This window comes from Pinus tabuliformis, chromosome 6 (assembly GCF_031772625.1).
Source record: "Pinus tabuliformis cultivar Carrire ecotype Pingquan chromosome 6, CPIR1, whole genome shotgun sequence".
NCBI classification, from domain to species: domain Eukaryota; kingdom Viridiplantae; phylum Streptophyta; class Pinopsida; order Pinales; family Pinaceae; genus Pinus; species Pinus tabuliformis.
This window is the reverse complement of record NC_142292.1, coordinates 152,833,236-152,905,324: the sequence shown is the minus strand read 5'-3', so window position 1 is coordinate 152,905,324 and position 72,089 is coordinate 152,833,236. Positions and strand designations below refer to the sequence as shown.

The 72,089-nt window shown below is 39.1% G+C and overlaps 1 protein-coding gene across 1 annotated transcript; it reads left to right on the top strand.

The window, feature by feature from the left end:
• Positions 1-17,479: 17,479 nt before the first annotated feature.
• Positions 17,480-56,740, top strand: LOC149257851 (clathrin interactor EPSIN 1-like). The gene is made up of 13 exons (XM_089388915.1): positions 17,480-17,755; positions 17,883-17,943; positions 18,179-18,230; positions 19,230-19,309; positions 19,424-19,502; positions 19,749-19,832; positions 20,005-20,146; positions 20,222-20,552; positions 21,381-21,464; positions 21,558-21,709; positions 54,697-55,040; positions 55,189-55,648; positions 55,824-56,740. The coding sequence occupies exons 2-13, from the start codon at positions 17,903-17,905 to the stop codon at positions 56,300-56,302; spliced, it is 2,328 nt and encodes a 775-aa protein (XP_089245041.1). The 5' UTR covers positions 17,480-17,755; positions 17,883-17,902; the 3' UTR covers positions 56,303-56,740.
• The last annotated feature ends 15,349 nt before the right edge of the window (positions 56,741-72,089 follow it).

Sequence of the window (72,089 nt, the reverse complement as noted above, 5' to 3'; positions counted from 1 at the left end):
AGTGATTTTTAACAGACATACTCATATATGTCCCAAAGATATTGGAATTTCATCTGACTCCTCAGAGCTTCAAAAGAGGGTAGATGGAAGCACTGCCAAAAATCCATAAGTGATTCACGTGGGGCCTTTTGTTGTTTTAAAATTTTCTTATCTAGCGCTTCAGGATAAAAATGATGAAAAACATATTCTATTAGATCACTGAACTGCTTGAATGAGTGCACGCAATTAGGAGGCAGATCACGGCACCATAGCAATGGGTATTAGCGAAGTGTGTGTGCAAGCAACATACTGACCTCTGTTGGCATTATGACACAGGTTTGGCACTATGACACAGGTGTTGTCCTTGATGGCAACTCACTCAGACGGCAGATCACTGTTCAGGCTCTCAAAATGAAAGAAAAAGAGGTATACGCAGGTTCCCTTTAACGAAGTCGCGTATACACGCAAGATTGCCGACAAAAAGTCTCGTATGCATATGCACGCACTTTCATGGACGAAAAAGCGCGTGCGTGTGGGAAAACTTATTTTGGTCCATGGTATTTAGTCCTTGGTATTTGGACCTATGGTTTTGAACCATGGTATCTCGTCTGAAGTGTTGACCCTGGTATTTGGTCCAAGGTATTGATTCTTTATGGTTTTGGACCATGGTATTGTGTAAGGCCTAAGACTATAAAAGGGGAAGGAGATCATTGGGCAAAGGCATTGACTTAAGCATTGAATATCTTATGAAGAGCTAGATCTGGAAAACTGGTCATTGGGTTATGGTGCATAGCTGGATCTGAATCAAGGAGGAACCTGAGCGTAAGAAGAAGGATAAGTACTATTGATGGGTCAAGATCTTAAGGCTTGAATAGTAGTATCTTTGTGTGATTTTGATCTGTTACTTTTGGCGCATGACTTGATCTATAAATCTGATAATCTGGGTATAACTGATGTCTGAATAAGAGGAAAGGATAAATTATCTTTTATAGATCTGTACGCAGGTTCAGTGAAGCACAGGTGCATATACACGCTGGTTCTGTAATTCAAGATCGCGTATACACAGGTTGGACTTAATTCAGCAGTGTATGCACGCAGGTTGTACACATTGAAGTAGCGTACGTCTCTTGAAATATGTTTTAGCTACTTCGGTTTATTGCTGAAGTGTTCTGGGTTTAGAATTGGTATCTGGTTACTGTTATTGTTTTCTAGGTACAACATTCAGAGAAGTGACTATTTGATTCAATTTTGTTGGGTGCAAAGGAGATTGGTTGATGCAGATATATTTGATGTTTGATTGATGTTATTCATGGATCCAGTTTGAAAATTTATGAAACGTGGTCCCTGAAAGAAAAAGAGAAGGTTGTAGCCTTCTGTAGGTCGGCACCTACGTACTAGTACCTCAGCTAGTACAAGAGCTAAGGGGGTTGTAGCTCCCTTCCAGGAGAAGCTGGAGAACGAGAGAAGGTTGTAGCCTTTTGCAGGTAGTAGCATGCGTACTAGTATAAGACTGCACTAGTACAAAATCATTGTAAAAATAAGTTTCTAATTAAAAGAAGATAGAGACGAATTGCAGCAGGTGGTTTTCACCCACATTGGGTTTCCACCTTATATCTTGTGTTCTTATGTGTGACTGCCTGTTCTGTTTTACTGTTCCTGGTTACTGTTTATATGGTTTGATGCACAGATTAATGATCAACATCTGAAGAATAATTTAAATTACAAGTCTGCTGGTTATACGCTGGTTTCCTTAACTATAGTTGCGTACATACGCGGTTTTCACTAACTGAAGTAGCGTATACAAATCTGATTGTGAAATGAAAAATAATTGACCTGATAATACTGATTCACCCCCCCGCCCCCTCTCAGTATTATTTCCAACAACCTCTACTTCATTAAAACCTTCCACATTCTCCATGAATGCATGGAAGTCATCTAAGTGCTCAGGCTAGGCAACTTAGCCTTCACCATCATACACGAGTTCAGACAAGTCATCAAAGAACTCCCTCTCGATTTCAAAGGGATGTCCATTGAACAGACATTGCGGAGGGTTAACCATAACAATATCCATGATAGATGTGTGAAGATTCAAAACAGGATGTGAGGACTCAACTTGACATCTGGCCCTCCTTTTAGCACCAATAATGTTGACGGTGCTGGAGCCGCCACATGTCAGGGGATCTCCCCGGTAAGAAGTCCCAACTAGACCTTAGACAGTTTGGAGTAGGAGTCCCAAGAGTGGGTAGTATGGTATCACCTTGACTGCGGTTGCGTGTAGAGGTAATTAAGATGTCCTTGTTGGAAGTAAAGGTGTTACCTTGCAACAAGTTAAGGAAGGTACATGAAAGGCCTTAACACACGGAAGGGGAGAAGAGTGCGCCCCTTAGAAGCCTGTGATAGCACGCAACTTGAAAGGGAACACGCGAGATGAATGACATCACGAGACGGAAATCAGGACAACTGACGATCCAAAGTGATGGGTTATACCAATAACACGCTTCAATAAGATTCATACAAACACATACGGAGTAGTCCATACATACATGCGTAAATTACAACTACATACATCATTAGAGTAACCAGGATAACACAACTACAATAAAAATATATGCATGAAACGTGATGGCTTTATTATATTAAAAGAGTGAAAGATCTAATCATACATACAACCATGACAACAACTACCACCGACAACGGAACGTTACAGTCACTGTCACCTGCTCCTCCAAAGAGATGTACTAGCTTTGCACTGTGCAGAAGCTAAGGCTCATTACAATACACTCCAAGCTTTCTCTAAGTTATACCTATCAAAAGCTTGGCTCCCAAAAGCCAGTACAACGAGTTATGAGGTTCTATATATAGCAAAGGATGGGGTGACCCTTAACATTCCCCTTTGTGACTCTTCAACTACCCTCGCGACTCTTCAACTTACACGTGATTGTTTACATTCTACTATTGACACTTGGTCTTTCACTTCACAACATGTTTACAATACAATCTGCACATGTACCCATGTGAGACAAAATTGGGCTTGAGTAAGCCATACACGACATCATTGAGACTCAGACAATTATGGGAAGACTAACTTGTCGACATCCTCTTAGTGATCGATGGTTGTGAACTGATGCCAAGCTTGGTAGTCTGTTATGGTGTTTGTGTACTCTGTGGTGACATCCTGCTGAAAGCGAACTCTTGCCTCTGTTGCATCTAGGTACAATGATTTGGAACCTTTGTCCAACTCATCAGATAGCATGCACATCATGGCCTTGAGTGCAACCGGACCAATGACATACTGGTGCATAGTGTCTATGCTCATCTGCAAGTCTATGCTGGTGGTTATGCACATCAACTGATCAAAGTACATGTCCATCTCCAGTCGGACTTGGTTCTTTTCTTTCGCCTCGATGAGTGTGCCAATGGGTGGTATCGCATTCGTGTGCACAATGACATCCATGCTCTTGAACACTCGTGCATGTGAAACCTGTAAGCTGGTGATGAGTTGTGGGAGTTACTCATAGATCTAAATCTAACTCTGGATGCATGCCTTCAACTCAACTGCCTTTGGCATCATCATCTTTGCCAAGTACAACGGGGCTCCCTTGTACCTCATTTTCCATATCTGCATGTGGTCGGTGTTATGAAACCAGCTCAAGAAAAGATAGAAAAGATATATCAACGCCTTAGAATTCAGCCTCTTCGAGGGGTCAACCTCCTTTACATTACATAAATGAACAATTCTTGGATGATACAAATGACAAAACCTCCTTTCTATATATAGGAGTCTAAGGAGTCACAATATAATCCAGCCGACCTAACAATAATAATATAAAGCCACAAAAATAACAATAGAGGGATTCTATGGGGCACAGAAATAACAATATGGGGGTAATAGGGGCACAACAATATAAATAAGGGGTATAACTACAATAGTAATGGGGTAATCACTCAACGCTTGAGTAGTTCTGGATACTTCTGCATAAAATTCTCATCCTCCCATGTGGAATCTTCAGCGGATAAGTTCTTCCACTTGATAAGATACTCTGAAATTGATCGATTTCGTAGCTGTCGAGTTCTTGTTTCTGTGACTGCTTCCGGTTCCAATATAATTTTTCCTTCCTCGTCAAGTTCTGGCAATATTGTTTGAATTGGGAGCTTGTCACCTATAACCTTCTTTAAACATGAAACATGGAAAACTGGGTGCAATCGAGAAGCTGCAGGAAGCTCCAATTTGTATGCCATAGTACCAATCTTTTGCAACACCTTGTACGGACCATAATACTTTGGTGATAATTTATTATCCTTCTTAGCTTGCTTTAGGGACATTTGCTTATATGGTTGTAGCCGTAGGAATACCCAATCACCTACATCAAAACTTCTTTCACTGCGATGTTGATCTGCCTGTTGTTTCATTCTATTTTGTGCCAACACGAGGTTATCCTTTAAGAGTTGGAGGACTTGTTGTTGATGTTCGATGTGATGTTCCACTGCCTGAACCTTAGAATTTTCTCTTAAATATGATGTGATGGATGGTGGTTGATACCCATAAAGTGCCATAAATGGGGTCATTTTTGTTGCTGTATGGAAGGAAGTGTTATACCACCATTCAGCCAGAGGCAACCATTTGACCCATTGTGTCTGTTTATCAGATACAAAGCAACGAAGATATCCTTCCAAACATTTGTTTACTATCTCAGTTTGCCCATCAGATTGAGGATGATAAGATGAGCTATGAGCTAACTGAGTACCAAGACAAGAAAATAATTCTGTCCAAAATTTCCAGTGAAAATGGGATCTCTGTCACTTACAATAATCTTTGGGTTTCCATGTAGCTTTTGAATTGTTTCCATAAATGCAGTAGAAACTGTACTGGCTTTAAATGGATGTGATAATGCACAAAAGTGTGCATACTTGGTAAGTCTGTCAACTACCACCATGATGACACTCTTTCCCTCAGACTTGGGTAAACCTGTGATAAAATCCATTGAAACCTCCTCCCAACGTTGGCTTGGAATGGATAAAGGTTGTAATAGACCCGGTGTCTTAATTGTTTCAACTTTATTTTGCTGGCAAACCAAACATTCCGCCACAAACTTTTGAATATCTGATTTAAGGCCATCCCAAAAAAATTCCTTCTTAACCCTGTGGTAAGTTTTTAAAAATCCTGAGTGCCCTCCTAAGGGAGAAGTGTGCAATTCCATAAGAATCTTTTGTTTTAGCTGGGAATTCTTACAGAGGTATAAGCGATCTTTGTACCATAACGAATCATTTTTCCAGCTAAATGTATCAGAAGTACTGGAATCTTGTTGTAGCTTTCGAATAAGTGCCCACACTTCTTCGTCATTCTTCCATTCCTCCCTTGCTTCGTTTATCCAATCTGGTTGGATAATAGAAATGGCACACAACAATGCTTCCACATCCTCATCCTTTCTTGAGAGTGCATCTGCCACCACATTTTGCTTCCCTTTTTTGTAGATGATTTCAAAGTCATAACCCAACATCTTTGTGACCCACTTTTGTTGCTCTTCAGAGGATAATCTTTGTTCTAAAAAGTATTTAAGGCTATCATGATCCGTTTTTACCTTGAAGTGTCTTCCCATTAGGTAGGGTCGCCATTTCTTAAGTGCATGGAGTATTGCCAACATTTCCTTCTCATAAATAGCTTTGCTTAAAAACTTTCCCTTGATTGGACGACTTTCAAAAGCAATGGGTCTTTCATCTTGCATTAGAACAGCACCAATTCCATTTCCTGAAGCATCACATTCCACAATAAAGGTTTTTGTGAAGTCCGGTGTAGCTAAGACCGGTGCTTGGCACATTGCCTCTTTAAGATGTTCAAAGGCCTTTGTTGCTTCCGGAGTCCATGAAAATGAATCTTTCTTCAATAATGTTGTTAGAGGTGCTGCTATTCTCCCATAATTCTTAACAAACTTGCGATAATACCCTGTCAACCCAAGAAATCCTCGCAGATGCTTTATGGATGTGGGGATTTTCCATTCCTTAATGGCTTTAATTTTGCTAGGGTCTACCTTAACTCCTTCATGAGATACAATATGACCCAAATATTCCACCTCCTGGACTCCAAAGAAACATTTGGATCTTTTTGCATATAATTGTTTCTCCTCCAATAGTTGTAGCACCCTGTCAACATGTTCAACATGATCCTTCCAAGACTTGTTGTAGATTAGTATATCATCAAAAAATACTAACACAAATTTTCTAAGGAATGGTTTGAAAATTGAATTCATCAAACCTTGAAATGTTGAAGGTGCATTGGTAAGGCCAAAAGGCATGACCAAAAATTCATAATGACCCTCATGAGTTCTAAATGCCATTTTCGGAATGTCTTCAATCTTCATTCTGATTTGATGATATCCCGAACGAAGATCCAACTTGGTGAAGTAAATTGATCCATGCAATTCATCAATAACAGGAATGGGGAACTTATCTTTAATAGTGAGCTTGTTGAGCTCCCTATAATCCGGACACATGCGCCATGATCCATCCTTCTTGTGCACCAATACTACTGGAGCTGAGAAAGAACTTTGACTTGGTTGAATTATACCAGCCTCTAGCATTTCTGCAACCATACGTTCAATTTCACTTTTTTGGACATAGGGATATCTGTACGGCCTGATGTTTGGAGGAACACTTCCTGGAATCAGATGAATAGCATGATCATGATCACGCATAGGTGGGAGACCTTTGGGAGTCTCAAATACCTTGGAATGATTGTCCAGGACTTTTTGGAGATCTGGAGAAATAGATGATTCCAATGTGGAAACATCTAGCGAACATAATTGTGCAATTACACCTCTTTGCTCCTTTTTTAGAAGCTTTGTCATGCCATTAGAGCTGATTATCTTTCCTGGTTTCCCTGCAATACCCCTTAATTCAACTTCCTTTCCTTCCGTAGAAAATTTGATGAAAAGTTCTTGAAAATTAAAAGCTATTGTACCCAAGGATTGTAGCCATTGGACTCCTAGTACAACATCAGCACCTCCCATTGGAATGGAAAGCATTGGGCTAGTCAATACATATTCTCCCATGGATAGCTTGATATTATGGCACTTTCCAGAGCAATTTATTGTTCCTCCATTTGCAATCATCACTTGACACTCTGGTGCTGGATATAGGAAGCAATTCAATTCTTTTGCTACCTTACAATGAATAAAATTGTGGGTGCTTCCTGAATCAATCAACACTATTACCTTTTTCTTCTTGATTTGTCCTTCTATCTTGATGGTTTGAGGAGTGGTAATTCCCGCCAATGCATTACAAGATATGGTCGGATTTATTTGTTCTTCATCTAGGCTTTGTTCCTGGAGTATATCTTCTTCTTTTGACCTTTCTTGCTCCTTTTCTTCTTCCTCTTCACAATCTATGTAGAATAATTTCTTCTCAGCACACTTATGACCTTTAGTGTATTTGCTATCACAACTGTAACAAAGCCCTTTTGCTCTTTTTTCTTCCAATTGTTGTGGTGTCAACCTTATAGGTTGTGGAAGACTAGGGGCAACAACACTTCCGTCTTTATAGTTGTGAGTGGTATGCTTCCTGGTTGCCATAATTTTGCTTTCCATTTTTCTTGCTAACCTGAATGCCTTCTCTAATGAATCAGGTTCCCAAAGGCGAACATCATGTTGGATATTATCCTTTAAAGACCCTATGAACACATCAATCCTATGCTCCTCTGGAATATCTTTTACCCTTATGTTCAATTTTTGGAACTCCTCAATGTGCTCCATTACTGAACCCTTTTGTTTGAGACTTATCAATTGGCTAAAAAAAGTGTTGCTTTTTGTATCTTCATAATGTGCTATCAATTCTTCCGTAAAAATTGCCCAAGTGATAAATTGTTTACGAGAGCAAAGCCATTGATACCATACAAACTGATTTGGTTCCAAATATACAGTTGCCATACGTACCTTTTGTGCGTTTTGCACATTATTGAGATCGAAGAATTGCTCCATCTGTAATATCCATGTGGCGGGATCCTTGCCATCAAACTTCCTCATATCGATTTTTGGAATATGGTGATTCTTCGATCCAACATTAGCGTCTATGGAATCATGATTAACATTTCTTTTGTTCTCATCATGAGTTTCCTTTACTACCTTTTCACCATTAGTGACCTTTTCTTGTAGCAACTTCTTCAATTCTTCCATGTCTGTCTTCAAATCTATCTTCAAATCTGCCATCGAATCCTCCATCTTAGCTTCCATGCCCTTTATCTTAGATTCCACGCCATTTATCTTAGATTCCACGCCACTTATCTTAGCTTCTGTTAGCTTTTGTGAGCGTGACATTTGTTGCACTTGTTCTTGTAATTTTGATATATCATGTAGCATTTCTTCCTCTTCTTCATGAGTCATGCTAGAGCTTTCAGGTTCCTTACTAGGTGTTTGCATTTTCTTTCCTTGGGGCATCAGTTACCGATAATAATGCTTTACTATGCCCTTTGAATTTCGTTAAACCAAGCTTACAAAAAAATTTAAAAAAAAACTACACACCTTTTTTCACTTTATAGAAGCCTGATATTGAATCTGATGTATCTCTGTAATTTCGGATCATCCAATTCTGAAATTGCTACCTGTAGTAGCCTTCTGCGTCCTCTTTCCAATGCCACAAGTCTGAGCCAAATTGGATTCTCCAAGGAAGAGTTATGTGAAATCTCCCAAGTGACTTGCTTTTAGACTGGTTCAGTAGAGCGAACTTGTACGACGTGCCACGAGTCACTGTTTCAACCTTTGAATCTGAAACACACATACAAGAAACTACAGTCCGTCCTCTTTCCGTACCTTCTTACGAAATTTCAATCCGATCCCCAGAGAGAAAGTTATGACGATTTTCCCCAGGTCACCTGTTTTGAATGTAATTCAGGAGTCTGCAAAAAGACCAACTTCCTCAGATCATATCTCCACAAATATTGCGCGAAAAGCTCTGAAATTTGGATCCAAGGTTCAGTGCGATTTCTTCTCAAATGGGTTTTTTTTGCGACTTCTGAAACGTCGCAGAAAAAAAGTTATAGCGAAAATGCCACGATGACCTGTTTGGAGCAGCGAAACCCTAGAAACCTGGCTCTGATACCAAATGTTATGAAACCAGCTCAAGAAAAGATAGAAAAGATAGATCAACGCCTTAGAATTCAGCCTCTTCGAGGGGGCAACCTCCTTTACATTACATAAATGAACAATTCTTGGATGATACAAATGACAAAACCTCCTTTCTATATATAGGAGTCTAAGGAGTCACAGTATAATCCAGCCGACCTAACAATAATAATATAAAGCCACAAAAATAACAATAGAGGGATTCTATGGGGCACAGAAATAACAATATGGGGGTAATAGGGGCACAACAATATAAATAATGGGTATAACTACAATAGTAATGGGGTAATCACTAGTATTATAGCGACCCAACCGTTGGCAACAGTGTGTATGTCTGACCAGATGTGTGCTCTCCTAGCACAGCGTTGCTGTCAATCGTTAAGATGGAAAAGACTTATGCACGATGATGAGCCTGAAGTACAACTTCCGCATGATTGCCTCGAGAGACGATACTTCATCAAGTATCGCTTTCTTCAACTCTTCTCTGGCGGATGTTGTAGCTTGCTCTTCTCCATGCTTGGTCGCTTGCAACTCCTTAGCCATGCACTCGTTCTCAGCTATCAATAATCTAACACTTGAGCTGGTGGCTTTGGCACATGCCTTTGTAGCATCCTCCAATGTAGCTGGATGTTTGCGCACATCGGATACGATCACTCATTCTTCAAACTATGTAGGAGATACGTGAACATCCAGAGTGGGCACTCTGCGTGACTGCAGAAATCTGTGTTGTGACTTGTCAAAGGATATGTTGTGCACATCTGCTTCTGGATTGTCCTCAAGGATTTCAATGTCTCCTTGATCACTTGGGACTTGCTCTACTCTCGGATCTGGTGAAGCCGGTGGAGTGACCTCTTAGTATTTAGGAATGAGGTCTATATCCTGATCTTGCTCTGGATGAACCACATTCGTGTCCATATGTTCCAACATCTTTTCAATCTCCTGAGCGAAGTCCTACTCCTGCGACTGCTCACCCTGTTTGCGATCTACCAGTTGTTTGGATGAATCAATAACCTGTATGGGCGCAGTTTCATTAATGTGTGGATGTTGTGCCTCCTGTTGTTCCTATTCCCGCTATGCTTCCTTCTCCCTTCTGCGCAACTCTATGTCTTCCCTTAGTTGTTGCTTCAACTTCTGCAACTCCTTTTCTGCCTCCTCCAACTTCTGCTTCTCTCTTTTCTGGCACAATCCTTTTATCGCGATGTTGCCTCTTTGCCTCAATCTCCAAAGCTACTCTTAATACAAGTGGATCTACTTTGAACTTGCAACTTTGCTCCACCTTTGCGCTGCCCGCAACCTTCCTATTGCCTTTTTCAAGCGCAGGTCTGCTGCCCTCTACTGCTGTTGATGTTGCTCCTCTTTGAGATGCCACTGCCTTTTGTGCTACTAACCACTCTACAACCATTTTGTCTGGTTCATTGAGCCTTGAGAAGTTATAGCAGTATCTCCATGGGTCTTCCTCAGGCCAATGACATGCCTCGTGGATCCAAGGATGATACACTCTCATACAATGGTCTTCCACTAAGTGATGTGGGTCATATGGATTGAAACTTCTGGTGCCGAAGGTGAATCTCTTGAATTCCTCCATCTCGGCCTCAACATGCTTGAGATTCTGGATCTCATACAACCCGATCCACAAAGGAAGAGCGGGCCAAGGTGCCTTCTTCTTCCTGTGCAGTCTTGCTGACAACCCTGTTGAGATGTGGTATGCAACCTCTTGCATGACTAGCTTGTCCATGGTAAACTTCGGTAGCACATGCAGAGCCTTCTCCGTGTGTACATCCAGATGAAGGTGCCAAGGGGTGAGGCATACCAATCTGCTATGTTAACCAATGCCTCCATGCTGCCTATGACATGCAAGGCAGATCTTGCTCAAAGATCATCTTGTACAGCGGGGTGACAAAGTGGTTTGATAGTTGTATAATAACTCCACGGAAGTTACATTCTGAAAACAACCTGCAATAGGTGTGCATAGAGGTTTCTGAAGGTATCCATGCCCAACCAAAGCTAGGGAACTACTGACGGGCACAGATTGCATCAAGAATGTAGGCAGACATGAAAAGCTTTGTTTGTTGACCCTTGGGTAGATTTTGGGCATCTGTTACTTGTCCCTTCAGCTAGAGAGCCAACATGTCAGACCAATTGAAAGGTCTTCCTTCATTCGCTAGCTGATCCAACACAATCACCCAACTCTGCTTGAAGGTTTCTGTACTCTCCTGGCCGTATAAGTGGCATCTGAAGATGACCAAGAGCTGATAAGCCTTCTGCAATATCCTTGTCTTGTAAACTTGGTCGGGTGTTGTCCTGGACTTAGATGGCTCTTTAACCCAACTCTTCAAGATGTCTCTTGAGTTTGCATTGCTGCTGGGCTTGGTGAAGGGTGCATCCATTGTGACCACCGACTAACACAAGTGATACATCTTCAAAAAGTCCTCTGCCTTGAAAGTAGCAAGTTTCGTTCCACTGACACTGCTTAACACCATTGTCTCTGGATCAATATGCGAGACAATCCAGTGGATAATGTCTGCGCATGGAAACACGAGATACCTGCATGCAACCCGGTACAAGCCAAACTTGTTTATGTTGACATAGACTCTGTGGTCCTCCAGATTCTCCTCAAAGGTTCCTGAAAATATGTCATTGATATCTTGCTATTTGATCTTGATCTCCTTGTCTATGAACAACTTAGTGTCTTCATAGATGGGCAACCTCATAGAGACTTGCTCAACCACATCTCCAGTTACACTCTCAATGGTGTCCTTTGACCCTGTTCTCTTGGAAGTCATTATACCTATACTATTGAGAGACTGATGAACACCTGTGATACCTGGAGACAAAGAAACACTCATGGCAAGCACAATGTCAGTTGAAAACCAAAGACAACTCGAGGACTAACATGCAACACACTTGGGTGACTGACTGGAAGATTTGCGCAATTTTCACTGGGAGGCTGGGAGACTGACTGCCAGAACTGCGCAGAACATAATTTGGAATGCTAGTGAGTTGACTAACCACTGAAACTGCGCAGAGCACAGTCCAACTTGGCTTGCTGAGTATTGGAATTGCGCAATGCGCAGTTTCAGTCAGCATGACTGTAACTCGGGAAAATTTCATTGCGAAATTCCAGGGGCCAACTAAGGCACTGCTTCTCAGAATTGCGTAGAGCACACTCTGGGAGGCCAGTGTGAGGCAAGCTCTGCACAATTTTTAGGAGCAAGGCAAGGACTTCCATCCCATAAATGCGCAGTGCAAGCAGGGTCCGGGCCAAGGCAGCTCAGACCCGCTGATGGGGGACTGAAAACATTAAGGGCTGAATGCCTGTGCGAAACTGGGTGCAGACATGAGTGAATGAACATGCATGTAACCAGTAAGTGCAGGATTCAGTAAAACAGAAAAACAATGAAGTGTGTGAAGTGAGTCGACGCAACACAGTGTCATGCATGCGACAATAAGGAGATGCAACATAAAACTTGAAACAATACTTCTATAAGCTAACATGCATTTAAACGACATCAAGCGTTCAATAAAATCAAGGAAACAACACTCACACAAATCGAAATACAAAAGCGACATAAAAGCAGCAAAAGACATGAAAAGCGGACTTCCCTGGAAAAAGTTGAGCTGAGTGTGCCGAAGGTTCCTAGATGCGATGGGGAATTCCAAAGCTCCAATATCGAAGTGAAGAATGAGCTCTGAAGCGTCGAATAAATAGTTTTGACAAGATCGAGGCTTATGACGCGCATGCCACAATTCTAGGAAAAAGTGACACTTGGCAGGAGGTTTCTAAAATGACTTTTGCATGTAAACCCCAGCTGCTAAAAATAGATCCCTAAAATTTAGGGATGATTTTTTCTTTTCTTTTTTTCTTTTCTGTGGAAAAGTTGCCCATGCATGCAAGGCAAGATTGCACAGTCTTGGAGGGAACCGGTCAACTTGTGAGCACATGCAACAAACAACAAGCCTCAAGATGACTTCTGCGTAGTTTTTGGGTTGAGTGGCTCTGGCTGCCCCTCAAGCTTTGTGTAATTTCTGCACTGAAGCCAAGGCTGCTAGCTAGAACTACACAAATTCTAAGAGCAAGCCTAGTGATGGGCTGCTCTGCGCAATTTTCAAGGGGAAGGCAGCCTGCATGCTCTGCACAATTCTGGAGAGCAGCTGGCTGCCTGGATACTCTGTGCAATTCTGGAGAGCAAGGTTGGTTGCCCTCCAGTTCTGTGCAATTATCCAAGTGAGCACAAGAGCCAGTTGAAGACCAAGTCATGGATACCAGCTTGCCGGTGAAAGGCAAACAAGCTAGCAAACACACGCTGATAAGCCGAAGAAACTCAACTGAAAGCATATGTACCTGGGCAATGCAAGACATGCTGCTAATGATGGTTAGTAGGGAGCCTCCAAAACGAAGCTAAGTTAAAATTTTGGAGGATGGTTGTAGCCGCTACAACATGGCCCTAAAAGGTTTTAGACCCAAATTCTTCAAATTGGGTCTCATAAATAAAACAAATCCTGCAAGTTTATTCCTTTAATTTTTCCATTTTAAAAGCATCGAGATAGATGGAAAACTATATAATGATCTAATCCATATCAAATTATCACAACCAACGTTGGGAGGATGCAAAAACAATCACACAAGATTATTATTTACCTCCACTTAGAGTCAATAATACATTCTTACCTCAAGTTGAAGTGATGGGGCATTATGGGAAGGGAAAATCCAGGAAAGGATTATCATAGATATATTCCCAAAATCATCAAGACAAGGATCGAGGAATATATTGCAACTCCACATAAGGAAATAAGCATAATGAACACCTTCCTTTCTAAGTCGGAGAAAAACTTCAATAAAGTAGATCATAACTTTTTCTCTATTAGGTATCAATTCAACAAAAACGTTTTCCCTACTCTCATGAAATTAGCAAAGCAAAGGGAACCTGCTTTAATAGAGTCTATATTACATTACTTAAACCGGAGACCGACTATCTGAGAATAAGTAATTTCCAAAAACATCGAGAACATGGGAGGAGCTCGACGAGAAATAATTATTGCTTATGAAACCTACTATAAACTCACATCTAGTAGGCTTCGAATGACTCTTAATTGGCTTTGCTCGCCCTTACAATAATAGAACCAATCAATTTAGACTTTGTTCCATCACCCTTTTGTCCAGAATCCATTCTGGTTCGATAGCTTGTTCCGCTGCTAGTGTTCCAATAAGATATGTTCTGACATTCCTCCCCCTTTGGTCGAGCGATTTCATTCCTTGCAAAGTCGTAATAAGTATTAAAGCTCTCAATTGGGGATCCCTCCCACAATTTGAAGCATCTGATAGGCAGGCAAAGGTATAACAAGTTGTTGGTATGTTACCTTCCCGCTGGGAAACCATCCCTGCTAGGGCACAAATTGAATCAAGCTATCTATCTGTTTATTGACATCTATCTATTTTTGTTTGTGTGATGGCATCCCTAAATATGGATTAATTCGGGTAGCATTTAGAAAGACAACACCGTGATAACTAGGATTGGAATGTGAAGAGTTGGGGCATTGAAAATTCAAGGTTCCCAAACCCTTATTTTGTTTATAAATAGGATGGATGTAAAGAAAGCTATAGTTTTTTCCATGACATTATAGGTTAACTTTCAAATTTAATGGAAAAGACATTATTTGCCAAGATATTAAGAGGTGTTATTACGATGAGTATAAACTCTTCTTATTGTTCATGGTGCTCTTTGAATTTGTAAGAGTGGATTATTTTGTCGTAGACTATTCTCGTGCATTTAATATATGATTTTGCTTTATCTTTGATTTGTGATAATAATTGGATGTCAAGTTGTACTTTACAATATTTTTCTAGCAATTAACTATTTCTTTTTTCTTTCTTGTTATATTTTTCTTTATTATTTCATATCTTTAAATGCTTTTATTCTTTTGGCTAGGAAACTTTGATTAGTTTAGGTTGCATTTCATTTTCATTTTCATTTTGTGTTTACAGTTGAATTTAATTATTTCCTTAAAAAAAAAAAAACTTTAGTCATTCCATAAGCCAAAGGTTTTGCCACTTGCAACAATGAAAGGTCTTACTGGGGCCTTCATCTTGATCAAAGACACATTGACACAAACTTAGCAAATATAGAGATTTGAGTTATACCATTTGGAATGAAGACCATTAACATCAAAGATAGTAGGAGATAGAAACCAAGATATTGGGCATGACTTCAAGTGGTTGAAGAACAAAGTGGAAGACTAAAGACACTTTACTAAACTTGCTAGAAATGATATCAATTACTTTGTGAATGAATTGAAAGTAAGCTAATGGGTTTTTGAGTTTAAATGAGTTATCACACCTAAAATATAAAGGTTTCAACCCATTTTAGGGTTGAATATGGAAGATATATGAGATGTATAGAGGATATTATCTCTTGTGTCATGCTTTAAGTATAAGTCTATTTTTCTATTGTGGTTAGGTGAATGAAGGATTCTTATGTAATAATGTATTGGATTGTGGTGAAAATGAATGGAATGAGGCAACCATATATGTTTTTGGTTTGTAGTAGTAGGGGTGGGCCAAATAGGAAGGTTAGATACCACATCCCATAGATTTGAGGTTAAGAGTAAAAATTCTTACATAGAATCTATAAATCATGTTGCAAATTTCCTATGGTTAATACAAATAATTTTATTTTCCATTTTTTTTCCAAGGTGATAATTATCCCAAAGTGCGTAAATAGGGTTCCCATGTCCCTAAAAAAGAGTCAACCGTTGAAACTTGTTGTCCTGAAACTCTCTAAGCCCATTGTTTTATATGGCAATCCACTTAATCGATCATTGTTTAAAAAGAATTTGGTGCTTACCGTGCCTTCGATTGCTCCAATAGCCACCTAACCTTAAAATGACCATGCATAACTCTTGCTTTAAAGCATCATCAATGCCCCCACCCTTTCCAAACAAAGAAATTTATTTCTCTCACACTTCCTTGCTTCCTTCTTGTTGCCATTGTCTTATTTGGATTCTTGATTTCAAGCATCGAAGGTTTGGAGTGACTTATTCTTGTCATTCTAACTCTTGTTGATGAAATGATGGAATTGTTTTAGTTTAGAATCTTGTGCTTCCTATGCATTTGAGATTAGGGTTTTGGCTGGCTTAGATGGGTGCAATCTATTTGCATCCCATATGCCTCAAATGTATACTTAAACCCCCCTTTAAAATCTCTTAGATATAGCTCATCAACATCTTGCAACATAGAAATCATGAGTGGTAATAGAGAATGGCATGACAAAGGCTTTGAAGCTCCTCTTTCAACAACTTTTGAAGGATTTGTCCATGCATGTGTCCTTGCTTGCTAAAGTCGAGCACCTAGATAAGGATACAATAATGCGCGAATCGCATTTACATAGCAAATTAGAAGAGTCTTAAATTTATCTAAGTTTTAAAGTAATTTTTACTAACATTTTTTTTTGAATCACTAAAATTTTTATTGACAATTTATGGTTACTTAAACAATATTCTTGCAAAATCATTATTAAAATCTCGATATGATTTGAGTTTAAAACTTACAATCATTGTAGACACAATTTCTGTTACAATTTTCCTTATAATTTGAAAATAAACTTATACTTCAAGTACAATTCTATAATACTCTTTATAATGCTAATAAATCATAAGTTTTATCTTATTTTGTCTTATGTATCCATCCCTACTAATTTAGTTAGACATACCCATTCCTTTATCCTAACATGCCTCTTACTCATGGTGTAAGTCATCTCTCACTTAATATTTACCTCTATCTAAGTAGACCAATTACATTTAATAAACATTAATAAGATATTTTATTTAACTTATCAACATCATGACAATCCTTAGCATACACACAACAGTGTAAGTCATCTCTCTCATTGAAATATTGACCTCTATCTGAGTAGACAAATTACAATTAATCAAACATTAATAAAATATTTTATTTAACTTATCAACATCATGAAAATCAGCAGCATGCACACTTTAATTAGTAATGATGATTTTAGGCAAATAATCTGGACAATAATTTTGCCTCACTATCATGCTGTGTGCATATCTATGGCACAATTACTTTAATACATAATATATTTCGTTAGACATTGATAAAGTACCCCACTCTACATGTCGATGCCGAGGCACTCGGAAAGTAACCGGTCGACAACACAACAACAATAATTTCTTGGGAACGCATTTTGCTTTCCACTCAGAGATTTAGTTGATGTCTCGCTCTAAGACACATGCCAGGGAGATTTATGCGCCACGTCATCATCTACACGGAAAACCAGGTCGCAAAATTATCATTATTTTTACTAATTCATGCTCATTTATCATAAGCCCCGCACAATGGATCAATAAATAAAAATAATGTTTTTTTTTTTTTTTTTTTTTTTCCAACTGAGCATCAATAATGCAAGATCGGAGGCATTTTAACCAGAGTTAATTTCAAATATAGCTCGAGTGGCTGCGACCGTATTTGTTTTGGAACTAGTATATCATGCAAGAGTGAGCGACCATATCCGTTTTCATTACGCTGCCCTGTTTAATTCAGATCTCCAATTGTGTCCAGGCCCCTGGACAAATTCCCCATCTGTGAACGACCTGAAGGATTATGTCAGGGTTGTTCACTGGATCGGCCCTCGATAAACTCTCAACTTGATAAGGTAAGTAGTCGGGATTTCATGCGAGATCTTTTCTTGATGTTTCCGTTAATTTGTATGGATTCATTTATCATAGAGACAATGCTTTGAATTTCATGCTTCTAAAGGTATTTTAATGGTGTCCACGTAGGGTTTTGGCCGATCCACAGAATGGATTTCATGAAGGTTTTCGATCAAACCGTCAGAGATATGTACGGCATTTCCCTATCCCTTACTATCCATTTTTCTTCTGTAAATTTAAGCGCTGCCGTTTCCCATTGGTATTAGGGTGAATAGTCCAAGCAATGCCGGGCCAATGGCTGCATCGGATGAGCTTTAGGGAGATTTTTTGATACAATGCTTGTGGATTTCTTTATTATTATCGGATGCTTTGATTGCGGATTTATCAATTTAATTGGGTCGGATTTATTTTGGATTCTCTTGCAGAAAGAGAGAGGTGAACAAGAAGGTTCTCAAGGTTCCTGAAATTGAACAGAAGGTTAGAATCCCGATCGTCATGTCCCTGATATTAAATTTTACAGTCAATGGTTACCGTTTCTATTTGTCTTTTCGAATGTGTTTCCTTTAAACTCCAGAACCATCATAATTGGCCTGAGTACACCAGGCATCTGGAGCAGCTGGCGTTTATTGGCATGGTCCACGAAGGACAAACCATTACTATCAAGCACTTTCCTTAGGATAAGCTGCGACGACAGCGACAGGGTTACTCTTCTGTAAAAATCAACCCAGACCTGCCCCTTCTCCCAATCGCTGATTTGTGCCTCCAGTGGAATTGAAACTTGGTGGGTGGCTTGGCATACCACCATTCTTCGCCACTGAACTACAACCCCATTGGCAATGTTTTTATGTTTGAAACAGTGCATCAGTGGTTTTATTTTCGAAATACTACGTGCTGCAGATGTCTAGGTTATCACATAGTTATGTTGAATCAATTTTCAGCAATTGTGCGGAAGATCCTGCTCTGTGACCTACTACTATAATTTACTTATATTGGAAGCAGTGAGCAGGATAGTTAAGAATCTGCTCATAGTTTATTCGAATTTTGAAGAAAATACCGCTGAATTGCCCATGTAGGCAGACTTGCATCTTATTCTTTGGAATGTTTAATGTTTCTAGACTCTAGTACTTGAAAAAGCATTCGGAGGAGGAATTTAAGTAGTGTACCATTAAGTATTTTGCAAAAAGGATAACAGGCGTTTGAAAGCCCCAGAAAAATCTCAAAATCAGTCATGGATTGATCTTTGAATGTGGCTAGAATGCTGAAGTCTGAAATGCAGATCTTCAATGATCTGACATTGCAATATAGCGCTCAGGAAAGGTCTGATTAATTATATGTGTTCTGGATTTGAGAAGGCATATTTCAGTGTCCGAAGGAAACACATGCATTTCTTTTCCACTCCATTTCTGATAATTTAATAAATGGAATCTTGAAAATAACGCACTGTCATTTCATTATTTTCTTGCTTCTCTCTTATAGGTTCTCGATGCAACAAGCAATGAACCTTGGGGTCCACATGGGTCGCTTATGGCGGAAATTGCTCAGGCTACAAGAAAATTGTAAGATAGTTACTTGATTCTTTCATTTATATTCTGACGACTGATACATAAATAGATAATTTTTTTTAGTAATCATTGGAGAAGAAGCGATGAGAATGTTTTCTATGCCTACAGTAACGAATCCCCATTGGTTATGGGTGTTCTTTGGACGAGGATAACTGATACTGGCAGGAACTGGCGTCATGTTTACAAGGTAGATAGATTTCTCCTTCCTTTCATATTCTAGTTATTAGTCATCAGTATTGGTGGCTATGAGTCAGTTTGATCAATATTTTAATTGTCTGGAATCTCTGGATGCCATTTTTCATTCTTGTACTTTGCTAAAATGCCACTGCGTTTTTATGGTCATGTCTTGTGTAAGATGACTTAATAGTTTTCGGGGTTGTTTCTGAGCGGTGTGTGGTTTACATGAGTAAGAACGGTCCTTTGTGTTTTGAAGGCACTTACTGTATTGGAGTATTTGGTGGCTCATGGATCAGAGCGTATTATCGATGAGATTCGGGAGCATAACTACCAAATCTCGGTATAGTTCCCTTTGACACACTAGTGTAATATTGCCTAGAATTTTCACATTTGACTCTTTGAGCATGTTGCAAGGAACGTGCGGGTAGATTTTGTTATTTTAGATGTTGATGCACATTTTTTAGGAAGTCATTTCACTAATGAGATTGGTGGTGTGTTCTTCTTTGGTAAAGACACTTTCAGATTTCCAATATGTTGAGCCAAACGGAAAGGACCAGGGAATCAACGTGAGAAAGAAGGCTCAGACTATTGTATCTCTCATCAATGACAAAGAGAAAATACAAGAAGTGAGAGAAAAAGCAGCAGCCTGGTTATGCAGCTACTAGCAAGTACAGATGGAAAACGTTACCATTTCGTGGATAGCTCCATGTTTTTTTGTGTATATATAAGATAAATGTGCAAAACATATCAATTATTCCTTTTGGTCTTCTAGATATTGTGGGCTGTCATCAACTGGAGGATTTCACAAGCCTAGTTCATACTCAGGCTTTGGTGGTGGATATGATGATGATCGACGTGATGATGATCGGTATGGAAGTCGAAATACGGGCAGTGACAAAGATTGGAAGAGTTGGGATGGAGATCGTTATGGTAGAGATGGTGGTGATGGTTACAGTAGGAGTGGAGATCGATACAAAGATGATGATTTTGGGAGAATCAGGGATCATGAAGATGTTCGAAATAACTCTAAAAACGAATATGATGATTACATTTCTTCGAGGTTCATTCACTATGCATCACACATTTGTTTTTTCAACTTGTTTTGTGAATTTTTGAAATATTGGAATCAAATGTGTTTCTTTGTTCAGGTTAGTCATTGGCAAAGACATTTTGAATACATTTTCCAAGCATTGTTACATTGAAACTCCGGGCTGGAAAATATTTATGTTTCAACCATGATGTGAACTTCAAGTAATTCTTTGGTCTTTCTGGTTGGCTCTTACTCATCTGATTATTCTGATCAGTATGGTTTCAAAATTAATATCCATTTCAAAGAAACTTGAGTTTTTATCCGTTCCACTTGTTTTATAAATATTTTCTGCAGAAAGAAGGGTGGAAGGTTACCTATCTAATAGGTTATTGCCCATGAGATCAATGTTAACAATAACATTCAAAAACCTCTTAGAATAATCCCCGTATTTTGTATACTATTTAAATTATTGGTTGAGTTAGATTATCACTAAATGAAGTTCTTAATCATTCAGAATCCAGATATATCAAATGTTTCAGAAACATGTTCCAACGTAACTTCTATTGCTGATAGATGCTTTAGAAGGGTTTTGGTTGTCCTTTATGTTTCAGTGACATACATTCCCTTTGAGTGATTGGGGTGGCTCTGGTGGTTAAACACTGGATAAAAAGGTTTAGTCCTGTTAGTTTCAATTTATTGCTTGGATAGAGATAGTTAAGAGTTGCTGCTCTTTTCCTCTTTTTTTGCCGAAGTGGCTAGAGTGGGTGTGTTTATGGACTTGCAATGAAAGCGATTTTATCCCACAACAAAGTTTTGATATGCATTGTATTGGGCTTTGTATGATTTGTCAAATGGAAGGTATTCAAAAAAGCAGTCAGAAAGGAAATTGGAAGCTCCTCCTCGTTATCAAGACTCAATTGATGATCCTGGCTGTGAGGAAATGTATGGTAATAGTACAATTACTGATTAGCATTCTCTCTAGTAAATTTGAATCTTCTTATGATTGTAACTCTCTTTATATATCTGCATGGTTAGGGCTCATGGTAGTGTGGCAGCTACTGCAACAAAATCATCAAGTTTAGGTCAAAGCCAGGTTGCTACAAGAAGTGAAAAGAATGTTGTAACAGCTTCAATTAATAACGATGATGATTTTGATGACTTCAATCCTCGTGCCTCTTCTACATCAGGTGAGAAACATCTTTCACAATATTGGTGCTATTTATGTCAGTGTTTAATGCTCATATGATTTTTATACCAACAAAAGGATTCCATATGTGCAATTTTTTGTTCCAAACAGGGTTATTTATCTGGTTCCTTTGTTTCTTCAAAAATGTTCATTATGTATGTAAGACCAAAAAACTATTGCTTTGCTCTATGAAGTAAAAATGTACTCAAGCTTGGTAAATTCCAAGCTAGAGACAATTCTACTGCTATATAACAGAAACTTCTTCCCTATTACTACCACTACTACCAATATGGGCCAATAGCTAGTTAACAAAAATAAAATGAGCTTGAGACAAGTTTATTTGAAAATAGAAAGAGGTTAACTAAATTCAATCCTTCAATGGTCAACAGTCTTTTTGCTTCTCCAAAGAACTCTTCATATTGGCCTTAACTTCCACCAATCCATGGCTAGTGTGCACAGGCAGAGATGCTACTTGTTTTCTGTATGGATTCTAGTCTCCCACCCCCACCTTGACTTCTTTAACTCTAGTCTATAAATCCTTTGTTCGGTCCAGGTTTGAAAAGTTTGTTGTTGGGCGATTTCCTCTTTATCACTGAGATAAAGTTTCAACTCCTAAGATTTTTTATCAATGTTTTGGATGTCATAGTCACATCCTTTATCTCATTGGCCACCTGTAAAGTTTTGTAGATGTTCTATGCTAAGAGCAATTTCACTTTTCTCACAGCAATCATACAAGTAGATAAGCAAAATGCAGATAGAACATATAAGCAGATCTTACAGAAGACAAATCAGAAACAAGAAAAATGTATGTGTTCGTTTCGGCGGTCAACAGGATGCTTCAACTAGCAAAGTCTCTTTTGGTCAGCCAGCCCAGCATGTGTCACAACAACCCTCCAACCAGTAGATGAGTCAACCCAAGTCAGTTCTACAAAAGTCAACGCTGTCCTGAAACTTCTGTGAAACCCTAGCAGCAGAAACCCTCTTCGTCCTTCCCACGTGTGGCTGAAATTCGTCCTCCAGGTAGCTCGTACTTTAGGATGAGAGAGGAAGATGTGAGTTGTGTTGTATTCAAATTCTCTCCAACTTTTCCTGTATATATATCCATCAATGAGGGTGTGTGACACATCTGTTGGGCATGTGAGCCTACATTACAAAACTGGCTGACCTTGCACATATAATATATTAAGAATAATAAATTCAAAATATAAGTTCTGCTCATCAGATTAAGACTATTTTTATATGGATTTTACACCTCTCAGAAAGAGGAATCCAACAAAAATATTAGCCTCTTAATCTGAGCATCAGAACATGGAGTTTGGACCTAGTTGTCCAAATTTAACACTCCCTCTCAACTAGGGAGAACTCCATCTATTCGCGCAATTAACATCGTGAGTCATCCCGCCGAAACTTGCTTTGCTGGCTTCTTTATTTCAGAACAGAAGTGGGTCAGTCACAAAGACATCATTCCCCGACTGACATAATCAGTCCAGAGGTCCCAGACCTCACAAATCTTGATCCCAGATCAAGTGGTTGGACCATGCCATCCTAGATAGAGAGTACGGCAATCTCTGATGCGTCCATCAGTCTTTGCTAATAGTCTCTAGCTTTTCCACACCTCATTGGCCAAATGAGAGGTACTTCCCATGAGCCCTGAACTCAATGGGTAGGATGCATACGGGGCACAGATTAAATGAGTGGCGAACCAGCTCAATAATCACAAGGGTGGGGCAGAAGCATTATGAGTGCTTATAGCTCCGAGAAGCTATCCCCAAAGCCCCCCAGAGCTCCCAGAGCTCATCGTCCAACAGGACCCACATCATAGGGTCTTTCCACGACACCAAGACTCTCACGGAAGGTTAGGAACTTGACCTTCCCCAGGGGCTTAGTGAGAATATCCGCGACCTGCTCATCAGTTCCTATATGATCGAGCCTTACGGCGCCTCGCTGTACCATATCCCGGATAAAGTGGTACCTGATATCAATATGCTTGGATCGGTCGTGGAACACAGGATTCTCAGTCATACGAATCCCACTCTGATTATCACAGAGTATTATAGTGGTATCTAGCACATGTTGGAACAGCTCACTAAAGAGCTTCCTCAACCAAACTGCTTCACAACAGGCCATACTAGCAGCAATGTATTCGGCCTCCGCGGTGCTCAAAGCCACCGACTTCTGCTTCCTGCTCATCCATGAGATCGAAGCAGAACCAAGATTGAAACAGCATCCAGATGTGCTCTTACGATCCACCACACTGCCAGCCCAATCGGCATCAGTATATCCCCGGAGTATCACACTCCCGGCAGTGTATCTCAGCCCATGGTTTATCGTGCCCCGAAGATATCTCAAAAGATTCTTGGCACCAACCCAGTGAAAATGATGAGGCTCAACCATCTGTTGACTCAAAGTATTCACTGCAAAACATATGTCCGGACGGGTGTTCACTAAGAACATCAAAGCTCCTATGAGTTGGCGATACTCAGTAGGATTGGCCAAGATAGGCCCTGCAGCGCTGCCACTCAACTTCTTAAAGTTGAGTTCCATTGGTGTCGACACGGACTTACAGTCCACCATCCCAAATCTTTCCAGAAGTTTCACAATATACTTTCCTTGAGAAAGGAAAATTTCTCCAGGTCTCTGCCAGACCTCCAGGCCTAGGAAATAGTGCATCAGTCCTAGGTCTTTCATCTCGAACTCAGCAGCAAGCTCCCTCTTACATTGATGAATGAGAGGGTCATCACCTGTCAAGAAGAGGTCGTCCACATACAGCACTAGAATGAGAGGCTTTCCTTCCTCAACCTTAAAGTAAAGGTTTGGATCAGCATTGCTTCGAGTGAAGCCCAGCTTCATCAAGTAACTATCCATCCTCTCATACCAAGCTCTGGGTGCTTGCTTTAACCCATAGAGGGCTTTCTTCAACCTGCAGACATAAGTGTCTCGATCTTGAACTTCAAATCCCAGAGGTTGTTCTACATACACCTCTTCCTTTATTGCACCATGCAGAAAAGCGGTCTTTCTACATGGTTTTCTTCAGATCTAGGAAGATCTACTACTTTCTTCAGGGAAGCATCTTCGTCAAAAGTGACATCATGGCTTATCTCTACTACCCTTTGACCAGGTACATAGACTCTATATGCCTTAGAAGTCTCACTGTAGCCCACAAACATTCCTTTCTTCCCAGTAGCATCCAGCTTACTTCTCTTTTCTTTCGGCACATGAAAATAGACAGGACATCCAAAAATTCTAAAATGTGAGACATCAGGTTTCTTACCAGAGAAAACCTCTTCGGGAGTTTTGGAGTCCAAAGCGGAATGAGGGCATCGGTTTTGAATGTACACAGCAGTATTTTATGTTCTCTCCTTCTCCAAAAACCTAGAACATAAAAGAGAGAGAGAGAATACATTTACAATAGAAGTCAACACTTTGACTCTTGATATCTGCAGAGATCAGTTGAAGACATATTACTTCAAATGATTCTCTAAGGTGACTCCTTCACCTATCATAGAGCTACCTCTCAATCATTTGCCGCACTGCTGTGTAGCACCTTGCTGTACCATCATAGTGTGTTGAACTTTGATGACTGAGTTGCTCCTGAACTCATCATCATTCTACCCTGCTAATGTGCTCATCATGCTGCTATTATAACTTCTCGTTGCTTCATCATGCTGCAACACTCTCCTTGATGCTTCATTATACAACTATATGTGTATTAGCCTTAGTTGCTTGCTATGGCTTGCAGCCTAGCAAAGCAGCTAGGCTATAGTGCAATCTCAAACTACACAATATCTAGAGTGAGGATATACATATACCTTGACTGCTGTGAGATAGATCCATCGGAATTGTTCTCACCAGAATTATGACAGTGCTGAGAATGTTGTTATCTGAAGTTTATAATGCTTCATTCATCTGAGATAGGTACATCATTTAAATGTTGAGACTTACTGGTCCTTTTGAGACTTTGAGCTTGCTGTTTCAGACCTCTGAGAAAGACATCAAAGCCTGCACCTATACAAAATACTACGCCACACCTTATCACGGATATCTTGTGTCCATCCGAAACCTGTATACACCTTCTAGCAGTGCGGATCTCTGCCCTCATACTCATCCAAAGTTTCTTCTGCGTTTTCCAGCCAAGATCTAGCTTGACTGTACCATAAACCCATGAGGTGCAGTCAAGATCTTCAACGAAAATGCCTGCGGCTTCCTCATGACTTGACTGTAGTTTCATTACCCTTATTTTGGCTCCATTATCACGACTGTGGCTCTCAGCATTCCTCATAGTGGCTACAACAGCTTTTAAGGTGTTTCCATATCTGCGTATAACGTATTACAGTCTTCATGAATAACATATAAAGGCCTCTTTATTAACTGTGTTTTGCTGCGGCTCATCTTCCACCTTAGACTGCAGTTGTTCCTTTTGTGATTGCGGCTATCCCTTGACAACCTATGATGTTGTGTTCCCTTGACGGCTAGAACTCAAGATTGCAGCTCCTCTTGCAGCTCCATGTATTTACAATGGCTGCACACAATGTTTATCATGCGTGTGATGCATGTATATGCCTCCACGAGCGGCTATTATATGACTGCGTTGATGCGTGTATCCACGAGCGGCTATTATATGACTGCGTTGATGCGTGTATCCACGAGCAGTGTTTATTATTCCAGCGTATATAATGATCTATATATATATATATGCCATGACAGCGTGTATGTATAGTGTGTCTGATATTAGTGACCAGCGTATGTAGATAAACCTGCGAATCTATTACTGTCTACGCGTCAGACCTGTAGTCTGTCCACGTGACATTCCTGCAACAATCCACCTGTACAGATATATCAACCGATAGCCCGTGGTTGATACAAATTCCTGTGCGGTTATCCGAGCACACCAGCACCCATAAACCTGTGTAAAATATATATTACCGTCCACGTAGTAGCCCTCTGGCCTGTCCACGTGACAGTCCTTCAATAATTTGCTATATAATCTTTGCGCCGTTTATTCAAGCGTTCCACGCTTTCATAAACTTGCGCAATGACACATCGACCGCTGTCCTGTATTCCAGCTGCCACGTAACAGCCTGGAAAAACCCTCAGCCGGTTATGTATTATAAACTCCTGCGCTTTTATCTATGAGCCTCAGCGCTCATATCAATCTGCGCATTATAAACTCCTGCGCTTTTATCTATGAGCCTCAGCGCTCATATCAATTTGCGCGATTGTATACTCGATCAATCCGACAGTCTGCTGTATATGTCTCTACGCATCTACCCGAGAACTTCAACGCTCAGATAATCCGCGTTCTATACATACCCAAGCTGCTGCCTGAATTAGTTATAACGTATTCGTCGGCCGCCGTTACATATTCCTGCGTGCTTATCCAAGAACGGGACTTCTACACAGATTTACCCGATAGGCTCACATAAGCCAGCGCAATTATATGTCTGGACCGCTGTTCGAATCCGTCCCTTCGGCCGACCTTTCAACCTTCAAGACTGCGCAACCCTTGCTTTCTTGAACGTGTGAAAGGTCTGCTGTTTATCCACACAGTCCGATTCACCAATTATCGATCCTGCTGTCGTTAATCTCACCGCTTCCAAGCATGACCCTTACGCCTTCTCTCAGCAATGCGCCTGGACAGTGCGCATTAGAACAGCGCTATTATCCTCTTAGAATTGCGAGATTAGAGACCTCGTCTTCCTTCGACCTTTCACCCTTCAAGCCTGTGCAACCTTTGCCTTCTTGAACGCATGAAAGATCCGCTGCAATCCTGTCAACCGATTTCCCCTCTTGCTGTTAATTCGACCGAATCCCCGGAATTAACATCTGCACCCTTTCTTCTCATGCGCATAACCCAGACGCATTAGTACTGCGCAGCTAACAAGAGGTCCTTCGATGATGATTGCTATAAATAGAGTTTGTCTTCACCTCAGCTCTGATACCATGTAAAGTTTTGTAGATGTTCTATGCTAAGAGCAATTTCACTTTTCTCACAGCAATCATACAAGTAGATAAGCAAAATGCAGATAGAACATATAAGCAGATCTTACAGAAGACAAATCAGAAACAAGAAAAATGTATGTGTTCGTTTCGGCGGTCAACAGGATGCTTCAACCAGCAAAGTCTCTTTTGGTTAGCCAGCCCAGCATGTGTCACAACAACCCTCCAACCAGTAGATGAGTCAACCCAAGTCAGTTCTACAAAAGTCAACGCTGTCCTGAAACTTCTGTGAAACCCTAGCAGCAGAAACCCTCTTCGTCCTTCCCACGTTTGGCTGAAATTCGTCCTCCAGGTAGCTCGTACTTTAGGATGAGAGAGGAAGATGTGAGTTGTGTTGTATTCAAATTCTCTCCAACTTTTCCTGTATATATATCCATCAATGAGGGTGTGTGACACATCTGTTGGGCATGTGAGCCTACATTACAAAACTCGCTGACCTTGCACATATAATATATTAAGAATAATAAATTCAAAATATAAGTTCTGCTCATCGGATTAAGACTATTTTTATATGGATTTTACACCTCTCAGAAAGAGGAATCCAACAAAAATATTAGCCTCTTAATCTGAGCATCAGAACATGGAGTTTGGACCTAGTTGTCCAAATTTAACACCACCAGTGATAAAATTTGACGGGTTTCTTTTCATTTCAAGTGGAAGGGGGGTATATATTCATCCAACCCTTCCACGATGAAATGTTGCGAAAGTAGTAGTACTTAAATTGACGAGTAAACTACATATACATTTCAAAATAAAAATGTTTTTAAATAAAATGTTGCCCTTCCAATCTTTTATAATGTTAAAAGTTAACAAACCTCCAAATAGATAAATTGTAATTTCAACAGAAGATAGTAACAATTATACTTTATGATCTTAAAATAACCTTCTTGTGGTTTATGTGTTGTATATTATGAATACAAAACTAAAATCTTAAACACCAAACCATACTTATTTTCTTTGGAGGAGTTTAAAGAGTGTTTAAATCACAATGTAAAGCTTTACACACTTAAAATCAAACCTTTTTGTGGACACCCATTTAAGACAGGATTTGTTCTATGTATTCATATGATAAGTGAGCATTGCATCTTAGATTCATATCTTGAGTATATCACATTTTTTGCTTGAGTGTGGGAGTCATGTTTGTTGTCCATTTCATTAGAAAAAAGAATTTTCGCTACACTTTGGGGCCTTGGCTAAAAGGGGGTCACTCTATTGAAACACTATAAAAGTCATGAAGAGAGCCCACCTGCTTTATAGGGCAATAGGAACATGCAAATCTAGTGTGATTGCAACCATTACTTATTATGTAGGCTAAGATGTCTATAATTTGAAGATTCCTAAGGTTGATACAAACACAAAGTTAAAAGAAATATCTCATCAAGACCATTGAGTATGTGATTCTTATTAAGGAAATATGATTGTTCGCTTTGTGTTTTAACTTTCAAACCACATTACCATGCAAAGTGATAAAGTGGATGTTAGAGTATAATCCCTATTGCATAGATTTAAGGATAACATGACTTATGTTAACTTCTCCATATCTTACTTAAGAATCCCATTGAGGCATAAAAAAAAAAAAATGTTGATCCAAGCAATAGGGTTGTAAATGAAGCATCTCATTGTTCTTGGGCCTGTGACGAGGTAAAGGGAAAGAGATCTAAGGAGCATTCTTAAATATTTGACACTTAAAGTATTGTCATGTTGATGCTAATGTTTCTAAAAACAAGGAGTGTTATAGATAAAGGTACATAAAATTGGGGAAAGGGGAATGATAAGAGGAGTAAAGAACTGATGATGTAGAAAATTGAATAAATAAAATCACAGTTATTATTGTTATAATCTCAATTTTGGGTTTTGTGATGTTAACTAGGTCTATTTGCATAGAGTCGTACATAAACTTAATTAAGAACATTACGAGTTATTGCTGATCTTAATGAAGTTTTGAAACCCAAATGAAACTTGTAATGTCCCCCATGGAGTAATTGCCCAAGGGAGGACAAAATAGCTTATCCAACCCCGTAGGCTTAGTCTTGTAATGTCCCCCATGGAGTAATTAAGAACATTACAAGTTATTGTTGATCTTAATGAAGTTTTGAAACCCAAATGAAACTTGTAATGTCCCCCATGGAGTAATTGCCCGAGGGAGGACAAAATAGCTTATCCAACCCCGTAGGCTTAGTCTTGGATAAAATGGGGGAAACCGATTATCCAATGTTTTGGGGAAACATTGTGTAAATTTTGGGGTAGTTGGGGCAAAAAGTCCAAATTGGGGGTTACACATGAACCCCTCACACTTGATTAAGGAGGGAAAAAACCCCATGAGGAAATCTATAAATAAAGGAGAGTTGGAATCATTTTGTCATCATCGAATTGGAATTGAATTGCCTCTGTTTTTCTTGAGCTTGAGGTTGTGAGGGTTTTAAGACCCCTATCTTCCCTTGTCTTGTTTCAATTGAGGTGGTCCCACCTTAGCTAGTCACTCCCTTTCCTTGTTCTGCCACAACATATTCTTTTGGAGCAGCTTGGTTCTGGGTTGGTAAGCAAGAAGGCAAATTTCTTGTGCTTTTTTTTTTTTTGTTTCTATTGAGCGAAGGTCACCTTGAAGGTATCCTATCACCACCAAAACTTTGTTTCACGAAGCGAGGTCTTTTTGTGACACCCTGTGGGCTACTAGCCACTGAATCATTGTTTTGGTATAACAAGGGCCATCCTGGAAGCCACCGGGGATAGTAACGGTCAATGGATATTCCAATTGGAGCAATGTGTGTTAATGAAGGGAATATCTCAGGCTTACTTGCCTGGGAATTACTTGGTTAGTGGGTTCCCTTCTAGGTAGGGAAAGCACAATAGAGGGCACCTTTGCCCCATTGTTTAAAGCAATGAAGTTATCTAAGTCTATTATGAGGCATCGTTCAAGCCCCTAGAGTTGCGAGCATCTAGGAAAGACAAGTTTGAGTCAACGCTAGAGTTTTGTGCAAAATCTCCTATGACAATTTGCGGTCAACAAGAAATAGCTCGTGTATTAGCTCAAGGACAGCAACAATTGGCTCAGCTAATGGCTCAACTCATTGGAAACCCAAACGTTGTTGGCAACAACAAAACCACCATTGAAGGTTGTGGTAACCATAACCATGGTCTTATTGTGCACACTAACACCAGTGCAGCTAGTTGAGGGAGCATCGAAGCCTTACTCCCTCAATTTTTAAACCGCAGGCTGTGACCTAAGAGGTAGCAGAGCATAATAGACTTTTTGATGAATACTTTTGAGAGTATGCAGCACTAGAAGATAACACTCGAGCAGCCCTAACTTTTCAAGAATACAACAACATCATATATCAGAATAGACCTAGGGAACAACGAAATTTGGATTTGATATGCAAGCTAGGAAAGTTGCCCATCCCCTTTTTTGATGGGTCATACAAATGCTTAGCAAGGACATGGGTGCAAAAGTTGCACACCTATTTCCAACTTAATCCCATGAAGGAAACAAATGTTATTCAATTTGCCACGCTACATCTAGAAGGAGAAGCGCATGATTGGTGGAATTATGGATTGGTTATGTTGGGACATGCAAACATCACTTCTTATGTAGACTTTACGCAGAGGTTGATAAATAGATTTGATTAGAAGAACCCGGATATACACTTCAAAGAGTTGGCACAACTCAAGCAGACTGGATCACAAGTATATCGTAGATTTCGAACGGGTTGCAGTCATGGTCACAAACATCACCGAAGAAAAATTGATCATGCTCTTCACAAAAGGATTAGCCAAACCCCTACAGAGATTACGCTATAGGGTTGGGTTAAGAATTTCAACCCCAGAACCCTATAGGACGCCATCAAAAAGACTCACGATATGGGAGGTGTAGCACGAAAAGTGAAGGCTCCACCCATGCCACGAGACCTTCCAAAAGACAAGGACAAGAAAATATCTCTAGACAAGGAAAACAAGAAGAATCGGTTTGATGAAGAGACTTGAAACAACAAGGGCAAGAAAATATCTCTAGACAACGAAACTAAGAAGAATCGGTTAGATGAATAGAGTCGAAATGACAAGGGCAAGAAAATATCTCTGGACAACAAAACCAAGAAGAATCGGTTAGATGAAGAGACTGGAAACAAGTTTAGAAGAAAGAAGCTTTATTTCACTTACAAAGAGCCATGGGAACCAGGTCAATGATGTTTGTGGAAAGGTAAGATTCACTACATTGAAGTATTGCTCGATAGCGACAGTGAGAGATACAACACGGTCACCAAGCAAGGAGCTTAGCAACTATGACGAAGCACCACTTATAAAAGCAGAGAGGAAGGCACTTCCAAGAATTGGAGGTACTATTGCCACTCTCTCAAGAGTTTCGAAATATCATAGATTCAAAATCAAGGGAGCTATACAAGGGCAACGTGTCATAGAATTGATAGATGGTGGAGCAACATACAACTTTATCGATGCAGCCATAGTGGTAAAGAGAGGCATCCTCGTCCAAGAATTTGGCAACTTCGAAGTGAGCGTAGCTGATGGGTATCATATGACATGCACCCAGGTAATTCAAAAATTGAGTGTCACTCTTAGTAACTTAGTAAGTATATGCTTACTGATGATTTTTATGTGATAGAATTGGCAGATACTAATATGGTGTTAGGAGTTCAATGGTTGTACTTGCTAGGAAGAATTGTGATGAACTACCAAACAATGGAAATGGAATCCTGAGACCCAAAAGACAGTAGGGTAGTTTTGAGAGGCAATACCAATGCTGGTCCCTGCATTGTCACAGCCTAGCAAATGGAGGTCATATCCAAACAAGGAGAAGTCACTTGCACGTCGGCTTGTAGAACTACACGTAACAGTTTATAATCTAATGAGGTCAGGCATGCGGAATGTTGAAGAATCTAGGGCGAAGTAGTGTTGTGATGATTCTTCGTTACTTGATAACAATTTGTGGAGTCTTTTTATTTTCTTGTTAGCTTATGCTTCTTCTTCTTCTTATTAGTGCATATGTGTGTACTTCATCAAACTGCTACCAAAACAAAATAACAAGAACACAAAATTTGGCTCTCTACCAGGGACAAAATCTCTCCACTCTTGAGAGGAAAACCCTTTGTAAGTTTTCTCTTATTGAAGCCTCTTATTTGAACAATTGCCAAACCTTAGACCCTTAACTAGGATATCCTCCAAGCATGAGTCAACTCCTTCCTCTTTCTGCACTATAACTTCCAGCACATGGACCTCTTCCTTCTGACACTTTGCTCCTTAGTACTTCGTCCTTCTTTTGCTGCTTGTCCAAGTCAGACTTCTCTTCTTCTTAGGAGAAACCCTAGAACATTAGGGCTTCTTTACTTTGCTATAGGGAGAGATTTCCTTATAGACCTTGTAAACCTAGTTGTACATCCAAATGAAGTCTCTCAATATGTTTCCTTCATCTACTGTCAAATCTGCAATAGTTCACTTTTGAAATCTTCACACGTGTGGATAGAAACCTTAAAACAGTCCTCTTATATTTGCCATCTTTTCCTTCCTTCTTCACTGGATGGGGAGGCCTTATAGGCCTTGTTTATTAGCCCAAAACATAGATGTTTTGCCACTGTAATTCCTAGCTATAATGACCGCAGGAAGAACTTCATTCCTTCACACGTGTGACTGTGTGAACCCTAGAAACAGTCCCTTTAACCTTCGTTGTCCTTGTAGATCTTTTTCTTGGCTTTTCTTCATCCTTCTTGTTCGCGCTTGCTTGCGGATTTCAGAGCACAAGATGTACATTGAATGAGGAGTGGACAGCCTCTATAAATAGAGGTTTGTCCCTCCTCTTTAGGCCGACTTGACTGTCCTTTAGGCCGACATGGCAGTTTGCTCTATAATTCATTTTTATTCATTGTTTTGCTGCTTGTAGACTTCGTTGGTGCTAGGAGAGGATTTGACTATGCTTGGAGGTGTTCCCATGACCTTGTATATTGTCATACATGATGTAACATGCCCTCAAAGGGTCTCATCATAATTACATTTTTGACTTTGACTCTCTAGAAGCACTTCAAAATGTGCTTGACCTATTTTCAATGAGCAAGAAACTCATTGACAAATAATACAAAAATAATTTATCTTTTCTTGAATAAATACAAATATCAAAATTACATTTATGAAGACCTAGCCTAGTTACATTTCCTTCAACACTCCCTCTTAACTAGGGAGGTATTCATACAACATTACAAGGTGTTTGGCAATTTTCAATCTTGAAGAATTCACATAAGAGAAACCGGATTTGCAATCCATTTGTATAGCATCATATTCATTAGCTTTGTTATAGTATAAGGCCTTGACTAACAACTCCATCTCTTTACGAGGCCATGAGCTACAATGCTAAAGAGACCAATGATTTATAGACACCTTCATCATTGTCTCTCAAGGTACATACCCATCTGGGTGTTCATTGAGTATGACCTTCTAGGACTATTCTTATCTTGGGTTTCCATCCCTCAAAGAATATCGGTCCTCTTGCCTACTTTTGTCTTGGATGCCCTACACATCCTCAAAGAGTATCGGATGCCAGATGATTACCTAATCCTCCCATTCTTTCTTCCCAAGTGAAGACAAGAATGTTGTGTCTATCTTGCGTCTACATTTTCATTCATGGCCTTCATCTAGACTTATGGTTGTTAGTCCTAGTCTAGTGCATGACCCATGAAATGGAAAACACAATTGTCACTCCTTTGTAATCAGATTTGATCCAAAAACTCCCTCTTGATCAGGGACTTATCAGAGCACCCTCTTAACTAGAGACTCTTTCCTTCATCAACAACTTCTTCTTCGTGGGTCCTTCAGCTGCTTGATCTCTTTTCTTTCTTGATGTCATGAAGTCTTTGTTCGAACTTCTTCTAGGTAGGGCACCATCCATCGATCACTTTCCTTCTTGTTTTGTCATGTCATTGCTTCGTGGAAAGTGACTATCAGGTTTTCTTGTCATACTTCTTTGTCATCTTGTCCATGCTTTGGAATACTCTTCTCATGGATGCTTCATAGTACTTGCTAGGTTACATGCTTTGACCTAGTAGCCCATCATGACTTCATCTTGATATTGCCTTTTCTTTTGTTGGATGGCTTCTTCATCACGACATCTCTGTAGAGTAGAATCAGTTATATGCACCTTTTGTATCTCCAAGGCCTTCATAGGTATCAAGGTTGTCCTGCCTTCTTTCGGGAGATATATTTCAAGGCATTTTGTCAGATAGTGATTCTTGCTGATCATGGTGTTCTTCACATGCTTGATCTCTTTCTTCATTGCTTCTCCTCGGATAGATAGGTCAACCATCTAATGCTTCTTGTGAGAGCATTCCTTCATCGATTGCTTTCTGGACTTGTAATCTTTTCTTCTTGCTTCTTAGTCAACAATCTTATGCTCCTTATGTGAGCACATTCTTTTGTTGACCTTTATCACATTGTAGTGCATGCCTTCGAGCATGTCCTTGGTGAAAGAGATTCTTTCATGCTTGATCATGTTATAGAACTATACCCATTACTCAATAATATACAAATGATAACATGACTTAAACTTTGATGCATACATACCTCATCTTGATTCTCCTTTGATCATCTTTGCTTCATTTGACCTTGGTGTGGCCCTTCTTGCTTCATCTTAGCTTTCCTGCATATCATCACTTTTCTTGAATCCCATGAATGGGATTCCCAATGAGACATCTGGCTGCTTCTTCTACATGAATATCTTGAGCTATATCTGCCATGCTTCTTCTACATAAATATCTTGAGCTATATCTGCCATGCTCCTATATTCTAGAAGATATTTCTACTTATGCATTTTTGTTCTTATCATAAATCCTACATCTACATGAGTGTCTAGAACTCTATGTACATCATGCTGCTAGATTCTAGAGGGTGTTTCTAGCAATGCAATTTTAATTTATTCCTACATGCTCCTATTCTACTCAAAACTTTGAAAGAAGTCTAGAAGTAAAGAGTTTGACCTAGTCATAGTAGAGATCCGGAGGATCTTCTTTCTTTTGCTTCTTTCCTTATTCTTTCATCTCTTGAGTTATGTGAGCTTCTTTCCTCTTCCTTTTGTTGTTGTTGTCCTTTTAAGCTTAGGACAATTCCTTTTGTAATGTCCATATTCTTGGCATCCAAAGCATTGGATCTTGGACATATTTGTTGTTTGTTCTTCATGGACCAAATTTACCCTTTCTTTTGGCCATGGTAGAAAATGCTTGCTCCTTTGATCCCACATCTTCTTTTGCCCTAAGTCTGGTTTCCTCTGTTCTGCATAGAGACCAAATTTCATTGAGAGTGGTTGCTTCCTTCTTGGCATATATGCTAGATGTGAAGTTTCCCCACTTCTCAGGTAGAGCATTGAGTAATACAGTTTCCATCTCTCTGTCAGACATGATTTCCCCAAGCTCTTGAAGTTGATCTCTCATTTCAAAGATTTTGGTTTTTTTGTTCTAAATTCGTTGATTGCAAGATGTTTGACTGTTTTGAGATGCTCGCGGCCATCAGTAACCTGAGTAAGTTGATCCGTGATGGACCAAAGATTTCTTGTGGAAGTTCGAGTATCCGTATGAAGTGATTTGTAGCCCTGGAAGGGCTGAACCTTCAATGTCTATGGCATATGCCCAGAAAGTAGATTGATCCTGTGTTAGTTCCTTAACATATTAATCCACAACCTTGGGTAGACCAGAGAACCCAGAAAATCGTCCCTGTATCAAAGCGTTCTCACGAATCTATTGGGAGGGCCGAAACCAACACGTCTTTTACGTCTTATGATTTCTGCACATGTAGTAAATCATACTATCTTTGTACAATTGCGTCTTATGATTTCTGCTCCTCGCTGTCTCAGGGTTGTCAATCCGACCACCAATAAGAACTACCTCAGCTGAACAAGTCATCGAATATCCACGTGATCAAATAAGGATTAGACCCCTCAGGATTATCTCGATATGTCTCAGAAAATTTGTTTTATATTTTCCGCAGACAAAAACACATAGACTCAACCTCAGGACTTTGTTCTGTTTTAGGAATTGTATCTCCGTTACACCTCATAACAACTTCACATGCCTCAATTTCAGATCACAAAAACCCTCGTTCCAATCTTAGAAATGTTACAGCTGCCTCAGAAGGTTAGGAGATTTGTTCCTTTTTGTCTCAGATAGACTCATAAATCTTCGAGAATTTGGACGTCTTGCCTCAGAATTTCAACAAAGGCTCTGCTGCCTCTTCAGATAGTTAATTCCCTATGGCCGAAACAAGAAAAGTGACTAGGTAGGGTGGGATCACCTCCACCGAAACTAGTCCAAGGAGAAAATGGGTATCAAAACTGTCAGAGCCTTAGGCTCAAAGAAAAACGGAGACAAATGATCCAATCCAATTATGATCAAATGAATCTAACCCTCTTGTATTTATAGATTTCCTTGAGGGATTTGTCTCCTTAATTAATTGAGTGAGCTTCACACCAAACCCCAACTTTGGGCTTTTTTGCCCCCGCTGCCCCAAAACTTGCCCTCTACTGCCCAAACATTGGGTATTTTGGGGTTTTCCCCTTTATCGAGGACTATAGCCTGCGAGGATCTATTGGCTACTTCGTCCCTTGGGCCAATTAATCTCTAGGGGACATTACAGTCAACTTCTTTCTCTTGAGACTCGTATTCATTGCCTTCAGTAATAGTCATAATCAATGTCCAAATCTCTGGCTCGTCATGGGTGTTAAATACCACCAATCCTTCGTTTGCGTGCATAAAAGGTAGATATAGCGCTATAGGATTGGAGTAATTAGGTTGTGTAGTGTAATGTTATGCATGGGTTTTGCTTTACTAATGCCTGAAGTGGTATATTGTAGAACGAAAAACATTTCCAATGTTTAGATGATCTTTCTTTAACAGAATTGAGAAATTTAGATTATATCTTCCAAGGTTTCTTTCTTTGTTAACTTTCTTGAAGGCGATAACCCATTGCTTTAATTTAGAATACACAAACTTTGAGTTTGCATACTATTTAGGCGCTGTAGATATCTGCATGAGATGTTTTTATTGGTAGTGGCAGTAATGGAGGATTAGAGTGGCCAAAGGCCTTGTGAGGTGCATAGTTCAATGGTGAGTGACATGAACTATAAGATAACATTGTAGTAGATATGCTCATATGTTGATCTCATTGTATATGCCGTTACTTTTCTTTGGTGTGATTGTCAACGACACATATACTTGTTTTTTTTCAGATGTTTAACTCTGAAATAAAGTTAATTCATGTCAAATACACTAGGGTTAGGTATGCCTTTTCGCCAATGTTCTTCATTGTGTGAGTTACATTTATTTATTTAGTTAAGCATAATAGTTTAGGCACCAAAAAGGGTGAAGATACATTTTTGTTTGTTCCAGTCGTCACATTTTCTAAGGAAGTATATTCATTAGGACCTACAAAAGATGGGGTGCAAATGGTTTATCCATTTAGTTAAGTATAACAGATTGAAAGATCACAAGGCACTAGTTGAGAGGGCCATAGATTACATGGGTTGGTGAGGAACATTATTGATTATGGTTTATAGAGGTGGAGGCAGATTGAAGAACCATGTGACGAGGTTAGATATGGTGATAGACAGAATAGTGCTCCATGATATGTGCATCCATGTGATGCTTGCGTTAAGCGTCTTCCAATCTTCATTCCACCAAGAAAATTGCATGCCAGGATTCTGAGACTTGTCCTGGTATCTTGACTCATGAACAATTGATGTTCATTCTTGTGTCCAACCTTGTGAAAGTGTTCACTAAGAATCTTTAGTGCACTATTAATTTGTCTTTATTGCTGATTCAACATGGCACCGAATCAGCAGAGATGTCACATCATAGATAGTTTGCATGCCCAACCAGATGGGTAATAAACTTGACGCAACTCTTTGCGTGCCTCAACCGACCCGATTTCAAAGAGTAAGATGATGATGATCTTCATTCACACGAAGCTGATTGTTAGGGACTGGCCCTTTTGATAATTTTACCCTCCTTAGTTTGCATGAATATGCAACAATACAATTCTAAATCATCAAGCAACAAAACAAGCAAGTTAGAAGAAAGATATGTAGGAATCATCTCATAAAGTAGTATAACGCTGGGGTTTGCTAGTTACAGAGATATGCACATTTCTGAAGCTTTCCTTCTCTCTTAGATAATCTTGTATTCTTTATGAGGTCAAACTCCTACAAATGTTGTCCCACAATAGAGTTGAAGTGTTTTTGCAGTGCTTCGATCCTCACCAATTTTGTAGCTCATTTGGGTACTGGAAATAGTATGTACATTCGAGCAATTTTAGGTTCACATTTTCTAATTTGATTGTCACTCTAGTTATTTGCTAAGTTTATATGCACACATATAAGTCACACTTCAGTTCTGAGCACATTAAGTGTTTCACTGAACCTCTGATGTTGTTATTCACACTTTAGCTCTGGGCACGTTAGGAGTTTCACTTAACCTCTGACGTTGTTGTTGTGTATTGCCTAGCCATTCCTATTGCTATTTACTGTATTTTGTGAACACACTATTCCTATATATTTTGCGTGAACACTTTCTTGGTTCCGTTGTGCTACTTTACTCACTTGAACATTCCTTCTTAAATCACTTCCGCACTTCCTTGATAAACAATTTGCTTCCATATTTTCATCTCTGCATTTTTTACTCTCGAAGTCACCTTGTTGCGACCTTAGTCACCTAGTTTGAGTTCGTGTTTGAGTTGTGCGACTTGTTGGAAATACTGAGAGGGGGGTTGAATCAGTGTTTCTTAGCAATTAGCACTTTATTAATCTTTTTCAGAGCATTAGTTAATTTTCTGTTATTATTATTGTTCCTCAGATAATCATAAACACTAATCAACAGTAGACAACACCATACAACAATGCAGCAAGATAAAACAGAGGACACAAAGATTTTTAGTTGGAAAACCCCTTCTGGGTCAAAAACCACCGAACGCTTCTTTAGTAATTGTCTTTTTCTCCTTTTTAAAAGAAAAGTATTTACATCAAGTTTTCAGCCACAATTGAAGGAGGCTCCAAACCCATAATTCATAGGATAGAACCTGTAGGATGCTACTAAACCCTAATAACTTGCTGCAACCAGAAGGATGCCCCGACGCCCTATAGATCAGGTCACAACCTGACAAGTGCCCCAACACTCTGTTTACTAGCTGCTATCGGAAGGATGCTTCATTGCCCTGTAATTTATCAGCCCCAATTGAAAGGACGCCACAACGCCCTGTGTAGGCTTACGACCTGCTCTAGCACCACCCTGCCGCCCTGAAGTGTCTCATGCCACAACCTGAAGGTGACTCCCTTCACCTGCCTTGCACCACCCTGCCACCCCGAAGAGCCGACGGACCACGTTTCACGATTTTCATATTGGATCCCCCCGTGCCCTGAATCAATATATGAAGATAGTAAATAAGAGAATGCTGCTCTGCTCAAAATGAATATCCTCTCAAGTCCTGCAACTGCATTGCTGATCACACAGTATAATCCTGTTCAACCTGCACAACCGTGCTCAATTTGACCACTGCACAATCAAACTAAACAGATCAAAACTTACTGCTCAACTGTACATCTCTGTCACTGCTCAACTGCACACCACTGAGAACTGTACATCACTGTTGCTCCTCAAACTGATACTGTCACCGCACTGCTCATGAATTAGTAATCGCGATGGGCTCATAGGTAGACTGCCACATCACTAAACTAATCACACTGTACTGCTGCAAGTGTCGAATACAAGTGTTTGAGAATGGCACAATCCCAGATGCCACAGGTCATCCCTATGACCTGCTACCACTGCTCTCAAGCTTTGCCCACGGAGAGCTACTAGCATATGTTCCTTCACTGCTGAGCACTGCTCACACACTGCTATCCATCGTTACTTCAATAAGCTATACAACAAGGTGATGTATCCTCAAAAACCTTGTTACCCTGTAAGGTCATAATTATGTTACTCAAGTTATCCTAGGTTATCATAGTCATTGTCAACTCAAGGTGATACTAGTCAAAACATATCAATAACTTGTTATGTCAGTCAACCATCATTTTGCATATAGAGTGTCAACTCTAGTCAAAGACAAAATGTTAACATATATGTTATGTCTATAAGATCTACTCTTACAAAGTCAAAGTCAAGACAAAATGTCACCACACAAATCTAGCCCATTCTTAGTAAGTCAAAGTCAAGGTAGTTGTCATCATACATGTTATGACTTAGTGTGTCAAAGTCAAGGTGATTGTTATCTTCTATGTGAAATGTCAAATCTACTCACTATGAGTCAAAGTCAGGGCAAAATGTCATCTACTATCATTGAGTCAAAGTCAACAGTCAAGTTTCATGTCAAGCATTCTAATAGCATACTGTTATGTCAACAAACTGTCATAGAGCTGAGCAATTAGGCTGCTGGTATAAGGTTGTTAGTCCTAGTAAGATAGCCTTTTCGTGAGCCCTTGAGGCCGCAAAAATTAAAGGACTGTTCCTAGCTGAACACCAGGTGACCAGCCTGAGGTTCTGAAGATAATACAAGCTTGCAAACTTTGCACAGAATGGAGGCCGAGGTTCTGATGAGAAGGTCTACTTTGAACGCTTAGAGAATTGCCCAACAAGACCATAATACCAAGATAAAATTGCAAATAAAAACCTTGAACAATACTACAAATAATGCTTTAAATGAAGGCCGAGGTTACTTTGACAAGGGTCTAGTAAAAGCCCTTACAATCTTATATAAACAGGCCTACTCTAACTGAACCAAGCGGCTAATGTTCCTGCAAACAGAACTCAAACAAATCCCACGGTCCAAAATAAAAGCACAATAAAAATCATCTCATAACCCTGCAATGACAAGAAACTACTACTGTATAAGGCTGAGCATCCTGAAACAAGATTTTGTAGAGACCGAGAGCTATAAGGTGAAGACTGTACCTTCGTTGTTCTTAAACAAGGTGGCTGCAATCCAGACCAGTCTCAACACACCAAACCGAATTCCTTTCTATGCCAAAAAAAAAATCAAAGCCAAGAGCTCTGTAATTCTTTCTTCTCTGTCCTAGCCCGAGGTTGCCGAAAATTTCAAAGCCAAAGGACATAAAATAGTTCGTTAAATGATAATTTTGGAGGAGTATACGTGGTCTTTTTATAGGCTTATGTTTGGGTATATGAGGGTCTCCTATTAGTATTCTGGTTTCCTTTTACAAGACCACAAACTTACTTTTCTTTTGATGATATACATTACGTATATGTTGGAGGAGTGACGTGTGTTCATAATGTTTATTGACTTGGATAGGTTTGAAGTCTTAGGGGCTTTGTTAGGTAGGCCTTTTCAGGACATTTCAAAAACAATTTCCTTTTTAATAAAATTAATAAAATTTAATAGTTATTAATAAATTGTTTCCTTAACCTCTAAGGAATTTTTACACTAACCCTTACTAACCATTTAAAATTTGTCTAGAAATATTTCGAATTCCACTAGAAATTTGAAATCAATGGTTGGCTTAGTGCAATGTGCATATGGTCCCATGAAGGTTGTGAAGTCAATGATTGGTTTATTATATTTGGTTCTTGAAGTTATTCAATTTATACACAATAAGATTGTGGCAAGAATCACTGTCATATTATTGACAACCGTAGGTGAATAAGGTGTCATGTCAGTACCCCTTGGGGTTTTAGCCCAAAAACTGGGGTCAAAACTTCAAACTCGGTTTTCTCTTCAAGCAAGAGGAACCATAGGGTGTACCACATATCAACAAAAGCATCTTTTCGAGGAGAATCTAATGACCTAGATCTCCAACCCAAACTCAATGGTTTGACCTTTCAAAAACCCTCGAGGAAGTTGGGGTACATCCTCAGTCCAGGGAACCCAAACCCTAGGACTTGGGTTTTCAACCAACAGTGGAGCTGCGAACTTGATGTAATCCAACAATTACTAGGAAATGTTGGTTAGCCATTTGACATCAACCACTGGTGTTTTTAGTCAAAGTCAAACCTAGTCAACTCCATGGGTTGACATCAATTACAACACCATCCAACACAACCATGAGGTTTGGGAAAATATCAGTAGCGCAAAACCATGTGAAAAAATTCTGCTTTAAGTTCGAGAAAATTATAGAGTTCGAAATTTTCAAAATATATAATAATAATAATAATAATAATAATAATAATTCCATGCCCTCATTAAGAATATATGATAAAAATGAATTTGCATGCCAACATTAAACATATATATATTATATTATATTTAGAAAAGACCACATCCTACTAAACATTTAGGGGTTCAGGTTAGGTTTTATGACTTAGGGTTTTTGCTTTTATTTATTTATTTTATTATTATTATTATATAAATTCAATATATATGTTTTTGTGACTAGAGGAATCAACAACTGGGCTGGTTTCGTACTCGAATGACATGGGGTCTATTCCAACCGCTACCACTATAATCTCTAGGTGCCTACGTACACCCCTTTCGTAGACACAGGTAAGTTGGGGGGATTTGAACCTCGAATCTCTTGGTACATAAAACTTTGTTTTCGTGGCATTTGCCAATTGAGCTCCCCCAGGGGGCTTTTTCTTTCAAAATTTGAATTAAAATAAATTTGATAAGATTTGAGTGAGTTTGTCTTGTAGTTTGACTTCCAAAAGGGGTTGCTAGGTAGGGTGAGATCACCTCCACCAAAACTAGTCCAAGGAGGAAATGGGTCTCAAAACCGTCAGAGCCTTAGGCTCAAAGAAAAACAGAGACAAATGATCCAATCCAATTATGATCAAATGAATCTAACCCTCTTGTATTTATAGATTTCCTTGAGGGATTTGTCTCCTTAATTAATTGTGTGAGCTTCACACCAAACCCCAACTTTTGGGTTTTTTTGCCCCAGCTGCCCCAAAACTTGCCCTCCACTGCCCAAACATTGGGTATTTTGGGGTTTTCCTCTTTATCGAGGACTATAGCCTACGAGGATCTATTGGCTACTTTGTCCCTTAGGCCAATTAATTGCTAGGGGACATTACAGTCAACTTCTTTCTCTTGAAACTCATATTCATTGCCTTCAGTAATAGTCATAATCAATGTCCAAATCTCTGGCTCGTCATAGATGTTAAATACCCCCAATCCTTCGTTTGCATGCATAAAAGGTAGATGTAGCACTATATGATTGGAGTAATTAGGTTGTGTAGTGTTATGCATGGGTTTTGCTTTACTAATGCCTGAAGTGGTATATTGTAGAACGAAAAATATTTCCAATGTTTAGATATCTTTCTTTAACAGAATTGAGAAATTTAGATTATATCTTCCAAGATTTCTTTCTTTGTAACTTTCTTGAAGGCAATAACCCATTGCTTTAAATTTAGAATACACAAACTTTGAGTTTGCATACTATTTAGGCATTGTAGATATCTGCATGAGATGTTTTTATTGGTAGCGACAGTAATGGAGGATTAAAGTGGCCAAAGGCCTTGTGAGGTGCATAGTTCAATGGTGAGTGACATGAACTATAAGAGAACATTGTAGTAGATATGCTCATATGTTGATCTCATTGTATATGCTGTGCCTTTTCTTTGGTGTGATTGTCAGAGACACATGTACTTGTTTTTTTCAGATGTTTAACTCTGAAATAATGTTAATTCATGGCAAATACACTGGGGTTAGGGATGCCTTTTCGCCAATGTTCTTCATTGTGTGAGTTACATTTATTTATTTAGTTAAGCATAATATTTTAGGCACCAAAAAGGGTGAAGATACATTTTTGTTTGTTCCAGTCGTAACATTTTCTAAGGAAGTATATTCATTAGGGCCTACAAAAGATGGGGTGCAAATGGTTTATCCATTTAGTTAAGTATAACAGATTGAAAGATCGCAAGGCATTAGTTGAGAGGGCCATAGATTACATGGGTTGGTGAGGAACATTATTGATTATAGTTTATAGGGGTGGAGGCAGATGGAAAAACCACATGATGAGGTTAGATATGGTGATAGACAGATTACTGCTCCATGATATGTGCATCCATGTGATGCTTCGCCCAGCGTCTATCAATCTTCAGTCCACCATGAAAATTGCATGCCAGGATTATGAGACTTGTCCTGCCACCTTGATTCATGAACAATTCATGCTCATTCTTTGTCCAACCTTGTGAAAATGTTCACTACGAATCTTTAGTGCACTATTAATTTGTTTTTGTTGCTGATTCGACATGGCACCGAATCAACAGAGATGTCACATCATAGATGGTTTGCATGCCCAACCAGATGGGTAATAAACTTGACCAAGTCTTTGCGTGCCTCAACCGATCCAATTTCAAAGAGCAAGATGATGACGATCTTCATTCACACGGAGCTGATTGTTAGGGATTGGCCCTTTTGATAATTTTACCCTTCGTAGTTTGCATAAATATGCAACAATAACAATTCTAAATCATCAAGCAACCAAACAAGCAAGTTAGAAGACGGGTAAGTAGGAATCACCTCATAAAGTATAACGTTGGGGTTTCCTAGTTACAGAGATATGCACATTTGTGAAGCTTTCCTTCTCTCTTAGATTGTATTCTTTATGAGGTCAAACTCCTACAAATGTTGTCCCACAATAGAGTTGAAGTGTTTTTGCAGCGCTTCGATCCTCACCATTTTTGTAGCTCATTTGGGTACTGACAATAGTATGTACATTCGAGCAATTTTGGGTTCACATTTTCTAATTTGATTGTCACTCTAGTTCTTTGCTAAGTTTATATGCACGCATATAAGTCACACTTTAGTTCTGAGCACATTAAGAGTTTCACTGAACCTCTGACATTGTTATTCACACTTTAGCTCTGGGCATGTTAGGAGTTTCACTTAACCTTTGACGTTGTTGTTGTGTATTGCTTAGCCATTCCTATTGCTATTTACTGCATTTTGTGAACACTATTTATATATATTTTGCGTGAATACTTTCTTGGTTCTGTTGTGCTGCTTTACTCACCTGAACATTCCTTCTTAAATCACTTCTGCACTTCCTTAATAAATAATTTGCTTCCATATTTTCATCTCTGCATTTTTTACTCTCGAAGTCACCTTGTTGTGACCTTAGTCACTTGGTTTAAGTTCGTGTTTGAGCTCTGTGACCTGTTGGAAATACTGAGAAGGGGGTTGAATCAATATTTCTTAGCAATGAGCACTTTATTAATTTTTTTTCAGAGCATTAGTTAATTTTCAGTTATTATATTGTTCTTCTTCAGATAATCATAAACACTAATCAACAGTGGACAGCGCCATACAACAATGCGAAAAGATAAAATAGAGGACACATATTTTTATTTGGAAAACCCCTTCCGGGTCAAAACCCACCGAACACTTCTTTAGTAATTGTCTTCTTCTCGTCTTTAAAAGAAGAGTAATTACATCAAGTTTTTAGGCACAACTGAAGGAGTCTCCAACCCCATAATTCATAGGCAACAACCTATAGGACGCTACTAAACTCTAATAACCTGTTGCAACTAGAAGGATGCCCCGAAGCCCTATAGGTCGCCACAACCTGACAAGTGCCCCAACACTCTGTTTACTAGCTGATATAGGAAGGATGCTTCATCGCCTTGTAATTTATTAGCCCCAATTGAAAGGACGCCACAACGCCTTGTGTAGGCTTATGACCTACCCTAGCACCACCTTGCCGCCTTGAAGTGTTTTCATGCCACAACCTGAAAGTGACTCCAATCACCTGCCTTGCACTACCCTGCCACCCTGAAGAGCCGATAGACCATGTTTCACAATTTTTAGATTGGATCCCCTGTGCCCTGAATCAATATATGAAGATAGTAAATAAGAGAATGTTGCTCTGCTCAAAATGAATATCCTCTCAAGCCCTGCAACTGCACTGTTGATCACACAGTATATTCCCGTTCAACCTGCACAACCTTGCTCAATTTGACTACTACACAATCAAACTAATCACTGCACAATGTTACACGTCAAAACTCATTGCTCAACTGTACATATCTGTCACTGCCCAACTGCACACCACTAAGAACTGTACATCGTTGTTGCTGCTCAAACTGATACTGTCACCGCATAGGGATGAGTAATCGTCATAGGCTCATAGGAAAACTGCCACATCACTAAACCAATCACACTGTACTGCTGCAAGTGTTGAATACAATTGTTTGAGAATGGCACTGTTGTAGCTTTAGATGGCACCTTCAACACGAGTGTTTCAGGGGACATGGAAAGCCTCCTTGAGATGGCCTCTGGGTTGATTGTAGACTAGTGCCTAGGACATCTTAAAGAGAGGAGTGCATGGAAGATTATGAGTGAGGTTTCTATTGCACTCCAATTGTCACGTAGTTAAAAAGATTATAAAGGGGGCTTGGTTCAATAGTCTGTCATGCAGGTAAACTCAAGCCGATACATGGATCCAAATGCTCAAGGGATAAATCGGGCCAACCTCAAAGAGAAATGTTTGGTTTTGGTGGCCGACACACAACAATGGGCAGCGTTATATTGAAGTTGTAGTGAAGTGAGGAGGAGGAAAGGAAGGAGGGAATTCAATGCAGAGGGCTGTTAACAAGACAAAATCCTAAGCAGCAATGTTCCGGCCGAAGGGTGGAATTCGATACATAGGGCTATAAACAACACAAAATCCTAAGCAACAATGTTCCAGCAGAAATATGGAAGAGAGAGGAGGTGGAAAGATAGAAACAACGAAGTGCTTATTGAGGTTTCATACCAGGTATAACATGGGTACCTCTATCACCAAACAATGTGAGTAAATCTGTGCTCATACAGGTATTGCGGGTTAATCTAATAACACAAGTAAATCTGTAATTACTATAGGTACTGTAGGCTATTGAATAACACAAGTAAATCTGTAATATACACAGGTACTGTTCTCTATTTAGCAGCCTGGATAAATCCATGAATCAGGGAGAAACTGACAGTCTCATTACACTATTTCAGAGAAGGAAAAACATATATGAAATAAGATTACAAAAGGGAAAACATACTGCACATTGATCTTCTTGGAATCACCTGGGAGTTTCATTAATACTTGAAAATGGGTCCAAATACCAGTCCATCACATTCGTCAATACATCGCTCAAGTCCCTCATGAACAGACAAGTAGAACCAAAAGCGGAATCACAGAATTCAGACCCTTAGGTGTAGAATTCCGGAACCTTTTCTAAGTGTTTCTTCCCCCTATTTATAAGAAGAGGGGGAGCTTGGATTACAGTTACAAAACATCTTCGCCAGAGTTCCAGCTGTTTGCTAGACTAGTTGTCTTGGCATGCAAGGCTCTGTTGCCCAAAATGATTACAATCGGGATTTGATCCCTTCTTGGAAATAAACAAAAATTGCAAAATAATGAAAAGAAAGAGGAAAACAGAAAGATAATGGAGGAAGTGTCCCCTCTGTTGTTCCTGTGAATGGCCTCTAGTCAAGCCACGTCTCAGCTGTGATGTGCTTCTCCTGTCGCTCGGCCGGTTCTTGTCACTTCTGCCTTAACTGCCTGAATAGATCGTTCTCTGGAGTAGGGAGTGGGTCAACTGTGGATGCCTGTCGCAGAGTGGGAATGGAGCGTGTCCATGCAGTCCTTTGTTGGGTATCAGAGTGGAGCTCCATGCCGAGCCATTAAGTCTTCCTGAGCCCCCTATACTAGTTTACCATTGTGCCATACTTCATTCAATGCTTCAACTGCCAACCCATCCGCCTTTAAAGCTTTGTACCATGTTATCGGGCATCGCTGCATCGGGGCTTTTCCTCTTTAAAACATCACGGAACAACGAGCTTTGATGCCCCTTGGCCCCCTTATGTATAGCCCCTTTTGGTGTTCTCTTCATATGACCGGGGGCTATGACCAGGTGCTTAGCCCTAAGGTGCTAGGGCCTTTGGACTGCCTTCTGGGGGGCTTTTTCCTTTGTTATGAAGAATATCACATATCGACGATTTGTAGTGCTTTGTCTGTGGCATTCCCCTTGACCCTTGCGATCGCTGATCTGCAGGATCGAGCCCACCAAAGATATCGCAATCGCAACATGGGAGAGGGGGACCTTTTACCTCCTTTCATAGTGCTGGTCGATTTGTTCGGATGCGAAATCCTCATAAGGTATAACTCGTAAAACATCGCATCTAGGAGGGTCTTTCGCAAAATCACAATTGCAAGTCAGGAGAGACTTCAGAGGAGGAGGAAACTTTGCTTTGTGCGATCGCTGATTGCGGGATTGATGACGTCATTAGTGCCACGTGGCACCTCCTGAGTGGTGACACGTGTCACCTTGAAATGTCCCCATAGGACCCCTGAAAAAGCTAAATTGCGTGCCACGTGTCCTTTGTACCGCCACATCATGCTGATGTTAGTGGTCCCTTGGATTCTTAGGACCAATAAGATTTTGCCATGTGGCCCCCCTAGAGGAGAGAGAAAAGGGCCCATCCGCCCTTGGTTTTTCCTTGAATTCCTTTGTTAAATAAAATCGACCCCTCCCAGTGCTTTAACACTAAAGCCCAATTTTCAGTGATTTTGCGCTATTAGCGTATTTCCCCCCGCAATTCCTTAAGAATGTTCCATTGGGCTTGCCGATCGCTGATTTGCTGATATCGCGAGACTGCAATGATGCGGGACTGTGATATCGCAGGATTGTGATGATGCAGGACTGTGATATCGCGGGATTGTGATGATGCAGGACTACGGGATTGCGATATCATGAGACTTCGGGATTGCGGCATACGGAACTGCGATATGCAGGACTGCGATGATGCGGGATTGCAATATTGCGGGACTGCGATGATGCAGGACTGCGAGATTGCGATATCGTGGGACTGCGATGATGCTGGATTGCGATACCGCGGCACTGTGGGATGCGGAACTGCGATATCGCGGGATAAGCTAATGGACTATGCCTGGGGCCCGGCCGATTGGCAATTTGCGAAATCGGCGATCGGTCGATCGCAGATTTTGCCATTCTTCCTTGTTGCCACTTGAGAAAAATGCCGATTTGCGATTGCGATGAGCTTGACCCTTAGTTATTTTCTCTTTGCTTTCTAGGTTTTCAAAGGGTATCTTTAATCTGCTTTAACTTCTGATCCAGGAGTCCATTTTTGGACTTCCATATACCGTTGGAAAGCTTATCACGATTCACGAGCACTATGCAATGGAGAGGGACTGTTTAAACTCTGAGAGCTTCTGTGGCTTGGGAAATGGATTCAACTTCACAGCTCTTTTTCACCCTTTTCATAGCTGAAAGCACGTTTAGTAGTGAGTGACAACAGGCACAATCCCAGATGTCGCAGGTCATCCCTATGACTTGCTCAGTGCTACCAATGCTCTCAAGCTTTGCCCACGGAGAGCTACTAGCATATGTTCCTTCACCGCTGAGCTCACACATTGCTATCCATCCTTACTTCAATAAGCTTTACAACAAGGTGATGTATCCTCAAAAACCTTGTTACCCTGTAAGGTCATAATTATGTTACTCAAGTTATCCTAGGCTATCATAGTCATTGTCAACTCAAGGTTTTACTAGTCAAAGTCGACATATCAATAACTTGTAATGTCAGTCAACCATCATTTTGCATATAGGGTGTCAAGCCTAGTCAAAGTCAAAATGTCAACACATGTGTTATGTCTCTAAGATCTATCTTACAAAGTCAAAGTCAAGACAAAATGTCACCACACAAATCCAGCTCATTCTTAGTAAGTCAAAGTCAAGGTAGTTGTCATCATACATGTTATGACTTAGTGTGTCAAAGTCAAGGTGATTGTTATCTTGTATGTGAAATGTCAAATCTACTCACTATGAGTCAAAGTCAGGGCAAACTGTCATCTACTATCATTGAGTCAAAGTCAACAGGCAAGTTTCATGTCAAGCATTCTAATAGCATACTGTTATGTCAAGCAAACTGTCATAAAGTTGAGAAATTAGGCCGCTGGTATAAGGTTATTAGTCCTAGTAAGATAGCCTTTTTTTGAGCCCTCAAGGCCGCAAAAATTAAAGGACTGTTCCTAGCTCAACACCAGGTGACCAGCCTGAGGTTCTGAAGATAATACAAGCTTGCAAACTTTGCACAGAATGGAGGGCGAGGTTCTGATGAGAAGGTCTACTTCAAACGCGTAGAGAATTGCCCAACAAGACCATAATACCAAGATAAAATTGCAAATGAAAACCCTGAACAATACTACAAAGAGTGCTTTAAAAGAAGGCCGAGGTTACTTTTACAACGGTCTAGTAAAAGCCCTTACAAATCTCATATAAACAGGCCTAATCTAACTGAACCAAGCAGCTAATGTTCCTGCAAACAGAACTCAAACGAATCCCATGATCCAAAATAAAAACACAATAAAAAACATCTCATAACCCTGCAATCATCAATGACAAGAAACTACTACTGTATAAGGCTGAGCATCCTGAAACAAGCTTTTGTAGGAGACCGAGAGCTATAAGGTGAGGACTGTACCTTTGTTGTTCTTAAACAAGGTGGCTGCAATCCAAACCAGTCTCAACACACCAAACCGAATTCCTTTATATGCCAAAAAAAAATCAAAGCCAAGAGCTCAGTAATTCTTTCTTCGCTGTCCTAGCCTGAGGTTGCCAAAAATTTCAAAGCCAAAGGCCATAAAATAGTTTGTTAAATGATAATTTTGGAGGAGTATACATGGTCTTTTTATAGGCTTATGTTCAGGTATAAGAGGGGCTCCTATTAGCATTCTGATTTCCTTTTACAAGATCACAAACTTACTTTTCTTTTGATGATATACATTATGTATATGTTGGAGTAGTGACGTGTGTTCATAAAGTTTATTGACTTGGATAGGTTTGAAGTCTTAGGGGCTTTGTTAGGTAGGCCTTTTTAGGATATTTCAAAAACAATTTCCTTTTTAATAAAATTAATTTAATTTAATAGTTATTAATAAATTGTTTTCTTAAGCTCTAAGGAATTTGTACACTAACCCTTACTAACCATTTAAAATTTGTCTAGAAATATTTTTAATTCCACTAGAAATTTGAAATCAATGGTTGGCTTAGTGCAATGTGCATATGGTCCTACCAAGGTTGTGAAGTCAATGATTGGTTTGTTGTATTTGGTTCTTGAAGTTATTCAACTTATACACAATGAGATTGTGGCAAGAATCACTGTCATATTATTGACAACTGTAGGTGAATAAGGTGTCATTTCAGTATCCCTTGGTACCCCTTGGGGTTTTAGCCCAAATGTCAAAAACTGGGGTCAAAACTTCAAACTCAGTTTTCTCTTCAACCAGGAGGAACCATGGGCCGTACCACATATCAACAGAAGCATCTCTTCAAGGAGAATCTAATGACCTAGATCTCCAACCCAAACAGAAGCATCTCTTCAAGGAGAATCTAATGACCTAGATCTCCAATCCAAACTCAATGGTTTGATCCTTCAAAAACCCTCAACAAAGTCAGGGTACATCCTCAGTCCAGGGAACCCAAACCCTAGGACTTGGGTTTTCAACCATCCAACAATGGAGCTGCCAACTTGATGTAATCTGACAATTACTAGGAAATGCTCATTAACCATTTGACATCAATTTAGTCAAAGTCAAACCCAGTCAACTCCATGGGTTGACATCAATGACAACACCATCCAACACAACCATGAGGTTTGACAAAATATCAGCAGTGCAAAACCATGTGAAAAAAATTCTGCATTAAGTTTGAGAAAATTATAGAGTTCAAAATTTTCAAAATATATAATAATAATAATAATAATAATAATTCCATGCCCTCATTAAGAATATGCAAATAAAAATGAATTTGCATGCCAGCATTAAACATATATATATTATATTATATTATATTTAGAAAAGACCACATCTTGGTAAACATTTAGGGGTTTAGGTTAGGTTTTATGAACTAGGGTTTTTGCTTTTATTTCTTCTTCTTCTTCTTCTTATTATTTAATTTTAATATATATGTTTTTGTGACTAGAGGAATGAGCGACTGGGCTGGTTTCGTACTCGCATGACATGGGATCGATTCCAACTGCTACCACTATAATCTCTAGGTGCCTACGTATACCCCTTTTATAGACACATGTAAGTTGGGGGGATTTAAACCTCGAATCTCTTGGTACATAAAATTTGTTTTCGTTGCACTTGCCAATTGAGCTTCCCCCGAGGGCTTTTTCTTTTAAAATTTGAATTGAAAGAAATTTGATAAAATTTGAGTGAGTTTGTCTTGTAGTTTGACTTCCGAAAGGGGTGACTAAGGTTGCAACCAGTTTGGGTTCCTTGTTTTCAGCATGATCGAGTTGTACAGTTTGACCTTTCTCTCCAAAAATTGAAGAATAGCATCTGTCTTGAGTGTTCAGTACCATCCATATCATTATCAGTCAATGATGGTGGGAAACTAGAGAAAACAACTTTATTAAGTAAAATTGCATGGCTGAAGCAAGATGTTTAATGTCATCAGTCAGAAATTCTGGTTGCAAGCCTTAAATATCTCTTGCTTTGTTCATCTGAAATTTACAGGTTGCTGTTAGGATAATTACAAGGGTGAAATGAGCACAATACATTTCTTGAGTGAGGTGTAGATTAGATAGTTGGATACAGATGTATAGATTGGAGTCAAAGGTAAAACCAAATACTGGGGCCAGATATGGAGATATCAGCTTCATTCTGTAGCTAAGTTTGATAGAAAGTTTTGGATAAATGCCTCAAGTCTTGTAGAAGCTCAGCTCTTGGACAAGATAGAAATTGGTCGATCTGCACTACTTCAGGGCCATGAACCATTGTATGTTTAACTGCTTATGGAGTTGCTTCACTCATCATTAAACCATTTGATTGGACAAAATCAGTGGGGCTGATGCTTTGAAGGCTGGATGTGTTGTCTATGAAAATTCCAAGCAGCATCCAAAAATATTTTTACAAGACTTTTGGCCTTTTGTTCTGTGGGTAGATGAAGTTGGATTGTGATGAGTTGTGTCAAGCGTTGGAATTATGACTGGTCATTCAAGGGGTGAGTCAATATTGATTTGGTATGGAAGGGTGAATGGGAGGGAAAGATAGTAGGGTTTAAGGGTAAACTATCTGTTCATGGTCAGCCAAAGAAAGGCATGGGGAGATAATGGAAGTCTTTGATCTAAGGAATAAGCAAGGTGGGGAGTCGGGATATTCTCAGGTAATGTATTCAGGCTCAGGACATATTATCGAACCTTTTACAAGGAAGAGCTCATATGACTCATCCAAGGCAAGGAAGTATTACAAGTTCGAAAAATTATGAGGGGTCCCTATGCAGTACTGTATAGGTCTATGTTTGGATTTTGGAACTTTTAAAATACATTAATCACCTGCTGATAAATTGTTTCATGTTTTTGTTTCTTACCTGACTCAAACAAGAAAATATGTAGAAATTTAGTAAACTATAATTCAAGTTCCTATGCTGGTTTATGATTTTGCACTGAGATTATTAGGTTGTATTTGCTATTTACCATATTTACAATTAGCAATCAAAAACTTCTTCCTTATTTTGATGGTTTGATTTAGTAAGCTTCAGTTTAAGTCTTTAAGATTCATGAAATCAAATTATGACAACATTTCTTTTGTAGCTATATTGAGAAATTGATGTTTTTCCCCTGATCTTTACCATTTGATTTGATGTTTATGATATATAGTATCACTTGTCTGTTAATTTCTTTGCTAGCTGAAGTCTGAGGCAGTGACATATGGAATAGTTGTCTCTTTTCCTGGTACTTAGGCAGGAAGATGGGAATGCATTTGATGGCTTTTAGTTATCATGTCCGATTGAAGATTGAAATAAATAAATATTTATCTTTAGTTGTATTGAATTATATTATTATAACTAATAAAGGTTTCTGATCAAAACTATCCAGAGTTCCTATGTGAAGTTTTGTGTTAGGCAACCTGAGAGCAAATTTGGATAACTGTGCATAATCATTTACTTCTTTTGTTACTTCAACTATTTTTTCTATCATTGTGGTTTGCTAGTCTATTCATTAAATATTTGTATGGCTTATTAAACTTATTTTTTATTTGTTTTGCATTCTTGTCGATAGCTGCTGCTTCTGTTCCAACTTTCACAGAGGATGACCTTTTTGGCCAGCCTTCAGTGGGAGGGCGTACCGATGTCATGAAAGGAATACCTCCTCTGCCAAAGGCTGCAAATGCTCCTATTACTGCAGCTATGAGTGGTCCAAGCTCTGGGATAGATTTATTTGCAGATGCTAATTTAGGGCGTACAGATGTCATGAAAGGAATTCCTCCTCCACCAATGGCTGCAAATGCTCCTATTACTGCAGCTGTGAGTGGTCCAAACTCTGGGATAGATTTGTTTGCAGATGCTAATTTTAATGCGACTTTTGTGGCCCCTTCAGTATCAGCCACCAACTCCCTTAATCAGGTCAGTGTTTTATATTCTGAATGATATTTCTATTAGTATTTTACATCTTTAATGGTTTCATGGGTTAAACAGTCATTAGATTCCAGGCAAACTGGTGTATCTAATTAATTGGAAGAGCTGATTATGTTGCTTTTTTAATAAATGACAGCTTCCTGGTGATAATTTTAGTCAGTCTCAATATAACGCCCCTTTCCAATCACCTGAAGGCCTATTTGCTGCCCAAACATCAAGTACAGTATCTTTTACATCTCCCCTGACTTCTGGGATGAATGAAGGATCTGGTGCATTTGGAGCTGTGTCATCAAATTCCAATCCTCAGGCAGGTTTTGGCAATGCAGATCCCTTTGAAGGAAATTTATTCAGTGCCTTTGGAACTACTGTGCCTCCAGTGCAGGCCTCACAACCTCCCAGTATGTTTCATACACAACCTTTGGCTCCAGCAGTAACTCAAGTATCGGAAAAACCTAATCTGCAATCCGCACAAGCTCAAAATTCAAGCACTACAGGTACTGCTAAATCTCAGCCACAGAAAGAAAAATTTCAACCGAAGTCATCAATCTGGGCCGACACATTAAGCCGTGGCTTAATTGACTTAAACATTACTGCACGTATGTACCCCTCTCATAAGAAACATCGTTGATTTTTACAGGTTACTGAGAAAGACACTTGTCTTGTAGTATGATCATGAAAAATTTTGGGTTTTGCAAGAAAACCGAGTTATATACTAGTTGCGGAAACATCTTGTGGTACTGATTCTGGAATTTCTTGTCTTAACTTTTGCAGCAAAAAGCAATTCTCTGGCAAATATTGGCATCAATTTAGATTCCATTACTATGACGGAAAGGAAAGAAGACGAGAAGAAAACTTTCATGGGCTCTATGGGAAAACCCATGGGATCTGGTTCAGGCTTGGGTCGGGGAGGTGCAAGTACGTTAGCACCATCCGCTTCTCCTACGATGGGTACATATGGCACAGCTGTAGGCACGGGCTCTTATGGAGCAGGTGTGGGCATTGAAACAGGTATTGGTATGGGTGCCGGTGCTGGCTTGGGTATGCCAAAGGGACCTGAAGTGGGAATGACTCCAAGGATGGGCATGCCTGGAATGGGCATGCAACCTCCCATGGGCATACCTGGAATGGGAATGCAACCTCCCATGGGCATGCCATCAGGAACTGGGACAGGGTTTGCAATGAACTATACAGTGGGCACAGGTCAGGGAGGCTTTCGTACTCAACAGCAACAGTTCGGTGGATTCAGTTGAGATTTTTTTTGTGAACCAATAATTTCTGAATCTGTTACTGTATTAAAGTGTTGGCTAATTGATCCCAATATGCACACTTTTGTAGTGAAGTAGTTATTTGGCATGTCACAAATATTATTTTCATGTATGTACAGGAGCTTATTGAGTCTCCTGAATGGAGATAAAGTACCATCAAGCTCAAAATATAATCAGTAATTGAGCTGACAACAGTGTTGAAGAGCACTAGAAAAATTCGGTAACTTTTGTAGATTGATTTATTTTGTGCATAACATGCTCGGATCATGAAGGCTGCGCAGAAGATCTTAGTTCGGTTTTTCAAAGTCCATTGTTACCTTTTTATCTCAAACGTTTATTGGTACTAATAATGTTACTTATTTTGTATGAATATTGTTACGAGTTATGTTGAATATGCTACAACTCAGTAATGTTTGAGATTTATGTGATGTTGTTAGCATTTGTCATTTTTTCGTTAGAGGAATTACTGCTTGTACATTTATACAGATGTCGAACTGAATGATTCAGGTGGCAAGCTAGATTTCTAGCTGTTTCCTTTGTGTTACTGAAACGGACTTTTCTGCCTGATTACTGTTCAGGCGAGTATTTTGAACTGCTTCAACTTATGTGAACTCTGTTTTTTTTTTACATTTTCAATAATTAGCTTTTATGGTATGAATCTTGTTACGAGTTATGTTGAATATGGTCTAACTCAGCAATGTTTGAGATTTACGTGATCTGGTTCGCGTTTGTAGCAATGTTTGAGATTTACGTGATCTGGTTCGCGTTTGTAACTATTTTGTATGACGATTTATTGCTTATACAGTTATACAGTTGCCAGACTGACTGATTCAGGTGAGAAGGTGGGATTTCTAGCTGTTGACTTTGTGTTATTGAAAGGGACCTTTGTATGATTACTGCTCAGCTTAGTATTTTAAACTGCTTCAACTTATGTGAACTCTTGTTTTTTTTTGGTTTTTTTGACATTTTCACTAATTAGATTATATGTTGCCCAAAGGCTCTGTCTGCAAATATTTTTAATTCCAGTGGCTTTTGATTTAAAGTACATTGGAATGATTGTATCTCCAATGTTTTGGCATGCTGATTTTAGGTTGATTAGCCAGAATGAGTTTGAATTTGATAAAAAACATGCGTGACATGCTCATCTTGGGAATGCAGATTACATGTTTAAACTGATTTGTCGGCATCAAATTAAATGCATTTTCGTGGTTATACGCCACCATGGGAACATCACATTAGTTGCTGATGGATTTGCATGCCTCTACTCCTGCACTTGTGTTCTTTTTTATGGCGGCTTACAGCCACCCTTTGTTGTATCGGTGTTACATGAAAAATCGCTTTCCATAAATGCTGTGTGAAAATTTGTTTTAGTGGCTATTAGAAACGCTGTGCCATATTTTCATGAATGACATATTCAATTAATGCTAATGATTAATCTTCAAATGGTTTAGAAGGTCAGGATTTTCCCACTCACTACCTTTAGGCTTTCTTTTATATGCTCCTATTTTGGATTGAAGTTTGGGTTTCCATATGCAAGTTTATATTTTTGTAGTGTAAGTGGATTCACCCCCATAATATGTTGAAGTGTTAAATGTTTTTGAAGATAGTTTAGCTCTCGTCTAGACCTCTAGACGAGTGAATATACTCTGACTGAGCTTTTGCATTCAAAATCAGTGCTTTTGAAAATAATGTTCGTTTCTGAGAATAACGCGGGTCTTCAAAACCTTTCACGTTCAAAATAGATGTTTATTCGAAGCGTTAATATATGTGAAGCACTCAATGGGTTCAGTTTCTAAAATTGTTGGAACTGATGATTCTGGGGTACAGTGGGTTTATAATCGCATTTCTAGTGGTCCATTCAATTTTGAGAGCTGGTTCTGTTAAGATTTTCCCTATCATGTCTTAAGGTACTCGGCTCTTCCCATCTGCCATTACTATGGCGGAAGGTCTAGGGAGGCTCATCTCAGTTTTGAAAATGAAGGTTTAGGGAGGTTTATCTCCTCTTTCAAAAGATTAAGATCTCGTGTATTACGGTGCTTCCGAATCCCTGAGCATTTTTCCCCTTTGAAATTTTTGGATGACACGATGTTTATTGGCGAAGCAACAGTGTGAAAGCTGTCAGTTTGAAAGAAGGGTTACACATGCCACCGAGCATTACACCCCGTAGCTATTCAATTTAATATTAAATGGTTGTTTACTTTTAATGACCCTATCTCTTGCAGATAGTAAAGGATTACCTCGATTGTAAGAGGGCTGAGAGAAGTACGATTAGAAGAACCGATAGATAAAGTTGGGGAACGCTTACGAGGATGGATTTTTTGTAGCTCATCATTCGCAGGCAGGGTAACTTTGTTCAAAGCCCTTCCCATTTTAATTTCTCAGTATTTTAAGCTGCCTCCCAGATAAAGCAGGAGGAGGTGGTCCAGGTCTAGAAATATTCCTTCGCGTGGAGCATAACTGGGGTCAAAGTGGCCTTTGGTGACCTGGAAAACAGGTCCAAGGACATTGAAGGTTGTTAAACAAATGCAATGTGTACCCAAATATGTAAAGGCAAATATTTCATATTAGGTAAATATTAACTGGAAATAACATCCCCAGACTGATCAATCTTCCTGGTTCTTATTTGTGTAAGGGGTGTTATGCAATGGATTATGGAACATGGTTAGTTCTTATTTGTGCAAGTAAGGGGTGTTATGCAATGGATTATGGAACGTGGATTTGTTTAAAATTGGCTAAATGATCAACAACTTTTATTTGGGAAGAGTCATGGAATCAATTTCCCCATTCAGTCTGCATTTCATTTGCATTTTATTTGGGTAGAGTCATGGAGTCGATTTTCCGATTTAAGCCCTGTCATAACTTTTTCCTAACTTTCCTAACTTTTTGAAGTGTTCTTTTGTTGAAAGGTTACTAGGAGGAGTCATGGAATCAATTTCCCTGTTGAAGTTGAAGTCCCTAATTACTTTTGAAATCAATTTCCTCGTTGAAGCCCCTTATTGCTTTTGAAATCAATTTCCTCGTTGAAGCCCCCAATTAATTTTGAAAGTGTTTCTTGGTGAGAAGGTTTATTATAGAATGCACAATCGACCAACTTCGGATTGAGGATACCCAATTGGAGGAAAAGTCTGCACCACAAGGATTTAGAAAATGGAAATATCATGCTGATTGGCATATAGATATCCCTATTACTTTGTATGGAATGTGATAAGTTTTAGAAAATGGAATTACCATGCTGATTGGCATATAGATATCCCTATTATTAATAATAATATCTCTGGTATGGAATGTGATAAGTTGTGTTGAAGAGGGTTCACAATTTTTTACATGGGTAAGCAGGGATCAAGGGATCAAGGGGGTGTATTGTATTTTAAATTTAGAGTTATGGTTGACAAAATATAAGAATTGAGCATATCATCTCAACTATGGTTTTATCAAGCAACCCCAAAAATTAATTGAGATGCAAATCTCAAAAAATTTGGAGTTAAAATGAATCTATGTTGGTGGCTTAACATCTTTTCAACTCACCATTAATAATGTGGGCTCATAAAAAATAGGATTAGTGCCCATACAAATTGCTTTATGTACCTCTTGTTCTAATAAGTGAAATAGTTTCATGTGATATATGTGTGTGTGGGGGCATCCTTATCCATGTGCTTCACGTTGGTAACCAAGTACTAACTTCACCAAATTCAAAGATTCCTTTCTTTGATCATTATATTTCTAGCCATCATTTGAATTGGGGCTTGCAACAATGGATATAAAATTCTAGTGCAATAACATGATATTACAATCCTATAGCATTATAAATGTATACACAAAAATCTCCATCAAACAAAAGATATTTATTAATCTCTATGTTCAATGGTCACATGAAATTCATAATCACGATTAAATTCCATGGCAAATACATGAGATATCACCCCATGTTCACCTCCATCAAACAAAAGATATTTATTAATCTCTATGTTCAATGGTCACATGAAATTCATAATCACAATTAAATTCCATGGCAAATACATAAGATATCACCCCATGTTCACTGATCCCATGCTCATTTTTAGGAGGATTAATCTACATTTTTATTCACATAATTCATATTTAACATCACTTGAAGATCTAAAAAGAAATACATAATAACATTGAGTACTTATATTTTATCTAAGATTAAGATTTGTTCAAGAAATTCATTGTAGAGGATTGATTTCTTTTAGATATTTACATCCAGTGTGATGTCACCCTTAAACCACTGTATGAGGCCACCAAAATGATCACCCCCTAGATGGTGTATTTATGGTCTATTTTTCATTACCATGCTTCTTGTGACAACCAAATCTAGAGACTCACCATCAACTTCTATGTAGATTCCTTTGCGGACATCAACTAGGGTTCAAATAGCCCATGGATATCTTCTTCTCAATATTCACAATACAAGCTCAGAGGTTTCCATTTTGTATGTTCACTCATCAAATACATTTCAACAATTTAGGCAAGAAGAGTCCAAGCTATTAGATTGCCCCATGGGAGATTTGGAATGTCAGTCCTAGGTGGCCTAGTTGCAATAGTTATTAGACACATACAAATGGGATTGCAAGTTTCTTCTTCCAATTTTTTCTTTTGATAACCTTAGTCACCAAATTGTTTAGCTTGTTATAGGCTTACACAATGTTACGATTTCTAGGGGTGAGTAGCTGGTCAGAACAATGAATGTTAGGGGTACTATCTTAAACCTCCTATTTAACGTATGATGTCCTCTTCATTGAATAACATCCACTGAATAATTAATCGATAGTCACTCATTATAAAGAGAGTCCTCTTTATTAGTAAGGCCCAAATTAGTTAGTAGGTTCTTATTATAAGTGGGCCCATAGGTAGTTATGATTCTCTATGGGTAGTTATATATTGAGTAGAATGTTATGCAATTTTTTTTCAAGAATTGTGATTGTATTTGGAGCATTGTTCTAAGAGGTTGCCCCCTTGAAGTGGCAAGTGAACATAGTTCTCTATTTTTGATTATTAAATAGATCTCTTAGGGCTCATTTTCCTAGGTTTTGCACTAATTTTTATGTAATTTCTCCGAAGTTTGGGAGTTAATTACACTACAAGTGATATCAAATCATCCAAAGCCGAGTCTGAGAAGTGGAGATACCGTTTTTTTTTTTTTTCTAGGTTAAGACTAAACTAAGTACCCACGGGGAATTGAACCAGTGACCTATCGCAAGGAGTGCCTTAACAGTGCACCCATTCACCGTCAATCCAAAGCCCCGTGGGCAGATACCGTTTATTTTAAAATCAACAATTTTTGGGTTTTTCCAATAAAATGTTGCAAATTTTAGAAATTGAATATCTTTTGATAGAATGGATCAGTCAAATTGTGTCAATCGATTTAGAAAATTTGTAACATTTCGTAATTAGGCTCATGATAGCCAATCTGAGAACTATAGTAGACATTGTGATTATTTTACATTTTCAACCTCAAACCCTACTTTGCACAAGTTATTGTTTGGTAAAGTTTTTTTTTATTGGGTTAGTGAGTTCATAGGTTTTCAAATTATTTATAGGCATGTTTCAACATCCTTAAATAACATGATAATCTATCACTCAATGTGTAAAACTATGGTAGGAGAAGAATACATGTAGGAACTAAAAGTGAAATCACATCATTTGAAACCTTTATAACTATTGTTGATACCCCTTTAAGTAGTATCAGATAGTATCTGTATATGAAATTTCATTTCCACATACCTTTAGGTATATAGAAAGTCCCCTAGGTATATGTGAAACCAAGTTTAGATAAGTTAATCTATTATTTTTTTTTCTTTAGTACGTTGAGAACAACACTCAAGGAGACGATTTTTTAGAACTTGGGTGGTTGAGTAGTATCACTGAGGGCATTATTGAACTTCCTTAGTGCTTTTATATATTGAGACAAATACAATAGTTGTACCCCCTACATATATTAGAGGGCTATAACAGACACTGTTTTTTAGTGAGCTCACCCATAAAGGAAAACACCTGTAAATGATCAAGCCACACTTTCTCAGACAACAAGAGCACTCACTCTACTTTAAACATGTTGAACAATTCAGAAAACTAGTTTAAGAAGTTGAATGAGAATTTTGATAAGAAGCTAGATGAGATGCTCTAGTAGTACAATGAGCAACTAACTAATTTTGACAAGATGTAGATTTCTACAAAGTCTCTCCCGGATAGATCACATAGATTTTTTTAAGGTCGACGCGTTTCGAACCACTTACTGTGGTTCATCATCAGGACATAGATGGATAGTCTGATCCAATTGCCCACATTCAGAAAAAGACGTAGATTGATCAGTTTTCAAGTATGCTAGCTCAACGCATATTAGAAGAATGACATTGCACTACACAATACATTGAGCCACACTAGGAAGAAACTTCGAACTCGAGACTATGTAGCTACCCACAACCCTCTTCAAGTTTACACTTTATGTTATGTGCCTTAGATATGAAAATCTAATATAAACATTAACTTGAAAACAACAATTAGATCTACACAAGAAACATCAAATAATCAACACAAGAATTGTAGATAAAACCCTTGAAGTAGGGTAAGACCATATACTATTCCCTAAAGAAGGAAAGCACTCCTCAAACAATACTTGCTTGTTACAATAATATTCTTTACCATGCTCTATTACATTGCTTATACTTTCTTTAGAATATTATCTTCTTCCTAAGAACATTTTAGAAAAAAAAACATTCTAGGTGGAACTTTCTAGTAAGCCCTTTTACATTCTTTGCGTTGACATTACTACATGCCTTATTTACTAGAAAGGATGTCCATGGATAACAATACGTAAACAAAAGTATATTTTTATTCCTATTGGGTACCTCCCTAGGTACCCCATGTTACCTCCCTAGATATACTACATTCCATCTCCTTTTGCATGTTTCATCCTCCAAACATGGGAAAAAATCATATAATATGATTAGTTAAGCAATGTAGCCAGTTGGTACCAAGCATGAGCATCCATCCATCCTAGTGACATATGAACATGGGGTCCAACTACTTCCTTGCCATGTTGATCTAGTTGCTCTTTGTTATGCTACGATGATATTTCTCTATAGTGTTTTTATTCCTTCACATGTCTCTCAATTGCTTGCTCTTCTAGTCCCATGTTGGTCCATAATAATCTTGTTGATGCTCTTGTCCTTAATGATTGATGTTTATTTGAGTGATGATAGACATCAGCGTTAACTCTTGACTCTTATTTGGACTCTTTAACATGTGGTTCCTTAGTTGCTTCTTCCTGTTGATGTCCTACCTTGAGCTTTTCTCCAATTGCTTCTATAGTTTTTTTTGTTGATTCAACCTTAGATTCATCCTCTATAATTGCGTTCCTTGTAAAAGCTTTTGCATGTGGCTCTTTTTATCCTTATTGTTTATTGAGCGATATACTGTAATGACACTGTTGGGTCCTTTTTTTGGAGGGTTAAGTTTTGTCACGTTTCGATGTTGACCACATTTTGACCAAAGGTGACTGTTGGAAAGTCGCAGAGAAGACAATAGGAAGAGAGCGTTAGAAAATCGAAAAGGCAAAAATATTTTCTTATACTTGATAATTACTTGTGATGTTCTTGACTTCTTGTTAGGTTTTCTTTATATCTTCTTTCTTTTAGTTCATCAAGCAATTACCAAAGCAAAAGCACATAAAACAATGAACACTAGATATAGGCACTATGCCAGGACAAAACCCCCCTTGAGGGGAAAACCCAGTCAAAATTTTCTTCCTTTCAATAGTATTCTTTGAGAATCTTCACCCTAGACAAAGACCAAACCTTCCCTCCATACCAAGTCAGCCTCTCAGATCTTCGACCTCTCTTCCAGCAACTTCGACTATGTAGCAGCTTCTAGCATCAGGCAACTTCCGGCATTGGGAAAACTTGGAAGACTTCGATTTCCCAAACTAGGGCACGAAACAAAGAGAGAGAGGCACAAAATTTTTGTTTTTCTTCTTCTCCTTAGACTCCACCCAACTCACATTTCTTTTGGTTTCCTTAGACACACTTCGCACTTCTCTAGCTTCCTTAGAGATGTCGAACTTGCTTGAGATAAGATGCTGCAAGTGAACTCGACTTGCTTCTATTTATAGGCTTCAAGGGAGGTTGAATTGATGTCCTTAGGCTGACTTGATCTCTTCTAGGCCGACTTGATGTGGAGGATACATAAATTACATTTGACTCAATACTAAACCTTTTTACATGATTCAAAATCCCAAGAAGGGTCTTTTAAAAGTAATGACTCTATTAACTCAGAATAAATCCTAGAAGTCCTCAATGGGGACTTTGACCTAAAACATGGTGACCCAAGCATGAAACCCATGCTTTAATAAGTCACAATAATAATAACAAAAATTCTTTTCTTTATTATATTGACAAGTACATTACAAGATGACTCAAATACATTTAATGAACATTGAACCTAGTTACATTTTCCAACACTCCCTCTTAACTAGGTAGGTATTCATCATATACAAGTACAAGGAAGATCTCGACTATATGCACCATGAAGAACTTTAGGCACCGCAATGCCATGGACTAGATTCCTGACCAAGGCAATCTATCCATTGGTCTCTCAACAATTTAGGCACTGCAATGCCACATACTAGATCCCTGATCAGGGCAATCTATCTAGGCGGGACTAAGATGGAATCAAGCTTTCAACCTCTCTAGGTACCATCAGGCTTACTTGCTAACCACCAACCCAGAGATCCAGGTGTGTATCCAAAAACACAACTCTATGATCAACACCACCTTTTCTAACTTTAGGATCTAGACACCAACACAAAGTGCTGACGAGATGTCTTCCCAGGCAATGCTTCACTCACAAAACATAACCAATCTCTCCCAATCAAACTGATTAGTAACTAACATACTGTCAAAACCTTCGAGAGATTCACCTATACAAACACAACCCCAATCAATAATATACTTTGATATGTACATGAACAAATACAAACCCCCTGGGTCTTCCAGACAACTTGATGTTGCTTCTCAACTTTTTGTAGTAGGATCATCGACCAAATCTTTCACAAAATATTCCTCAATCATACACTTTCTTTTCCTACTTTTCATGCAACAACATATCCTCCAAAATTAATTCTTCAATCAAAACGAAGCTATGCACTCCCTCTCTGTTGAGAAATGGCAACAAGAAATTCCAGTTTAAATTTGTCCTTGAATTTAAACTGTGAATTAAAATCGAATTCTATTCTCATAGCAGCATGTAAATAGTTAACTAAGTTTAATTAACTTAATTAGCTTAGGAATTTCGAGTTGGAATTATTTCTGAAGTCATGTATATGTTCTCCCTAAATTTTAGGGGTTAAGTATGAGTTTTATTGTGAGTTTTAATTAGATAACTTAGTTCACTGAGTTATGTTCAGTTAAATTAGTTCCAAGTTGTTTGTGGAACTAATAGGGAGTTAATAGTCAGTTGGTGCACTAGTGCATCTACAAGTGTCATTCTAGTTAACTGAATATTCCCTCATCAGAAACTCATGCATGTCGATTTTGAGAAAGACCCAGTTGAGACTGGAGTGTAGGGACAATGTACTATCAGTTGTGTGATTTACTGAAGTGTAAATATCATTCATGCAATCAAAGAAGGAAATAGGGACTTGGAGAGATGCAGAATTGGCTAAATGTTGGCCAAGAGCTTGCTTGTGAGCTGAGAGAGTTGAGCATACTTGTGCGGAATTGTTTTAGTGAGAACAAGATTTGTATCTTCATTCATATTTCTGATATATGCCATATAGATAGCGGGGTTTTGAACAATGGCTTTCCCTAGATACATCTTGTGTTATGTGCCATTAATTTATCTTCTTCTTGTTCATGTTGTTTTCATCGATCTATTGGCTTCCATTGGTTGAAAGTAGAAGTAGATTATTGTCCAGTGCTTTAGTACATTGCATGAGCTTGTGAATCTACAAGAATTTCTACATGGTATCGGAGCTGAAGACAATATACTAGAGGAGATTTCAAAGTTTTGAGTTTTGGGTTACACATGAAATTCGAATTTGCAATACATACTCCAGGATCGATAGATGGTGTTCTACGGTTTGCAGGTCGAGTATGCCTTGGAAGGTAGCTCTACTTTTATAGCCTGGAGGGACAAAATGGAGGCTGTGCTAGAGGATAATGGCTTTAAGGAATTCATTGATCAAAAAATTCCTAAGCCAACAACATTGGATGCACAAAATTTGGCTGAATGGAAGAAGTGTGTGGCGAAGGCAAAGTAGATAATCCTTGAGGGAGTTCGAGACCACATTGTCTCAAGTCTACATGGCAAGGAAACTCCATATGCTATGTGGAAAACATTGATGGAATTGTATCATAACATTAGTGACCAAAAGAAATTGGCACTGAAGGAAAAACTTCAAAAAATCAAAATGGAGAGAGGCGAGACGATTCCAAAATACTTGACCAAGTTCACTCAGTGTCACGATGAACTTGGAAGTGTTGGAATCATGGTTGCCGATCATGATATGGTGACTCTTACTCTTTTAGGACTCCCAAAGATTTGGCATAGTTATCAGGACTTTGTCAATGGTCAGGAGAAGCTGCCAGATTGGGAATGACTGTGGTCGGATTTGATGCAGGAAGAGATCAGGAGGAACACTAGGGATGGCTCTTCATCAAAGACTGATGATGAAGAGAGTTGTGCTTTAGTGATTAAAATGAAGAAGGGAAAAGGGAAAGATTCCCATTCCAAATCGGATTCTTATCATGGGGGTAAGAAGAAAGACATGACGAAAGTTAAGTGCTTTCATTGTCATGAGTTGGGCCATTTTGCTACAAATTGTCCACTTAAGAAGTCAAAGAAGAAGTCCTTAGGAGGAGCGGCAGGTGAGGCTTTGGCCTCTCAATTCGAATTGGACTTTTCCCTCATTGCATGCATGGTGTCATCAATGATGGGAAGGGTATGATATTTAGACAATGGAGCTTCATTCCACATGATTGGCGACAAAGAGTTATTCCGTGACCTGAAGGAAAAAGATCTCTAGATGCATATCGAGATGAGTGATGATGGGAAGTATAGTGTTATTGGATTTGGCACAATTATTTTTCAGAGGGGGCATGGGGCTCCACTCACCTTGAAGAATGTTATGTATGTGCCCGGACTAAAGAAGAACTTGGTATCCGTTGCCATGCTTGAGGATATAGGCTATGATGTGATCTTCTCGAAAGGAAAGGCGTTCCTTCGACACATAGCCATAGGTAAAGTAAAGAAAATACGGATTTGGGTGAAGAATCTCTATAAGGTGGAGGTAGAGGAGTGTGTTGCTTTGAGCACAAAAGCAGAAAGGGTGCAGAGTCGAGACATTGGCGAGTTGTGGCATAGGCGATTGGGCCACTTGCAACATGGGGCTTTGAAGATATTGTAGCAGATTTATACTGGTTTGATCAAAGGTACACTTGAGCAAGTTGATACATGAAAGGGGTGTACTTTGGGAAAATAAACCAAATATTCCTCTGACAACAGAGGCAATCGAGCAGAGGCTATTCTAGAGCGAGTCCATTTAGATGCGTGTGGACCATTCTCGATAACATCCATGGCCAAATGCAGGTATTATGTTATATTTGTTGATGACTTTTCTCGAAAATGCTGGATACTTTTCATGCAGAAAAAGGATCAAACCTTCACAAAGTTTTGTGAGTTTAAAGCATTAGTGGAGAAACAGTGAGACAATAAGGTTAAAACTCTACGGAGTGATAACGGTGGTGAGTATGTCTCAAAATATTTTAAGAACTTCTGTGCAGCGGAAGGGATTAAGCGAGAGTTGATGACACCCCATAGCTCTCAACAAAATGGGGTGGCCGAGAGGAAGAACAAAGGCATAGTAGCGACAACGAGGTCGATGTTGCATGATGAGGGCCTCCCACTTCATTTGTGGGCTGAGGCATGAAACACAACAGTTTGTGTTCAGAACCATAGGTCACATCAGATACTTGAGATGAAGACACCAAAGGAGGCTTATTCCTGTAAGAGGCCAGATGTTGGTCACTTCAGGATTTTTGGGTCATTGGTATAATTCCATGTGACCAAAGATGCACGGAAGAAGCTTGAGCCAATAACAGAGTTGGGGATATTTTTTGGGTACACTGATACTCCTCACCACTATCAGGTGTACTTTCCGACCAACAGGATGACAATGGTTCACAGGGATGTCAGATTCGATGAGGAGAGGGCTATGCGAGTTTCCCTTGAGAGGGACCTTGAGCTACATGCAGATGAGGAGATTTTAGCTCCTAAGGTTGAGGAGACTCAAATTGATGTGGAGCAACCACATGTAGACGATCCAGGAGTGGATACATCCACTCAAGCAGAGTCTTCCAGAGAGGGAATAAAGTGCCCCAGAGAGGCTGACATATTGTTGCATGATGCACAGGAGAATGTGGGAGCACCCACTTCTCAGCGCAGGCATAGGAGGTCACTTGAGAGGTACACTGGATACATAGCTCTTATGGGCGAATGTGTTGTGACAGAGGCATCTTCCCTTAAGGAAACAATGCAATAGTCAGTTTGGGTTGATGCCATGGTGGAGGAGTATGACTCCATAGTTTGTAACAATGTTTGGGATGTGGTCCGGAGACCAGAGGGCAAGTTAGTGGTGAGCTCCCATTGGATTTACAAGGTAAAGAAAGATGTAGATGGTAGTGTGGAGAAGCCTAAGACTAGATTTGTGGCGCGTGGATTTCACAGGTAGAGGGGATTGACTATGATGAGACCTTTTCTCATGTTGCAAGGGACTCGTTGATCAGATCTATATTGGCACTATCAACACAGATGGGTTGGAAGATATATCAGATAGATGTAAATACAACCTTCCTTAATGGAATGATTGAGGAAGAGGTGTACATAGAGTAGCCTGAAGGTTTTGATACCTTTGACCGTGAGGCGCATGTGTGCCAACTCAAGAGAGTGTTGTATGGGCTGAAGCAAGCACCCCATGCTTGATACACTAGGATAGATAGCTACTTCACCAAGTTGGGCTTCACAAAGAGTGAAGCAGATGCGAACCTGTACCACATAGTGGTGGAAGGTAAACTATTGATCATTGTAATTGATGATCTCATACTGATAGGTGATGATTAGCTAATCAATTCTTGCAAGCAGGGCCTTGCAAGAGAGTTTGAAATGAAGGACATGGGGCTCATGCATTACTTTTTTGGCATGAAGGTATCACAGAGAGATGGGGAGTTGTTTGTGTCTTAGGGCAAGTATGCCAACGAGATACCTAGGATATTTCACATGGAGAGAAGCAAACCCATGGAGAATCCTTTAGAAGGTAACTAGAGGAAGGAGGATGCTACTTCAGGGGAAGTAGTGGAAGCTACTATTTACAGGAAGCTTGTGGGTTCACTCATGTACTTGGTGAACACATGGCCGGATATGTGCTATGTAGTTAATCAGCTTAGTCAAGAGATCGTTAGGCCCACCACGCTGTATTGGAAGGCGGGAAAGCATGTGTTGAGATACCTAAGGGGAACTTCTCAGTATGGATTATGGTACAGATAGACAGAGGGAGTGAAGCTTCAAGGCTTCACCGATGCAGATTGGGCAGAGAGTCCATCCAACCAGAAGAGCACATCAGGAGGGATCTTTAGTGTTGGGTCAATGGCAGTTTCTTGGTACAATAGGAAACAAAGACCAGTTTCACTCAGTTTGGCAGAGGCAGGATACATGGATACAAGTCACGAAGCATGTGAGGCCATTTGGATGAGGAAGATCTTGGTTGGTTTGTTTGGTCAACAGATGGATCCAAATGTGATTTACTGCAATAATCAGAGTTGTATCAAACTCTCTAAAAATCCAGTTTTCATGATTGGTCCAATAATATTGATATCTGATATCATCATCTCAGAGGTTGTGTATTTAGACAGATTATGTTGTTAGAGTACATTTCCACGGAGGAGAAAGATGCCGACATTTTGACAAAGAAATTGTCAAGATGTAAATTCGAGTTTCACAAAGGCAGGATCAGGGAAACTGATTGTTGAGAGGGAGTGTTGAGAAATGGAAACAAGAAATTCCAGTTCAAATTTGTCCTTGAATTTAAACTGTGAATTAAAATCGAATTCTATTCTCATAGAAACTTATAAATAGTTAATTAAGTTTAATTAACTTAATTAGCTTAGGAATTTCGAGTTGGAAGTCTTTCTGAAGTCATATATATGTTCTCCCTAAATTTTAGGGGTCCAGTATGAGTTTAATTGTGACTTGTAATTAGATAACTCAATTTACTGAGTTATGTTCAGTTAAATTAGTTCCAAATTGTCTATGGAAATAATAGAGAGTTAACAGTTAGTTGGTGCACTAGTGCATCCACAAGTGTCACTCTAGTTAACTAAAGATTTCCTCATTAGAAACTCATGCATGTCGATTCTGAGAAAGACCATTTGAGACTGGAGTGCAGGGACAATGTACTATCAGTGGTGTGATTTACTGAGTTGTAAATATCATGCATGCTATCAGATAAGGAAAAAGGGGCTTGGAGAGTTGCCGAATTGGCTAAGTGTTGGCCAAGAGCTTGCTTGTGAGCTGAGAGAATTGAGCATACTTGTGCAGAATTGTTCTAGTGAGAACAAGCTTTTTATCTTCACTCATATTTATGATATATGCAATACATATAGTGGGGTTTTGAGCAGTGAATTTCCCCAAATACATATTTCTTTTTGTGCCATTTATTTATCTTCTTCTTGTTCATATTGTTTTCATCGATCTATTGGCTTCCGCTGGTTGAAAGTAGAAATAGGTTCTTGTCCTGTGATCTAGTACATTGCATGAGCTTGTGAATCTACAAGAATTTCTACACTCTCAACCAGGGAGCACCTCTTTATCTAGACTCCTTCTTAATCTTAGGGAGATCAACTTCTTATTTTCGTCATCAAAGAATCTTTCGTGGCTTCCAACCATTTCATCAGAGTTATCATCATCCCCATCATGCTTATCACATCAACAAACATCTTCACCATATTGAAGATTGTATACCTGCAAAACTTAGATATTAAGTACAACCAAAACTATAGAAGCATGAAGTTAGCCATATCAAAATTACGGACACATTTCAACCTTACATATATCAGAGACCCAAACTTAAACAAGAGACACATCCTCTTCAACATCTTGTTAGGGACTTTGTCATAAACCCTAGACTACTTCATAGCGACTTTCATTCCATCTAGGGTTTCCATGTTTCTTTCAAAGGTGTGACATACCCTTTTACAACATATAGAAAACCATAGAAAAAATTCAAACAAATATATATCTACAAGACATATAACAACTTTCAGAATTCATATGTTAGACCTTCACTAGGGTTTCATACAAGAGACATTAGGGGAATTTTGAGGTCTAAAATGGGCCTCCTAAGAAAAATGTACAACCAAAATAAACTTTATAAGAACAAATATGATTCAAGATGACGATGTCAACCATGGGGGATGATTCACCATTTTTGGAGTAAAAAAGTAAAAAGATTAAAAAATAATAAAATAATAAAACTACTTTTTCAATTCGTATTTTCAACTTATCTCCCTAAGATTTTACTCAAATTTCGAGCGAGAGTACTCGTTGGATGCAAAATTTAATTCCTCATCCAAGGAGTACCCATGTTGCATACTTTGATGGACCCCGCTACATGAAAAATGAGAAATACATGAAAAAGCATGACTGCAATCACATTTTTCATGTATTTATTATTTTTCGTGTAGTAGGGTCCATCAAAAGTATG

Coding starts and splice junctions, on each gene's coding strand:
- LOC149257851 (XM_089388915.1), top strand. CDS start 17,903: ATGGATTTCATGAAGGTTTTCGATCAAACCGTCAGAGATAT. Junction 21,465..21,557: donor GATCCTGGCTGTGAGGAAAT/GTATGGTAATAG, acceptor CTGCATGGTTAG/GGCTCATGGTAGTGTGGCAG. Junction 55,649..55,823: donor TGACTTAAACATTACTGCAC/GTATGTACCCCT, acceptor TAACTTTTGCAG/CAAAAAGCAATTCTCTGGCA.